Consider the following 55,345-nt stretch of genomic DNA (forward strand, 5'->3'; position numbering starts at 1 on the left):
GGGGGGGGGGGGGGGGGGGCAAAACATACATTTTGAAATGAAATATGTATAATACCTCCTATGCCTATCAGGTGATTAACCTCACCACAAATCCACACACGTTAATTTCAGCGCCTCTGATAAAGTGCAGCTCAAAACTTCAGGTGGAGCAGAGAGGACAGACACAGAGCTACAGCTGGATCATCTTATTCTCCCTAATTTGCAGGAGAATAAATAATAACAAATCTCTCGCTCCCTCTCTCGTTCTCGCTCGCTCCCACGCAGGTAACGTTAGTTAAGCCAGTAAAGTTTAATTTTCAGCCTTTTGTTGTTTGTTTTTTAAAAATCTTTCTGGGATCCGGGGCTTTTCAAAAAACATCCGGGGCCCAGGGGTAACGACGCCGCTGGATGGGAGGGCCAGGAAGCTTTGTTGGAGGAGCGCAGTGGCCAAGAAGGAACTTAAGCTTGTATTATGAAGTTTAGGTAGATGGGTGAAGACCCAGTAGTCACTCTGTATGCAAGCATTAGTGACTTGAATTTGATTAGGGAGGCCATGGGGAGCGGGTGGAGGTCACTGAGTAATGGAGTGACATGAGTCCCTTTGGGTTGATCAAAAACCAGACATGCTGCTGCGTTCTGAACCATTTTTAGGGGTTACACTGCACAAGCTGGAAGACCTGCTAGGTGGGCATTGCAATAGTCAAGGCAAGAGATAACCATGGCCTGTACCAGAAGCTGTGTGGCATATTGAGTAAGGTAGGGCCTGATTTTTCTTGTTGTACAGAGGAAAGCCGCACTACCTAGAGACAGCAGCAACATGGTCTGAAAAGGACAGCTGGTTATCAATCATGACACCCAAGTTTCTCACCCCCCCTGATTGCGGTGATGGTTGTGGAGTCAATTTATAGTGTGATGTTATGGTGGATATATTGCTTAGCTAGAATGACCAGGAGTTCAGAATTAGAGAGGTTTAGCTGAAGGTGGAAAGCCTTCATCCATGCAGATATGTCCGAGAGACAGTCCGTGATCCGCGCTGAGACAGTGGGGTCGTCTGGCGGGAAGGATAGGTAGAGTTGTGTATCGTCTGTGTAGCAGTGGTAAAAGAAGCCATGCAAGCAAATGATTGGCCCCATTGAGGTGGTGTAAATTGAGAAGAGGCAGTAGGCGGGCGATGCAACTGCCTGACATAATCTACAACGCAATAACCCACTTCACTTTTCCAGCAACTGGTAAACAACACACACACAGAAGCTTAACTACAGCCTTTATTCGCTGACAAACTGCAACCTACACTGTACTTTTACTGCTAAACTCCACTGCTCACCTTTTCCTCTTCCTTGCTGCTTTCACCTGCCGCTCACTCTCTCTTGTTCACTTGTTCACTAACGCTCTCCCTGTGTACATAAAAAGGAGGGATTGCAAGTGGTGGGGATAACGGACAATGACTAGTAAACAAGAAAAATGCCTCTGCCCCTGTTTGGGAGTATTTTGGATTTAGTCCCGATGATGAAGGTGAGCCAGCCAACACGGACAAAGATGACTGCACATCATCTCCATTCAGCTACTGAGCAGCACTGCATTCATGAGCTGAGCTATGCTGTGAAGTAAATAAACCTTGAAGGCACTAAGCGAGAATTGCTGAAAGCATGTTGTTGCCCAAACTGCTGCTAATGGAGTAAAGTACTCATAAGTGATGTCTTGTATTGTGCTACATTAAACAGACTGTTTGCCCTAGAAAAAAAACTCAGGTTATTCATAGGATAATCATATGACTCTTGATATTGGCATAATTAGCAGCATTATTTCATCTGAACAACATCCTGCCAGCAAGTCACAACGGGTAGACTAGAGACAGGGCTGGCATCACATTCACTGCGGGGAAGATGAAAACTGTCATTAGAAGCTGGTGATGAAAATAATTATTATGGATGGAGGAGACATCTGAAATGGTTTCCTTCAGGGTATGAGGATGAAATGTAATATGTTATGAATCATCTGATAAGCAGTGCTGATTCTCTAAAGACAAAACAAGAAACTGCACATCGCCTTCTTCCTTTTTTCTATAAAACCCATACATGAAGACAGACAGCCAGTATCAGCGCTGTACTGCTGCAAATGTGTTTCAGTGTTTCAGTGTGAGTCTGTTAACTGGCATGTGAGTGTTTGTTGGCGAGTTTTGCCACCTTTCTAGTCTCCCTCACTTACTTCTACTTGTTTATTTTGTCACTTATTCGCACATTTTATAAGTGCCAGGATGTTGTTTTTGCCATTCAGACAGAGCAGCTTGCCAAGCAGATGCTCTTCCTGTTTTCCCGCACTTTCACTTACCGTTCACAGAAGTCCACAGGGCGTTGGGAGAGTTTTGTACATTTTCACTTCCATTTAATCCATTGCTGCTTGTAGGATTCTGCCGTGGCTAGAGCTGAAGTGACTAGTCAATTAACAGAAAAATGATCTTCAACTACTTTGATAATCAAGTAAGTTATTTTTTAATGAAGAATACAAAACAAAGTTCCAACTTTTAATTGTGAGGATTTGTTGCTTTTCTTTGTATCATGTTCAGTGGGTATCTTTAGCTTTTCGATTGTTTGTCTTCATGAAATTGTATTGCACATGATTCAGTATTTAACTGAGAAAATACAGTCGCAGGAAAAAGTATGTAAACCATTTGGAATTACATGGATTTCTGCATTAATTGGTCATAAAATATGATCTGATCTTCATATAAGTCACAACAAGAGACAAACACAGTCTGCTTAAACTAACTCCACGCAAACAATTATATCTTTCCATGTTTTTATTGAACACGCGTAAACATTCACAGTGCATTGTGGAAAAAGTACGTGAACCCTTGGATTTAATAACTGGTTGACCCTCATTTGGCAGCAATAAACTCAACCAAATGTTTTCTGTTGTTACAGATCAGACTTGAACAACAGTCAGGAGGAAGTCTGGCCCATTCTTCTTTACAAAACTGTTTCAGTTCATTCTTGGGATGTCTGGTGTGAATCACTCTCTTAACCACAGCACTCTATACCACAGCATCTCAATTGGGTTGAGGTCAGGACTCTGACTACGCCACTCCCGAAGATGTATTTTCTTCTGCTGAACTAATTCTGTTATTGATTTAAAGTGGTCATTATGCTCATTTTAAGGTTCATAATTTTATTTACAAGTTGTACCAGAATAGGTTTACATGGTTTCATTTTCAAAAAACACATATTTTTGTCATACTGCACATTGGTGTAGCTCGTCTTTTCACCCTGTGTGTTGAACGCTCCGTTTTAGCCATGGAATGATGCATCTTACTTCTACAAGATCTTTGTTGGGAGTTGCACATGCGCAGTACCTAGTTAAGGACTACTAGCCAATCAGAAGCAGAGTAGGGCGGGTCTTGAAAAGCCAGTAAACACGGCTTCAGTTCAGCTGTACATGCTCCTGTACCAGCTTAGCAACATAGACTGGAGCAATAGTTTCAGACTGGTGAGGTGTTATTTTGTAACTGCAGGGTCTCTACATCACAGTAACAACTTTATGTCATTTGACTGCCTGGAGGGTAGCTAATGTTTGGAAGGGAGAGTTGGGGAGAGGGAAAAAGGCAAAAAGCATAATATGACCTCTTTAATTCTGTGCTTTGGGTCATTGTCCTGTTGCATCATCCATCTTCTGTTGAGTTTCTGTTGGCGGACAGATGGCCTTAAATTCTCCTGCAAAATTTCCTGATAAACTTTGGGATTCATTTTTCCATCAAGTATAGTAACCCTTCCAGGCCCAGTGAAACAGCCCCAAAAGTTTGGATGAGGTTTTGATGTTGGTGAGCTTTTTTTTTTCTCCTCACACAGGGTTGTGTGTTCTTTCCAGACAACTCAGCTTTGGTTTCATCTGTCCACAGAATATTTTGCCAGTAGTGCTGAAACTAATGATGAATAATCAGCTAACCATTTTGTCAGAATATGTCATAGAATAGTAAAAAATACCCATCACAATTGTCCTTCACATTTGAGAAGCTGAAACCAACATATGTTTGGCATTTCTGCTTGAGAAATGACTCAAATTATTTTTGATTATCAAAATAATTGCTTATTGAACGACTTAGCAATTAAGTGACTTCTGGTATAAAAAAAACAAAACAGGCCTTCGCGCTTGTTTGCACCTAACCTTTAGCTATGATTTTATGTGCCTTTAGTGCTTGGTAATAGAACAAAATATATATTTGATTAAATGGCTGAAAAATACACAGAGACACCAGCCATAAATCCATAAACCACAAGACGTCACAGATGAAAGGCTCTTATATATTTTAGGTCTTATAACACAAATTGTGTATTGCTGTGAGATGGCTCATCTTACCCAGTCACCCCTACTTACTGAGTTTCTAAAGAGAATTACATTAGTATGGACTATTTTAAAGATTAATTTACAGCCTCTTAAACAAGCATCTTATTGGCCAACAGTGTTTGTACAGTCATGTATAACACTTATCTGTGTCACTTTGGAAGTAGAGCAGTGTAAACAATAACATGGATGTTCAGCCAACACATAGGGTTAGAAAACTTAAAATTACAGAGTGATACAACCTTTTCAACACTGAAGCTATATTGACAACTCAACTTTAGCCCTGCACACTCATGCTACATGAAATCATTACATTTACATTTATTCATTTGGCAGACGCTTTTATCCAAAGCGACTTACATTTGAGGAAAAACATACAAGCATGAACAGACCATCAAATACAGATCTACAACTGACAATACATACTAGTAAGAGCAGCAATAAATACTAGTAAGAGCTCACAGTTGGGCAGCGCAGTGGTGCAGTGGCTGCACAGCAAGAAGGTCGTTGGTTCAAACCCCGGTTGCCCCGGCCTTTCTGTGTGGAGTTTGCATGTTCTCCCCGTGTCCATGTGGGTTCTCTCCGGGTGCTCCGGCTTTCTCCCACCATCCAAAGACATGCAGGCTAGGTTAATTGGTTTCTCCAAAATTGTCCTTAGGTGTAGATGTGAGTGTGAGTGGTTGTTTGTGTGGCCCTGCGATGGACTGGCGACCTGTCCTGGGTGTACCCCGCCTTTCGCCCGAGGTCAGCTTGGATTGGCTCCAGCCCCCCCGTGACCCTGTACGCAGGATAAGTGGTTGAAGATGGATGGATGGAAGAGCTCATAGTCCATATCACATCAATGGGGTAAATACCTAGGGAAGGAAGTAAGAGTTAACAAAAAAAGTGCAATCAATACAAGATAATTGTAAAGGGATAGAAGAAGAAGAGCACAGGAAGTGCATGTTAGAGGTTAGGAGTTAGAGGTGTTATAAGAGGAAGTATTCTCGGAAGAGACGAGTTTTCAAGAGCTTCTTGAATTTAGAGAGGGACGCCCCTGCTCTGATGGCGTGTGATAGCTCGTTCCACCATCGTGGTGTCACAGATGAGAACAGCCGGGACTGGGATTGCTTTGTGTGAAGGGATGGCAGAGCCAGGCGGCATTCGTTGGAGGAGCGTAGTGGAATAAGGAACGTAAGTTTGTATTATGGAGTTTAGGTAGATGGACCCAGGAGTCACTCTGTATGCAAGCATTAGTGACTTGAATCTGATTCTGGAGGCCACGGGGAGCCAGTGGATCAATTTCTTTTGTAAGCTGTCCGCACTGCCATTTGCTCTACACTTCTCATTAGCACTGCCTCACAGTTAGGAGTGAATCAGAGTGGGAAATTACAGGCTTTACCCAAATTACACTTAGTTGTGGAGGACCAATAAAATACTAATACAGCAAAGTGAATGGGGTCAATTACAGGTAAAAACAATGAAAAGCAAAAAAGGTAGATTTAGATAGATAGATATACGGTCGCCACAACTTGCACTGACAAACTGATACTTAGCATAACATAATTAAGGGGATTAATTACTTGATTTTGGCTTTTAATGAGATTTCTCTCTGTTCAAAGCTACACTCTGCAGTGCTGTTTATTTTTCTTGCACTTTGGATATAATCTTTCAGTTGTTCAGTAAATTGTTTTGTTAATTAAAACATTTAATGTTTAATCATACATTTTTTTTCATCTGCCACTCAGACATTTTATCGAACACCTCTGAAATGCTGAAAACATTCAGCTTATTTAGGCATAATTTCATGTAAATAATGTTGTCATTCACTGTTCATTATATTTACACAAAAACATCACATACATGTTTGCATATAAAATGGTCCCATGTATTTCAGTTGACGTCAATCACTCCACCTTACTTAACAACTAGGTATTTCAAAGGTGTCTACAGACAAGAACCACAAAGTTGACTGCAGTGTATTATACAGTCAGTGCTCAATACAAATCCTATAGTTCAACAACCAAAGAATGTGTTGCGGTGGCAGCCCGGCTGACGGTGAGTGCCCTGTGCTCTTTTGTATCTTTTTTTTGCTTCGTCTTGCATTTCTGTTTTCTCCCCCGTGTCTCCTCGCCTCTCCCTCTCCGCCCTGGAGCCCGGCTGATGACCCGCACCTGTGTCTCATCAACCTTCACCTCCGCCACACCTGCCTGCCATCAGCCTCATCTTCAACAGTATTTCTACCCCGGTTCTCCACTCCATCTTCGCTTGATCGTCGTCGCTCCAGTCCTGGTCCACTCACCTCCGCCATCCAGTCAGTCAGCCGGGCTTGCCTACCTGCCTTCTCCCCTCGTCTCGCCTCCGCGGCGTCCCCCCGGCTTCCCTCCACGCTCCTCACCTCCCTCGCCTCGGCCTCCAGCCCCCTCTCAGTCGCCTCGCTCGAGCCTTGCCAGCCCCGCCTGCTCCTCGGTCCTCCGTGCCCTCGTCTGCTGGCGTCCTGCTCACCTCATCTCACCTCCCGACTCCCCTCTTCCCTTTTTTCCCTCAATAAACCTCTTTTGTAAACTGACAAGCGCTGCGTTTGGGTCCGTTCTGTCCGCACCCGTAACAGAATGAGTCCTTATCTAAGTTCAAATCTCCACATAAGTCCATATATCCTCTTCTGGATCCCAGTAAGCAAACAAAAAAAAGAAGGCGCTAATTTTGAACACAGTGCATCAAGATAAAATTAACAACATGTGTCTCAAACTATGAGTTATGTTTGGCATTAGTCTTCTTATTGTCTACAAATATTATGACCAAGAGACCAAATCCAACAATCCATTAATCCATCTTGTAGTACTTTCTGACATCCCCAGCCTGTCTGTGGCTCATCATTCTTCTTATGGTGTAGCTTTGGATTTATAGTTTATCATCAGATCACATTTCACTCATGATTTTATTCTTATGATTGTATTTATTAGTGTTAAGAAACATTTACAATATCACTAGCCTTTTATCTTTTTTTATAATAAATAGAATGAGTTGGGCCTTCTGCAGCCCATAAGGCAAACCTATTGGCACAAATATATATACAGTTGTTGTTGAAATGGGCCGAGGCCTTGCAGTCACAAAAATGTCTTCTCCCTATGTACTGTACAATCACATAAGCTGTGTCAGGTTTATCAATAATTCATTTTGTGCCATCTGGACTATTGGTTTACAATACAGATGTCTGCATCTAATACAAACCTTGCAAAATTTCAAGTCAGACAAAAAAGGGCTGCTTGAGTTGTTCTGGGCCACTCTATGAGAACTTGCACTGAAAAGCTACACTCAAGCCTCTCATGGCTCACCATTGAGCAAAGAATTTCCTCACACTGTTCAGCTGTACCATTAACTCAAAGATGCCAGCATTTCTATTTGACCAAACAGTTTACTGCAATAACAAACATAACCACAATGCCAGAATTGTGGAGAATAATGGTGTGTTACCCAGCGCAATCGTAGAAAAAAAAAGGTCAGTTACAGAGCCATAAAGTGGAATAATTTACCCCTTAATATCTACCTAATTAAAATTAAATCATCCTTTAAAAGAATATACAGAGGCATTTATTGACATGCAGATTGACTCTATTGACAGTATAACTCTTGTTGAAAACTGCTAGTTTTCAATATTCATGTTCATCTGAGTGGTACATCCATCCATTATTTTGTATTCTAGCTCAATGTATGTTCAGGGTTGACTGACTTTGAATTGGATATGCATGTAAGCTTTGATGTAATTTTATGTCTATTAATGCAATTGATCTTCATCATGTAATGTGTTATTATATTGTATGTAAGGTGTGGACCTACTCAGCTAATGGGATCATTTAAATAAGCAAAGAAATGTGGTTAGGGCTAAAGATTTTGCTAGTCAGTTCAAGACATTAGTTGGCTAGTCATCTGCACGTTTACATTTTATCATTACGCTTATTTTATTTTATAAACTTGATTATTTAAATATATTTTGGGGGGTATCAGAAAATAGTTTGAGTTAACATTGGAGAGAAAAAGACAAAACCGTAATGATTTGCCTTTATAATAGAAGTTTTTCACGATGCACGATGCAAGCCACCTGTTAAATGCTAATGGAAAAAGCGATTATGGTTCTGAATGTGTAGGAACAACCAACAAGGAGAATGAACATTAAGTTAATTTATTCTAAATTCATCAAACAAGTCTCGTTGTTCAAAACATGGGAATAAAAAACTTCCAACTTCACAAACACAAATGCTTGCGGACTTATCAATATGATGGATAATATATAACTTCACTCGCTACAAAGTCGTCCTCTGCTTCATGCCCACTGCACTCGACCAATTTGTATAAACTTGCATCTGCCCTGAATGTTTTCCATATGTTGCATCACCATGTATCCCAGCATGCTTTCTGCAGCAAATTAACTGCTTACCATAGACAATGAATGAGTGCAGACTTTGTTGCCAGTCAGTTCCCGTGCGGTGGGCCTACACCGTTACTCCTCGCCTGAACCTGCTGTGTCTTCATCATCCCCAGAGTCAGAGTCCTGGCCAGAGCCGCTGTAAATTCCCTGTCATCAAACTGGCCTCTGTTGGTCTAGGGGGCCAGTCTGTGTTCACTGTGAGGCTGCTAAGCATGGTTCTGTTGCCAGCTCACTTGGATCGGTCCAGGTGCTCATTCTTGGCCCACTCCCTGACCGTATCCCAGGGGCGTCGCTAGACATAAAGCTCTACTGGGGCACAGGCCCCCTCATTCCCAATGTAAATAATACTTTTTGATTGATGATTTTGATATAGTTTTAATTGAAGTGTATGAAATGTGTTAGTGTGTGTCTCACCAGCTTCCCTTGCTTAGCCCATTAATATTGGCACTGTTATGTCAGAAAGGGCTTTGACCAGAGCATAAGCACACACACCTATGGTACCACCTAAGAAAAATTCTGCTTTGGGGCCCTTGTGCCTGACTTGTGAGCCATGTAAACAATTTGCCAATGCTGCACAGTCACACCTGACACTGCTGTGCTCTCACTACTGCCTCTCCTTTAAAACAGTCTGTCTCTGTTATAAGCCTGAATCAAAACCTATTCTAGAAAATACCATTGCTGATTTTAATGGACCTCTGCACACTAAATCAAACCTCCATTAGGGTCTGAGCTGCTTGTATCTGATGCTGCATGTATTTCACCTGTGTCTGTGTGACCTGCTAAAGACATCTGGACTGGGTCTGTGGTAGTACTGGATATGGATCAGCGGTGCTTGTACTGGCTTATCAATTGTCAATTTGAATCCAATGCTTTCCATCTTGCATTAGTCCTTGAGTTATAACTAAACCACTGAGAGACAGATCGTTTTTAAAATGATGTGTGCCTATGATGTGTGCCATCACATCTTTGTGTTGTCTGGACTGGTCTCACTAATGTTGCTACTGGAATGCAATAAGGTCTGGCTGCAGACTGTAGCACCGCTCAGCCGGATGCGCGAGTTTCATTTTGTGCATGCGCACATGCGTATGAGCGCATGTTCACGGACGATATGATTTTCTTTTCAGTGCTGCAGTTTATAAACATCGTTGCATGTCGCTGTTTATCAAATGTAATAAATAGTTTTATTTCACTCTAATAATTGTTCACAGTCTGGTAGAAACCAAGACCAAAACAGACCGAGAAGCGCTGCCCAGCTGGGTTAGCAAGACAGACAGAGAAGAGATTCACTGCATCTACATGATGCTCACATCAGACTTTGAGAGGCGAGAACACAAGTTTACCTGACTGCTTTTCTTGAAAGTCACTCTCATTGAGTTATTTTCTCTTCTTGTGCACAGAAGGATAGTCCGTCTTAGTCTTCGCATCAACGTTATAAACACTCGCAACATTGACTCGTTTTTTGTGATGTTTCATATCGTAACGTGACTTTTGACATCAACCAGTAGCTGCATGTAGGGCATTTTACCATTATTTCTAATGGAGCTTCTTTTTGCAACCAGAAGCGTTGCCACCTGCTGGCCGTTCGATAGAATGCATGTTTGAGGGACTTCCGCGTTCGCATCAGTTTTCTGGCCGGAAGCTTCCGGCTTGGGCACAGTCATAGACTGTATAAAAGAAGTGGACATAGTCATCGTGACGTCACCCATTGGTTTGTGGACTGCCGTTTCGAAGCCTTGAGTTTGGCCGACAGGCCGCTGCCATGTTAATTTTTTGCAACCAGTGGCACCCGACGTGACCATATTTGGACGAGACGGGCACGTGCCCCAGCAAAAAGGGTCTCGCGACGCTTATGCCGTTTCCCCACTTCGGCCCTGAAAACCTCCTCCTCTTGGCAGTCTAAAACTCCTGTGCTAGTGGTGTAAACAAACACCAACACTTCCCAGCTATTCCGAGCTCCGAGTCCAGGCAGAATCAGATAATAGGACTGCTAATTGAGCCAACTAGCTAATGGCAGAGCCTTTAGTTGGAAGCAGTGCGCCAGTAAGTGACTTACCTGTTACGAGAAAAGGTATGTGTTGCAACAATCTCATGTTACTTTCCTGGCTCTAACAACAAGGCGCAGCTCCTGAATGGAATTTGAGTTGGTTTTGTGTGGCTAAATTACCATTGAAAACTTGGTCCACTAACTAACAGTTTAGTCGACTATTAGGGGACATGTATCTGCTCTCCCTCCTGACACATATACACCACATCTGACCAGTCACATAAATGGATGTGGTTAAGAAACCTCCAGCAACACCTACATCTGAGCCGCAGACTCTGCTCCCTGTCTTCCCTGTGTCATTTTTGCAGAAAAATAGAAGACAATAGAGTTTAGCTACCTCAGAAGTTCTTTGAGAGAGATTTTTATGAGGTATTGAGGTCGATGAATCCTGTGATTGAATGTGAGTGGCTGGTTAGCATCTTGACACTACCATACTCCCTCTTAAATTGAGTCCTTTTATATCAGCAGCCCGGTGAGAACTGAGCAGTGACAATCACTGTGTAACACACAATTTAAAATAATTGTTGTACAATAATAGGCAGAATAATCGTTGTGGAAAAATTATAGTTTCTGTTTCAACCTGATTATGCGTCTCTCATTTAGTTCTTCCTTTGTTGTCTGAATTGAAACGCTGCTGCAGGGTTTTGAGAATAATGTCTTTATCTTCCTGGCAGTTGTTTGTTTTGCTTTAGCAAGAACAATGAACCTCCTGTTGTCGCACTTCCAACTTCAAACATATATAGGAAGACCATAAATGCATTTACTGCTGAGAAAATGTAATTTACTACTACATTCATTACCTGCAACCCCCCATGAGAAAAACAACAGTGATATTGTTGCGATTCAGGGTCAGCAAGGACATTTTCTTGTGGTGAGACCATATTAGAAATATTGAAAAACCCACTACATCTTCAAGAAATCTGAATTATAGATGCAGCTTGATCGATATATTATGTAAAACACACTGACCTGTCAAAAAAACTAAATAAGTCAATACGCCATTTCAAAGATGGAAAAACCCTAGACCATTAATCAGCTACTAAGTGATCTGACTACTTAATTTGTTATAACCAATCTATATGTTTCTGCTGTGTTAATACTTCATCAGTGAGTGTCTGTGAAGATCAATGTTTTAGAAGAATATTTAACCACAACCTCAGTAATGTTACTGGCCATTTGTGACATGGTCATGAAATTATAACTACTAATGATTTCGAAGAACAGTTTTTTTGTAGTGACCCAATCAGGCTTAAATGTCCACAAGTACACATTGAAATAAAAAACAATAATGGGCATATTTACATACTTTTTTTGAGGACGTTAATGCTCCCAGACGAGGAACCCTTTGAACTTTTTAAACTAAAGGCTTTTTCCTATAGTGCCACCACCCTCAGGTGGCAAAAATCAAACTGCTCTCAGTAAATCTCTTAATTTTATGGAGAGATTACTATAAAATTATCTGAGCGCAGTCAAGCTTTCAGGGTACTGAAGACTTAGCTTTTTTAATAGCACCACCATCAGAGAAGGCTCTATGTAAAACTGCTAGTATATTGTTAGGTTTATCTACAACTTTTTTATTTGTATTGTAGAGAGGGACTCCGTATCATGCTTTTGCAAGGGGATACTTAGAGAAGGAATGTAGGAAAATATGAGACAGCAACAAGGTAGACAGGTCATCTATAAAGGCGAGACATGAACTTTTTTATGTATATATTTGATTATTTGTTGTTCCTCAGAATGGGCTTAATCAAAAAAAAATACCTAAATAAATTCCATCAAGCCACTGTGGCCTTTTTTAAATAATTGATATTTTCAGATACTCATTTTTTAATCTTTTCATTGTTGTTCTGTAGTCAGAAGCTGAACCTCTAAATATAGTTGGGAGCAGGGTAGCAGAGGAGGAGAAAGCAGGGCAGGGTGCGATTATAAAGATGTATGTGGTTGGATTTGGCCCGTTAGTGCTCAGGCTGCGCCAAGCAGAGCAGAGGATGAAAGCTCATAGTTTCACAAAGTGAGGCACATCACTGCACCCAGCCACATGGAAAAACATAAAATTCTTGTGACTTTTGGGCAGCCAATTTAAATGTCCATCAGATTGAAGAAAGGGGAAGTGTTTGGTATTTTTGTTGTAGGGGCAGATCGCTGTGAAAAAAATCTCAACCAAAGAAAATAATTGAAGCTGAAGTGTTCTGCAGCTGATATTTGTCTTACAATTGTATTTTGGTCTTTATTGCTGTGTTACCCTGGAGAATATGGCTGTAGGAAAATACAGCCATTATTAGTCTATTATATTGCTTTCTTTTACTTCTTTACTGGACAACAGGGAGCTATTACCATAATGTTTTATGATGTTTCCATTCTTGTTTGTTACAAAATTTAAATAAGGTTTCCCTTGTGTGTAAACAGCAGAGTGTTCCCTGGGATACAACAACCTCAACTTTTACAAGTTACATCCAGATTTCTTGGATACACTATTGGATGCGCGTGCAGCCAGTGGGCAAAAGTGCTTTGGTAGCTGGTCAGAAGACTGTAGTCAACCACTGTAATCAACGTAGATTACACATTGTCTGTAAATTCTTGTTGACCTAATAATAAACTGCCATTTCAGAGTTGGATCTGTTTGTGTTTCATTTCGCATATTAATATAACATGCACGACCGCGCTGCAGGTCAGCAACACCGGACATAATGTTGTTTAAGTCAGCTGCTAGCCAAAATGCTAAAAGAAGAACGAGGGAAAGAGGCGTTCTTTCCACAGCTGTAAGTACTGCCATTTGGCCTAACTTAGTTGTATCACACTCAGAGATGCAAAGAACATGGTCTTCCGTAAAAGTTGTGAGACCAGCAAAAAGCTTTCACCTGCGAACAATTTTGTATTCAAGCATCTGCTAAGAAACTTGAAACTTAGCCTGTAGAAAGAAACTCCGGCAGCTAACGTTGCTGCCAGTGATGCATCCACTTGGCAGGACAGAGTGGCATTAATCAGCGTTTTGTGTTTTGTAAAAGCACTGAATACTTATCTTATAAATGCATGTGCAAAACAGAAACGTTAGTTCAGTCGAGACGCTTGTTTGATTTTTTTATCTCAGACAGAGGCATTAAAAAATGTCAAATGTTTCGTAAAAATCATACTGCTGCTGTTACGAATACGCAATGTCTCCTTACAGTACACATGGAGTGAGTAGTGGTGCAATATAAAATGATTCTGTAGTGGGACTCTTATTTGATAGGGGATATTAGTCTATCAGAACATGTTACCCCTGAAATAATGTTATAATATAATCAAAAAAACAGAAGATGTCATAGCATTTTTCGATAGGGCAGAGCGACTCGATAGACTCTATTGATTTGTGCTAAGGTAGCATTTTTTGACAAGGCAGCATATATCGTGAGAACACCGGCTTTGTTTTTCTATTTCAGCCAAATCATACTCATTGATGCTGTTATGAATACGCAATCAGTTAAAATGTGGGAGGGACCTGCTTTGCTTTTTAATATTTTTAAATAACCTATATCCATAGTAGGGCTGCAGACAATTTCACTTTGCCAGGAGGAGTTATCAGCATCAACATGCAACAGTGTTACCATAGAAATGAATTAGGGCCATGGTTTGAATGTCTACCCACTGTGTTTCCTGACAGCAGCAGAGTGAGAGTGTTGATTTTACACTAATTATTTTAGATACCACTCTGACAAATAACATTGAGAGGGCAAACAAAATCCCATCTGAGTCCTGTCTTCATTCCAAGTTTGTTTGGTGTCGCTGTTATCTTGATGTTAAATTACACAAGGTCATAAAATGCTTTCTTTACAAGCTAATAAAAAAGATAAACAAGGCCTTTTGAGCATAGCCTTGCAAGGTGCCCTCTTGTGCACTCTGACACACACACACACACGCACACACACACACGCACACACACGCGCACACACACACACACACACACACACACACACACACCCCCCCCTTACTCTGTCCACAGAGCAAGCGTATCCCTGGTTTCCATTTAATATTTGCCCTCCTGAATACTGACTCATTTTTATTAATCAGATAAAAAATCTTTTTTCAGATTTAAAAGTTTTTTTCCGTTTTAGTGGCCTTCCATTTAAAATAAACTGCGATAACAACAATAAAGCATTTGTTTTGCATTACTGATAGCTTCAATTGCTTTTATTGGTGTATATTTATATCTTTTTTATTACATGGTTTTTGAAATGTCTAGGTAAGTTTCGTGCCATTTGTTTTTCCACTGAAGTATCACATTTTCATGCAACCTTGCAAAAACAATCTACCATTGATGGGTATATACTATATTTGTTTGTTCCAAAATATGCACATGTTTTTTTTTCACTTGACATTTCATATTTTGAAACATTTACACAGATTATGTCAAAGACAAAATCCATAGCAATGTAGTAAATAAGTGGTATAATTTTGTTAATATGAGCCCACATCAGACCAAACCTCTACAACAGTGAGGCAGAGAATAAAGTCATGAGGGGAATGTGCTGCTGTATAATCAATATCTGCCCGAGGCACCAATCACAGATGCTGAAGCAGTGCAACACTGGAGAGTTCACTCTCTAAAGCTGGTTAGTGCTACACTGACTGTACAAAACATGATCAACATCATTGTATTGAAAATTGTTCTCTTTATTTAAATCTCCTGGAATTGTGTGGTATAGATTTAATAAAAGCTTAAAATGGCTGCTAAATTGATTCTCCTCATCAGCCAACTTCCTGAGAAGTGAAACTAATATTTTGCATATTAAGTGTATATGTAGTAAAATAAATTAACATTATTGACTGTATCTTTGAAGCTATAGGGTGATAACATTTTCTTTTAGGTTACAGGCTTGTCTGCAAAAACTATTGATCATGAATGAGCTTTTTTGCTGGACTTGGATGGCTAAGCAGGGGTGGGATGAATTTATAGCTTCATTAGTCTGTGTTTGGCAACAGTGACAGACTGCGGGGCAGAAATTGATCTTGCGAAGAGTAACCACAATTCTCCCTATGTTAAGAAAAAAAACATATTTGGACAATTTTGTGTATGTGTCCAGTCCCACTGGAAATCATATCTCCATTCACGTATGATGGGTAAACATGCTTTACATATCTTTCCATTTCATCCTTATTGTCAGTCAGTGAGAGCATTCCCATGCATACACCAACATCACATACCAACCTCTATGTTTGGGGTCATATCGGGTGAAAGACATACAAACCTTTTCGACAGCAGTCTGACCCTTTGACTCATCCGGATTGTTTACATGACCCGAGCAGACTTAGTCATCACAAACAGCACAGCAGCATTTTCTTGCCTTATTGCCTCTGTACACAGTCTGTGAACAAAGACACTGTCCATGCATTCAAAGTATGTATTAAAAGTATAAGCGAGGTAAATTAGCAGCATCCATCACCAACCTTATCAATTCAGTTAAAGTCATGCCTCCGCTCCTCCGTGAGAGGCCCTGCAGGAGCAATTATGTCATTTAGAGTAAACAGACATTTATCTCTTTTAGCATAATGGCCTATAAGAAACAATAACAGTAGTGGTCTGCGGATATTCTTCAAGACCACAGTCCAAACAATAGAAAAGTAAGAGAGAAGTGTAAGATGTACAATATATTCCTGTTGAATCAGTTTGCACACACGCACACACACGCACACACACATACACATACACACACACACACACACACACACACACACATACACACGTACACACAGTATTTTCCAGTGAGTTTTATATCTATAAGTCATATTAACACCGATATAGCACAAGATGTCACAATACAGAAGTGCTTTTCTCTGTACTTTCCTCAGAGAAAACATATATCCTCAGTCTACTGAGCTTAACAGTGATAAATAATGGGGCTATAAAGCCTTTAATGAGCCCACTAGAATTTATCAGATGCAGACAGTACCCTTACTCAGCAATAAAATAACTACACGGTGTGCAGAACCCAAAGATGGAGCCAAGTGATTTACACAATTCATGACTAATTGAATTAAAGCTTCAAAATTAGTCACAGCTGTCATCTTTAAGGCAATGTAAAGGCATTTGATCTGTTTCCAGATTTCACATTTAGGTAAATTCATACCTAATACATACTGAGACACAGTTTAGTATTGTGTGCTACAAAGCAGATTAAACATTTCATCATCGTCAGTGTTACTGTGTAGCTTGGAAAATATCCTCTCACATCCTCAGCAGGATATGATGATCAAAATAGGCACCACTTAACCCTTCCTCATCACGGACTCCCCTACAACTGAGAGTCAAAGTTACTGACAGTAAACTGCAGTTCCATCTTATTTTTATCCAAATTAGTAGATTTGACATTCAAGAGGAGGCTGCTGCACCTGAATATTGCCATATGTGTTTGTGTTCATGTTCCTGCCTTGGTTTCTTGTCTTCTTGACTAATGTAATGCTCCATAGACTGTACTGGTCCAACAAAAGCAGCCATTGCAAAACTACAGTCCTTTCAGAATGCTGCTCCTAGGTTTTAAGAAAAACTAAAATGAGAGATCAAATAGCTCCTGTTTTGTGCAGCCTACACTGCCTCCCTGTATCTTTTAGAATTGATTTTAAAATCTTAATTTTTAAGGCACCAAATGCCCCCCAACGGTTTATGTTACAGACTCCTTGTCATTTTTTCCATCCTTCACTGCTCTTTTCTATTCCCAAAGGTCATCACGAAAACCTTTTTGTATGCTACTTTCGACACAACATATTGCTAGCCTGACTGGAAAACTGGGTGGGACTTTCTGGCACAGTACTAAACTGGTCTGAATCTTACTTAAAAATCATACATCTGAGCTACAAAAATGACTTGTGAAGTTCCCCAAGGCTCTATTCTGGGGCCTCTTCTGTTTAACATCTACATGCTTCCACTGGCTCGGATTATGGAAAACATCCCAATATGTTACCATAATTATGCAGGTGACATACAGATTTACCTAACCATATCACCAGGTGACAATGATCCCATGGTCATAGCATTGAGTAACTGTATTGAACAAATCAACAATTTGATGAATGTGCCAGAATTTTCTGCAGTTAAACAAAGATAAAACTGAAGTCATTATTTTGGAGCCATGGAAGAACTATGAAAAGTCAGTGCTCAGCTATAATCGTTAATGTTAAAAACCACAAACCAAGCCAGAAATCTTGGCGTAGTTATGGACTCAGAACTGAATTTTAGCAGCCGCATTAAGACAATTACAAAGTCAGCCTACTATCACCTGAAGAATATCTCAAGGATTAAAGGACTTATGTCTCAGCAGGACCTAGAAAAACTTGTCCATGCAATTATCTTCAGTCGACTTGACTACTGTAACAGTGTCTTTACAGGGCTTGCTAAAAAATAGATCAGACAGCTGCAGCTGATTCAGAACGCTGCTGCTCGAGTCCTCACTAAGACCAAAAAGTGGATCACATCACTCCAGTTTTGAGGTCTTTACACCGGCTTCTGTCTGAGAAGATAATTGATTTCAAAATACTGCTGTTGGTTTATAAAGCATTGAATGGTTTAGAGAGAAATACATTGCTGATCTCCTGCTACATTATGAACAATCTAGACCTCTCAGGTTGTCTGGGACAGGTCTGCTTTCCGTCCCCAGAGTCAAAACTAAACATCTCCATGTCCTTGTCCTGCATTCAGTTTTTATGCTCCATGTATCTGGAACAAACTCCCTGAAAACTGCAGGTCTGCTGAAACTCTCAGTTCTTTTAAATCAAGACTGAAGACTTTTCTTTTTTACCACTGCTTTAAATTAAATAAAATTGATTGTTGATTAATAACTTACACTGCACTGTAACTTTTATTGTCTTGTTTTATCCTGTTTTTATTTTCTATTTAACTCTTTTTATAACTATTTCATCATTCAGAACTTTGCAAATACTTTTGAGATGATCGCTACACTTGAGAGAAAATACTATAGCGTAATAATGATTTTATAAAATCAAATATTAAGAGAAGAAGGCTTTGCACAAGTGGCTCCAATGCAAGTATTTAATGATACAAACTTTCAATTACTAAACCTCCATTAGGTCCTGTAAACTTTTCTCCATATCTAAGGTAGTTTGCCTTCAAAGAGGGCGTGCAACAGACCTAATGTTTGGTTATCGGCTTTTGGTATTTTTAGTACTTCAGTCTCTAAAGGTTTGAATAGTTTATATATATTTTTCCCCATTAAAGTATGAACAATTCTTCTGTTGTGTTTTGAGCAAAGCAGGATGCAGTCATTTAAAGTATTGTGTTTTCTCTCCTTTAGGTACAGTATGTGAACCTCTTCATCAAAAGACTTTATTAACACGTAGGAGGTATTTAGTTGGAGGCATTATTTTAAGTTTCTGCCTAATCCATCTGTTTAGCGCAAGGCCTATTATGGTGAAACGTATGGCCTTACTGGTAGTGTCCAATGACACTTTACTCGATGTTTTGCATAGTTTTGAATAAAATTAAATATAAAGCACATGAATACGACATGAACATGAATATTATTTGTCTTGTAATAGGTGGCATCTACTAAATTCAGTATGTAGTAATAGCCAGAAACCTTAGTCGACCAGAGTAAAATGACATGCAAGAAGCATCCCCTGCCAGACTCAGGGGGGACATAAGTAGTTACATGGTATAAGTCGAAGACCACAGGGCACCAGAACGCTCCCATTCCTCAGGTTTTTTTCTAAATATATTACTTGGCTCAGCCTGACCAGATTCAGGATGCCTCATTTAGGAGGCACACTACTTCTAATACTGTACACTCTACTTGCATCAACCATCAATTAGTATGATAGATAGAAGATGTATCAATATTTAATAAGAAAACATGCTTCAGCAGCCACAAAAGCCCCACACATATTGAACAAATATGTTCACATCCTTTATTAGAATTACAACATTACACCATGACTTAAGCCAAGAACACTGCAACAAAATGAATCAAAAGTGCATTGCATGTTGAACTGATACAAGTCAAGTAGAGTACATAGACATAAAGTACCAAAAGGACACTTTGACAGGTAGGTAGATGTTTCTCTTTCCTCAGCAACATGTTTCGTAAGCCATAAACTATGACAGATATGTCAAAACATCTGAAGGATTTCACACAAAAGGTTGCAACATCCCTCACCGGAACACCAGGTGAAAGGCACAAGAGCACTGACAACCAAACAATAGCTGTGTGAAAGCATGTTGATAGCCCTCATCTGAGAATCATCGTGCCGCAGAGTTCAGAGAGAGTATTGAGAAATGAATTTAGTCAGAGTGCACAGAACTCTTGTTTAACATTCAAAAGCAGAGGCATAAAGTGACAAAAGATAAGGACATCTGAGAGACACCCGGTATTTATTTACATTCACCAGTGGAGCCTTGGCTGGTGGGCCAAACCTGTTTCCATTGTCACGTATGAACATGTGACACCATCATGCGCTCTTTGGACAGACTTAAGAGACACTTTTCTTGTTGTACCTGGTTCTTGCCTTTTGTTTGACTTTTTATGCCGTGTCAATTTTGAAAACGGCTTTTCAGACAAAGTTAATGAAACCAAGGATCATCATGTACCTTTTCAGTTGCTCACGGTATGCAACATGTTAACTAGATGGGAGAGTGTGATTTCTTGATACCACAGAGACAAGAAAGGGAAAATCTGTATCTAGTCATCCAGTTCTTTCTAGAAAGGACACCTGCTTACTGCAAAAAGTAGACATTTATTCTGTGAGTGACTATATCCAACACCAGAAGTTAACAGGAATTAGATGCTTTTCTGTTTTTTTACCCCACTTTAGGTTGATAGACGGAATTGTTGGTGTTATATGTGTTACAGAGACAAAAAGGATTATTACTGTATGGGAAAATATTTTTTGAAGGGGTCATAAAGTAATCACCTTAATACTGAAGCACTGGACTGTAGGATTTCCAATGGAAAGAAAAAAGTATGACTTATTTAACAGCTGTGGAATAAACACTTTCCCTGTAATTGGAATTGTGACTTTGTAATTGCCTGCTATAAGGGGCCTGTTCCTCAAACAAATGCACACCATTAAAACATGCAAGCAAATCGAACATGACCCAACAATCACAGGTTGAATAGCAGTTCTTAAAGAGGCTCATGTGTGAGTTTGAGATTAATATGCAACAGCAGGTTTGTGGCAGGAAACAATTTAGCTTTTTGACACAACTCATAATGAAGCCAAATATTCATTACCATCGCCTTTAACGATCACACCGTGTGGATCAGTAAACTGGATGTTCATCTCATATTACTGTGTAGCTCCTCTGGTTCTAATGAACATTCATATTTAATAAGAGTAGACTGTACTACAGAATCACAGAAAGCTCTCTCTGTAAGCATTGCGTAGGCTTTTACCGGAAATGTATCATGTTGTTTTTTAAATTCATTATTGTGCCAATTACCTTTCCACTGTGACGGTTGGGTGGGATGTAAGACCCTGAAAAACTCATATCTCCATCAAGGGCAAGTTAGCTTTAAGGGTTTTTTCCATTATGTACTTATGTTTTCTTAATTGAAGAGCAGGAAACTTCAGAGTCTCCTGGACAGAGAAATGAGATAATTACATGAGGCAGATTAAAGTGGAAGCTGAATGAGTCAATTGTAAAAAGAAAAACACCTATCCCACTGTAACTTGCAAATAAATGTAATCATTACTTTAAATGCATGAAATAAACCCCAGATGCTACTTATCAAGTGCATATTAACTGCTACACAAGGTTAACATATGCTTGGAATAAAAGTTCACAATGCAGAGCCAGCAGCTCAATCAGTGAAGCATTCATTAAAATGAACTCTCCTCACATCAGTGTGATAGCACTTAAGACAGTAATGAAACTGATTACTTGTTGAGGAATACATTAGTGTTCTTGCATGTTAACAAGCAAGATGCCGTACGCAAACCTTGATGCACGGTCATAGCTGCCAATGAGCTCCAGAATAATCATGAATAATGCCAAATTATTGGTTTCTGTGCAACACACTCCTCAACAAATAATCAAACAATTTCTGTTTTCTTCTACATTTTTGTCTTCACTCACCAACCCAGGTTAATCCTTTGTGTGAACTACTAAAGCAGACCGGCGTCACAATCAATACAAGATAAACCGTACATCTGCTGTTACATGGGAACAGTAACTGTTCATCTTTCACATGGTGTTTGTAGACAACAATCCTGTAGGGTCATTATCGCTGAGCTTGTACGTATTCTCACATTCGAAAGGCAAAGGCAAGACTGAGCAAATCTAATCTTGTTGGCTGATGTGCCTAGAAGGCAGAGTTGTGGTGTTGGTGTGCGGGGACATAGCATACAATTCTGGACCCTGTGCATTCTCTATGAGCCCCTGCCTGCATCCATGGGTATTCATTCTAGTACCTTTGTGGGCCCTCATCACCACATTATTTGAGATACATGAATGTCACTGTAAAAACAATGAGTGCCATTGCTTTCCAACAGCAGTCTTTGTCAATGACATTGAATCATTAAGCACTAAGATCACACCAGCTCATTAAAAAAGTACACTGATTTCATCTCAGACCTCAGAAATTGCACTGTATACATTCAAAAAAATTAACATGATTTGGCTGATAAGAAGAAAAATTATAGACTACGGATGGGCACATCTAATACGTCCAAGGCAATCACCACATAAATAAACACATAAATTCATGTAGCTGAAACATTCTGTACCTGCAGCTACAGCCCCTGTGTACTGGTAGAATTGGTATGTACTGGTAGGATTACTGTGACCACACAACACTGTCGGCCCACACACTGATTAAAACCTGTGATGCCACAGCACATTGTTTTGAAGCAGTTGCACAAGAAGCTGCCAAAAAAGCTTTTTAATTCTATGGTGACTTACTTCATTCCATCAGTCTTGTGTCCAAAGAGCACCCCTCTCTCTACTTATATTGATATAATTATATTTTTTAAAGTACACTTGTCATTGCATATTGTGTATTTACTAAACAAGAATACTTTCAATCCAATGCAAAGGCAGGGATTGCTCAATGACATAGTGACAGCTACAGTATCAGGCCACCCTGCTATCGATAATCTCACGATGCTTAACAACGCAAACCTAAAGTCGTATCCCCCACACACATTCATAAGAGTGGCCTTGAAGTTACTGTGAAAAGAAAATTGTTGAGAAAATATTTGTAACAAAATACATCGTCATAATCCTGGCTGCTAGCCATGAAACACCACGTACAGTATATAATAAAATTTTACAAACTAAATCCCAACAAGTAGCAACAACATTCAACATTCAGCACAGAAACAACTAACCTCATATTACTACAAATGCTAATAAATAAACCTACAATCAAAAATTGGCTCCAGTTTAGGATTTGCATTTTTCTTCTGAATGACCACACATCCTTTTTTTTAAACAAAGTTAGTACATTCTTTAAGATATTGCAAAGCTATTTACAACTTAATACAAGCAAATTACAGTTTCTTTCTTAATTTACATACATTCACAAAAAACATTTGTCCTTCAGTTGTCTGGCTTCAAGTTGTTGAAAGTGATGACTCAGTTTAGAAACTTAAAAGAGCATGAGATGCACCACTTCCATATCAGTCAGCTTGGAGTCACCCATATTCAGTGCTTGGGTCTAGGAGATGTTATTGTTAAAACGGGAAACTAGGCTACGCTGCAGCCAATGCAAGAGGTGACACGGTCATTCATCCACATGCTGGTTAGGTGACTTTGAATGGAATTTGCAAAACAAATGGACCCAGATCAGACTCGGCTGGTTCTTGGTGCAACAGACAGACACTTCCCTTCCATTGCCCAGTATCCTTCTATGGAGACATGGAGAAAAATGTATCCTCCAAGACAATAGGGTATCCATTTTCACATCCATCCAATCTGTCCCGGCTAAGTCACAAGAATTCCTGTCAAAGGTCAACTTAGCTACTTTGGGGTTTATGTAGGTTGTTGCCATCTTGGTTCTGCTTATTAAGAGGATCCAGTGCTGTCTGGGTGTTCTTATGATCGTCTACAGAGCAGTTGGACACTGCGTTAGCCACAATGCAGAACTTGCGGAGAAGAATCTCCCGGAGGAGCAGATAGACCCACGGGTCCAGGATCTGGTTGAGGGAGGCCAAGCGGATCGTTGTCAGAAAAAAGTTACAGTCAAAATGGACATCCCGACCAGAGCTGTGATTGGAAGTCCCCGCTGTTGAATTGCACTCGTGGGAGGACACCTGGGTGGAGATCATCCTTAGCATCAGAACCTGAGGGGGGAGGCAGACACAAGCTGTTCGTACCAACAGAGGCATGCCAAACATCTGTATTATGAACTTATGACTATTAATTGATACATTCACTGAAAGAATGAGTTTATTTTTTGTTCTTTGGTAAGAAAGCCTTTCAGAGGTCTATATTATATTACATGCACTCTTGTTGGCTCAGAGATAATAGTTTTAGATTTTGTGGGCAGTCTCTTTTACATTCAATATTCAATGTGGCTGACACTGAACCCAAGACAAATCCTGAGCAGCTACCATATCATACTAGGGGAAAAACGCTAATGTTCACACTCCAGGTACTCCTTCTAATGTTCTACCACTGCTACAACAGTGCTGTCGTACAGGGATTCTATTAATATCCTTGGAGGGGCTATGAAACTGACAATGCATGACCTCATGGCACACTGAGCAGACCCCCCAAACAGGACTCGGCTAAGTAGATTGCTCCCTAATGGAAAATGGCAACAGCGTTTTCAAAGGAATCATACATCACAGCATGTGATTTGCAAGTGCGGTTTATGTTTGTTTGTTTTGCTTCCTTTCGCTGTCCTGCCAACAGGAGACAGAGCATCTCCAGAGATACAAAGATCTGCAGTTTGTGACAGGCAGCTGACAATAAAACCAATTTAAGATACCTAATTAAATTGTGAATTATAGCACTGGCCACTTTATCATATTAGTATTTGGCTTTCATTGTTTAACACTATCAGAAAAAAATCCTTATGCATTATTAGAAAAGTATTTATATTATATCTTCAGTTTCCTTGGGTCATAGGGAACTTATGGTTGTATGCTGTAAGAAATGTGTAGGCTGCAGTCGCCTGTAAAAACATACCAGTAGAGGAGACCAGCATATAAGCAGGACGCACATAATCCCTAACAGCTGAATGACGGTCTCCGTGGTGAGCCGTTCCCACTGCTTTGAAGACTGGGACGTGCCAGACTTTGTTTTACAACGGATAATTAAGCCCCGGATCGTCACTACATTGCAGGAAAGTGTTACAAGGAGAGAGAAAATCCCAAGCGTGGCGAAAGTGATAGCGAAAAACATATTGCCACGGACTTCTCTGTCCCCCGTGCTGATGAAGCACCAGGTGCCCGGCCACTGGCGTGTGTATTTCCCGACCCCTGCAATGGGCAACAGCGCAAAGAGGAACACAAGACACCATATGGCAGCCAAAGTCTGCTTTGTCACACTTGTCTTCATGTGACTGGAGTACCAGTGCGGGTTTGTTATCGCCATAGCCCTTTCAATTGCCATGGCGCTGGCCAAGAAGAGAGCGCACAGGCCAAAAGTTGTCATGCACACCCCGAAAAAAGCGCACAAACTGCCAGATGAGTCGATACGATTCCACCTCAGATCAGCTCGGTAAACTGATATTACTATTGGACTTGTCAAAAGCTGTCCAAACAGGTCAGTAAGCGCCAGCGATCCGATGCAAAGCAAGAAAGACCTTTTCCTTTTATTCTCTTTCTTTCTGTAAGAGATATACACCAGGATGAGAGCTAAAGTGTTGCCCACCATACCAGTGATCATCATGGTTATAGGGTAACCAACAGACACAGATCCACAACTGGAATTCTTGGTGACATTGCCCTCGCGCAATGACTTGGAGACGTTGGGGCGCATCATCTCTCTAAAAGTGGTGTGCAAGTCCTCTAAAGAATCACAATCGTCCGCAGTCATGCTTTAAAAAGGATAAGCCTTTATGCAGTAGAAATCCCACGCCTGTTCCTGGCATCCTCTTGCGCTCCAACTCAATGCAGTGCGTAAAAGCGCGTCGGGTCCTTTACGCGCTGGAGGCGGGACTACCTAGAAAAGCGCCCAGAGGAAGCAGCTGAGGATGCGTGAGGCTTTACTTACACTTATCATAAACCGGATTTTTGGAAATCTTGTTGGATGTCTTGCGTTATGGCGATTTTTATTCATTAACTTTCTATTTACAAGTAGAGGTAACAGCACTTGTAGCGCTATCGCAGGCGCACCTCCTTCGGGCCCTCACCAGTCAAGATGCTGGATATTATCATCACATCTCGGTGAAGTGAGCACACGGACAAACTCATGTCATGAGATGAGGGAATTAACAAACCTGCTCTGCGTCTCTTAAGTGGAGAAAGCAATAAAACATTGTCCTTGACCTTTTGAAAGCAGAGTACGTGTAGTTGTTCCTTTCAGAGAACAGCACCTGCATGGCGCAATGATGCAAACCTATCTACATTTGAACAAAAACTTAAAGCAATTAATTTACCAAGTTTGAATGCAGTCCGTGACACTTTGTATCAGACCCTGAAAGTAACAAGTATTGGGGACAATATTAATGTATCTACCTTCTGGCCTGATGAACTTTCTCCTATAAGCACATCGACGTACTCAGCGCCCCATCTGTTAAACTCTGCATACCCAGAGCAGCAACAAGTGCCCCCTGTTGACCACAGTGAACACACACAGCGTCAAGCATGGGCCCCTTCCCATGTTCACTATTCACTTACTCTTCTTTTAAGGTATTATCTAGCCATTTACAATTAGGTCGAGATTAGCCACACTAATTTAAATTCAATAGTCAGTCAAATTGTAGTCTACTTTATCTCTGGCAAAGCAAGATAATTTCTGAGAAATTACAGCTGTTAAACCTTAAATCAACACAATACCTTACTAGCCAATTTGAAGTCTATAGCAATGATCATATTTCATTTATAAGTAGTTAACACAATATTTTAAGTTCAACAGAACTGGCCCTATCACTGGAAAACAGTAACCCTAACACTGAAAGTACACTGCTCTCACTCTTTCCTGGCATATTAGCTATCTCACTTCAAATAACTATGTGATAACTGCTTAGGTCCTCAAAACAATTTATCTCAAATATAGCGATACAGAGAGTAATTACACATATCTTTCAGATTTAGCAAACATTAATGCATGCTGAATGTACCACGTCTGTCAATACTACCTAGCCTTACCTTGGTCAAATCTCTCTCTTTCTCACACACACACACACCAAAGCAACAACAAACAATGTCAACAGGATTTTATTTACACGTGTACATTAGACTTATTTTACCAATAAAGACTGTACTGCCACATTCTACCATAAACCGGGACACACTGTATGATGTTTATTCTTGATGCATTATTCTGAAGCAAGAAAATCTGTAATTTCTTGAATTTATTAGTTTCCCAAGTGACAAATGAAGATGAAGTGTAAGTGGTACAATAGGCGTCAATTGTGTAAAGAAAAAAAACACTTAAATCTAACCCAATGATTGTTAAACTTACTGCCATTTAATTAACACGAGCAATATAAAAAAAGTAAAATACTTACCTTGAAAATACAAAACAAAATATATATTAATCAAGAAAATAAAACGGGCCAAAATTCATTGCTCTGGGATTCCTAATTGGTGCTTAAGTACCTTTTATTTAAAAATTAATGTATTTGTTTAAAAAAAAACAAAAAAAAAAACATTAAATGTTTCCTAGGGCCAAAAAAAGTATTCAAAAATGTTAACTTCAATTTCTCCAGTCGAGTAGAATAAAACGTACTGCCACGAAAATATTCAGCAGAATGGGATTAAAATAGGATACTTCATAGCCTCTTCGCATAACCTGATATAGGACTGAACATATTAGACACCTGTAGTTACACTTGCCACGCTTGGGGTGTATGTGCTTTTAAGAAGGGAGCATGTAATGATAACGTAAGGTAACGGCAGACAGAAGTCATGTTGCCGCTGTCTTTTTGGAGGGAAATAAGACTTTTTCTATGAAAATGAACAGCATACTGAAGGATGTAGTTGTTTTCTTTGCAACACAACATGCACTTGTACTTAGGCTTCTTTTCTTGTTGTGAAGGCTGTGATTAAGTTATTTCTTTTTTGAACTGGAGCCAGAATGGGAGGATCCAGAGGACTGGCCGCGGCATCTGGAATCACACAAACACCACGGGAAGAAGAAGGAGGTCAGCAGGCTCGGCTATTAACATTCAGTTATGCATACTTGAAAGAAGTACAAGGTCACAACGTATAAAAGAACAATGTAACAAGGCAAAATGTGAATGTATTTCTGTAAATCTGAATTCCCATAAGCGAGGTTACAGACGGCTAATAATAGTTGCCATTGTGGTATTCCACAGAAACCCAAACCTTTCGGACGAATGTGATCTAGAACGCCTCCGCTTTCTCTCTCCAGATGAGGACCTGGAGCGACTGCGCTTCTGTCCCCTCTCAGGCGAGGAGGAGGGTGAGCGGGACCTCTTCCGGGGAGAGGAGCCCTTTCCAGACCTGGAACTGGATCTTTTGGGAGGAATAAACCAAGCACTGAGGTCAGTAAGGTCAAGACAGAGTCTCACCAGCGTGGGTACTTATCAAGCTTCTCTGATTGAGAGCACTTAACTATGGATTAATGGTACGGAGAACATTTTACCCAAGCCGCTTTAAGGTTCGCGGATTAAAGTGTCCTCGGAATGGTTTAACACCTAGAAAATCTTTAAATATACTGACATTGACTGAGTGAGCAAAGCCAGCACCACTCCTGAGATGCTTGATGAAGACCCCAGATGTCTATTCAGACATTTGAGCCTTGATAAAATTAATTCAGGTAGTCAAATTGTGGACTTGGTATACTCTCAGGCCCAATTGAAACTTGAAATAACCCTACATCAAGTGACTGAGACCTGTTATAACCCTTTGAGTTTGCCTAAAGATTTCAGATGAAAATTATTTTCTGCAGATTGAGAAGAAGGTCTGTAGCGGATGATTCTTTGTTTAAACTTAGGCTAGGAAACAGGACTGTTCTGGAGCTTTTGGCCCCATACATACACTCTCTAAGGGAGAGAGTGCATGTCACCTCATTCACCTGGAGTGGGACCTGGAGCGAGATCCAGATCTGGAACTGGATGAGCTTCTAGAGCGGGACCTGAAAGACAAAAAAAAAACAGAACCTTTCCAATATTTTCGGAACATGAAAATTAGCTTGTTTGTTCACATGGCAAGGCAGAGACATGATGTGAATTTAAATCCTATGAAATACTTAAAGAAAGCTCTTCTTGCCTTACTGTATAGCGCAACTGATGAGCGTCTATTCAGACTAACAAAATATGTATGTGGGGGTTTGGAGAAATACTCCCGAAACTACAAAGACAAATAAAAGTTGTTTGTAACGACTTTGTCAGAATGGAGTAGGTGAATTAACAGATAAGTGCAAAAAGACTAATATGAACAATACATTTCTTCCATCTGAAGTCAAAATTAAAACACAAAAGATATTATAAAGACAGATCATTGCACATGGGGTTTCTAACACCACAGAAGGGGGGAGGAGTTCGGAAAAGAGAAAACAAATCAGCAGAACAGGACATGTAATCGATGTTGATCAGTAAATCAGAAGGAAGATTGAGCTGATACTGACATTTTGCCCGGAGTTACCCTTGACCTGTACCCTTTTACCTGGACCTCGACCGTGAACTGGAGCTGGAGGAGCGCGAGGATGAACGGGAACGGGATGAACCCGACCGGCTGCCCCTTTTCTTAGCTGGCTTGTCGTCGTCATCATCATCACCACCACTGGCGTCCAGGTCGTACTTTGAAAGGTCTCCATCTTCGTCGTCGTCGTCATCCTGGAGAGGAAGTGTTTTTTGTGTTGTTTTTTTGTGACATTGTAATCAGCTCTTATAATAATATATGTTCGTTTAAATTTCTAGCTCCAGCCACCAATCTTACATCCAATTTGTATTTGGAAAGGTCACCATCTTCCTCCTCCTCATCTTCTTCCTCCTCCTCCTCCTCCTCTTCAGGTTGAGGTGGAGCTTTTGTTACTTCTTTCTTTTCACTTTCTTTTGAGGAAGACGTACTGGTGGTCTTGCGATACTTTTTCTTTTTCCTACCAAACTGTGACATTAAAAATACATATTCCTTATCAGTAAAAATGACCTCTTGCAATGCAAATTTTGTCAAGCCAGCCAAACACTTGTATTCTGTGACTTACAGTAGGACAGCTGAAATACTTCAATTATTAAACATTACACTTTCTGGTAGGACTCACTTCATCATATTCACCGTCAGATTCCTCCCTTTCAATGTATTCCACATTCTCCCGTTCATTGAAACCTCCACCGTAACCTGAAAGACCACAAGATGCAGGGAAAAAGCAATCAATAACCAGTTTTCAAAAGTACACCAAAAACTGTCAAATGAAATATTTGTTGGGATACCTGTTCTCTCTTCGAGCTTGGCATATTTCGGTGTGTTACACATGTTGCACTCTGACCTCCTAGCCCAATTCACATTGCCGCATCTGCATGACAACAAGAGGGAAGAAAACATCTTTAAAATGTGTATGGTTCATTAAATATTTTGGTACTCCCTTATAATTTACAATAAACACTTACGTTTTGCATTGCCAATCATTTGCGCTGAAGAGGCCTCTACTCTTCTCAGCCAGAGTTTTCCCAATCTCTGTTCCTCCTGCTTTCATCATCTTCGCCTCTGTGGTTTTTTCTGTGGATGTAAAACAATGGATTTAAGTACAGCAGTTTTTTGAAAGGATGTATGAAATTCTGTAAGATATACTAATTTGCATGGAGAAGGACTCACCCCTGCCACATCTGTTACAACTAGTTCGTCTAGCAAAGTTGACGTTTCCGCACCTGCAAAAGCAACAAAAAAAACCCACGCACATTTTAGATCCAGGAAAGGCTTGAGCTTTATACTTCACCATTCAGGCATAAGCCGAATGTACTACAAGCCAGATGAGTAATGTAGGCTTATTTATTTTTCATGTGCCACCCCATTGGCTTGCTGTCCCCCGTTGGACAGCCCGTGTCAAAGGCCTGTGCACTAACAACTGGCAGCTGGCTTGTCCGTCACTCCGGCGTTTTAAATGCAGTTCACTTGCAACATGATATCGCCCACTACCGAACTTAGACTCTACATTCATGGCAACTTGGCTTCTACAACTCTGTAAACACCTCCTACAATAGTGCGTATACAGTCTATGGTTGGAACTCTCGCCTCATCCCAGTGAAGCTAACTATAGCTAGCTTGCTATCTGGAAGTCTGCGCACACCGACAACTTATATGGAGACTCAATGACACGTTAAACCAAAACGTGTCTCCACCCTTATATGCACAATAAATATGTCGCGTTTATGCTGCTTACAGTGTGGTAACGATGTAGAAACAAGTTAAAGGTTAGTTAGTTTACTTAGCTAACGTTAGTCAATGTTAGCGGGAACCACATCCTAGAAGGCCTATGCTAACTGTTAGCAAGACCAGCAAATTAAGCAAACGTCTGCTGCAACATTTACTGAGCTACTGCGTAAAATTTGAGTTTATTCTGAGTGTGAGATGCACTTACTTTTTATCGGGACAAATCCAGTCCCCGTCGCTGACTCGAAAACTCTTTCCCGACATTTTTGTGCCTGTTAGCACTGGCTGGCTCTGTGGCAGGGTGTGCTCTGTGTGTTCAGGCAGCAAGAGTTGGCTCCGCGCCTCCTTCTCGCCGTGGTGCTGCCTTCAGGTGCTTTTCGGTAGCTCTCTAAACACCCCTTTCCCCGCTCGTATTGCGGAAATAAATACGCATTGTAACATGTTCTGTGCACGGTGAATATGGGACACCATAGTGCCAGGTAGGTGTTGGGACACCAACACCACATTGTGCAGAAGTGTACGAATACATACAGCATTTTATTCTGTACATAACCTTGGTAAAACAACTCTACACACTACGGCCACCCTTTGCCTTTTCTAAATGCCACAAATTGACAATTCGGATATATATTAAAACTTCACTTCACCACAAGTTATTTCCCAAATTATTGACACAATAATATTAATTTTAACGCTGACGTTCGTAATTTCAGAAAACAAGTAAATGCAACATTGACAAAGGACTAACCTGTTTTGAGAACCGTGGGACCATGCAAATAAAGCATTATCATCACAAGATAATACTTTCCTAAAAATGACACATAAGCCTAAACATGTAAGTACGTAGAAATACTTAAGTAATATACAGACAGTACAATGTGGCTATAAACATGCTATTGAATACCAGACACACTACATCCCTTTAGGTAGGCCTATAGCCTATTTTATTTGGGATAATCCCTCTCAATAAAATAGGCCTACGTGAAAAGCAGACTTGTTATTTAAATAGAGAGGCTTCATATATAGAGGGGCAAACTGTTAATATTGGGTTTAAAAAAGTGAAAGTCAGCATTCATTTGTTGATTTACAATGTTAATCACTTACCTCTGAATACAAAGAGACAAGAAGAGATTGAGGCATGTGACAATCATTTAGCACATCACTAATCTGATCTAAATTATGAATAATGTCAACTCAAATTTCTCCAAATTTAGAAATTTGAAATCCTTATCTTTCCTGTTCTGTTTTATTGCAAAGCCAGTACTAGCCACTAGATGGCAGTTAATGTCAACGTTTCAACACTGCACGTGTCTATAAACCCACCTGCTTTGTTTAGGTCTGTGTCCCTAGCTCATAGGTTGCCAGTAATTTTGCTTTTTCATTTAGATTCGGCCTATGTGAGGTTCTGGGTTGAAACAAAGTTACTAGTGTGTGTGTGTACTTACATGTACTTCTCTGAATTCCATTTACAAACGTATCTAATGACCTGTATACCATTGCAGTCTTTTGACTTATCACGACCTAAAGTAGGAGTAAATATGATTACATTTGGATTCAAATTTGGAGTTTTTGCAGAAAATCTCTTCTTTTACTGTCAATGTAACAAATAAACACTTAAGAGATCATTAGTGGATCTTTATAATATGCATACACTGTCAGGCTTTTAGTACAGTTGTTTCAGTGTAATATGTGAGTTATGTTGCCTAAGTGATTGTGGTTGGGTGTGCAAAAACCAAACGTACACACAAAAAATGGTCAAACTCAAATGTGGATTCTTACGTCTTTGATAGTGTGTTGCAGGTGATAGTAAAATTATCATTTTTATGGATATCAAAGCCCTGTAACACTTAGTGGCATAGGTGTTCCTAAATTGAAGAGTTGGTGAAGTACCCACTCTTTGGAAGTGTCTGCCAGTGGCATAGATATTACTACAAATTCAGTAAAGCACTGATCTGTCATAGACTAGCTTTAAATGGAGAACAGGAAAAAAGTCATCTCATGGTTTTCCAGTGATCTGTGCTGAAATAAAATGAGTAGATAGAGATGGAGTTTCAATTTATGTACAGTAAGAAATAAATCTATGTATTCTCTTCTGGATGAAGATGTTGCTGAGAACTTCATATTCATTGATGTGACATTCACATATGAACCATTGTCATTTGTGCTATGTATATATATATATATATATAAAAGCCCTAATCATCAGAAGTTTATCACCCTTTGCTCTTCAAGCACAAATTCTAACATCATTAGATAAAAAATATTTTTGCAGCACAAACCCAAAAACATTTTTGCATGAACGGGGTCAGTCACGCAAAGTTTTACAATTTCTTGAGAGATCATTTTACTGCTCTAATATCAGTAGTTAAGATGCAGGATGTAGCTCACCATATGGTGTTGAGATGTAAATGCAATTAATGAGGATGAAGGAAAGGCTTTAAGTTGCAAATGTGCAGTTATTTCTCATGTCATAATCCTCAACAAAAGCTGTAATGTAAGTTCACACCAGAGTTTAGGCTGCTCTAGAGTCGTCCTTGTACCCAATCTGCTATCGGTCAAAGTCGAAGACCCTTGGAGGTCAGTGTCACAGTTGGTCCATGGCCCTGAGGCCACACTAGTAGCCATTTCATTGTTTCAACTCGGGTCTATTACTTTCTTTTCTTTGTCCCCCTGTTCCTTTTGTCTATTTTTGACAGGGTTGAAATTACATTGTTGAGGCATGTCCCTTAGGTCTTGGGCAGGATGGGTTTATATAACTGAGTACACTTGAGATTAACTGAACAAGATTTTTTAATCATACACTGTTTTAATCATCATGTATCTGTGAGGGAGACATTCACTTGATTTATGAGCCCCACACAAGGTTTATTAGGACTAGGGGCCAGCAAAAATAAGGTATCAGAGGTGAGAGAGGCGCATTTCATGATTCAGCCTCCTTCTGTTAAAGGAAATGACTCCTGGATCTTCATCAGTATACTTCATAATACCATTCACTGAGGCCAGAAGTCTGATATAGCATGAAATCAACAGCCTCTACACACACAAAGATTGTTATTTGTTCGTGATGACGCATCCTCTCTGTTCCGAGTTTTCTTTACTTCATAATTTTTCATATAATTTTCTTCTCAACGATAGCACAGGAGTCCCCTCTACTCACGTTTCAGCTGAGGATGGGCGTTCTACAAGCTTTCAGCATTGCACAGAAAAGAACGAGGCGAGATATGAAGCAAATGAAGCCATGAATAACTAATAAGGAGACACTGAAAATGCTGTGGTATGTTTGTTTGCGGCACAGAGTTGCATGAAAGATTTAGCGAGGAGTCGGCAATTAAATAGCACTTAGGTAAACATTGTCTAATTACATTAAAGTGGCTTCATTGGCAGAAAATGCATTCTTAACTTTGCTGTGTCTTTTTCGGGCCAATGTCCAGCCCACCATCTGATTATGTCCTGGTCAATAACACTACTAAGGGAGATTCTTCATGGGTGTCAATGAGGCTTTGGCTAGGCTGACACCGTTTTCTAGTCCAATGGCTGGTTACGGCTGAAGGTTCATGCACAGCAGAGTCTCTGACAGGGAAAGGCAGCCATGTATGTAGGTTTGGAAAACCTGCAAGCCACCAGGGCTTTCCAGTACTGACAGATGGCAGGGAGCTCTTCCCGAGAAAAAGGGTAGGGTGGGGATGAAGAGTTGGAGGCTGGTTGGCGCACTCCACCAGACGCTTTTATCTCAATATCATGATTCATCGTTATTCGGAGGCGGGTTACATGTATTTCCCATGTGCCAAACAAAAGCCAACTGTGGAGCTGTTTGTTAACTGGATGTAATGTGATTCCACGAGGCATGTGTTTGTTTCTGCACATTTGTCAGAGGACAGTCTAACACATCCAAAGAGGTGGCCCCTGTGTTCACACTTTAGCTGTGGTAGGTGAACTGGAAGGTGCCAGCGAACCTCATCAGAATTATATAACGCAGACTACTGCACAGTGAAACAGCTCGTGCTGGGAGATGTGCCGCTGCATTGTGCCGTATCTCCTGTCCTCTCATCCGGTCCTTATCACTAAAGCACACATTCATTTTGGGAGCCAGGGAGCATGCATTTTACAATCCAGTCTCACTTCTTGTAAAAGCAATCTACAAAGCATGATATCATGTGTTCAATTTAAAGGTAATAAATTTGCTGATTGTAGTAATAAAAATGTAAGCGGCAAGAGGCAAGCTCCACTAGATTGTCGGTTTTGATTGTTTAAGTGCATTAAAGCATTCATCTAACGGTGCTGATAGTTTAAAGCTGCTCATATTGATATACTTTTTTACTAAACTAATTACTTCCAACTTAACTATAGATAATACCTTTGATCCGAAGTTCTCTAAAGATTCCCCAGGAAGAAGAACTATTCGAGAATCATGTTCTTTTAACAGAAGCATGTTTTGAGCAGAGAAAACCATAATACTTTGAGCCTGCAGGTGATCTTGAGCATTCCTTGCTGACACGGTCAATGTCTCAAGTCCAGCAGATCTTGACAGATGAGAGAATTGGAGGAGCGATGTTGGCACAAAGTCTGATACCGGACAGTGTTCTTCAAATGGAATCAGAGAATCTCACAGATAAAGTGTTTGCAGGGTTAGAGGTGATCCCACTTGATGATTCCCGTATGTCTGTACAAAACGCAATATATAAAGCCCCTGCTTCCATTAAGGCAAGGCCAGCAGGACGCTCTCCAATGCCATTTCTCAAATGGTTTTGTCAGGTCTGTTGTGCAGACTCTTGTTTAATTGCTGCACATCACTTTTGGGGACCTCTTGAAAAGGAAAGAAATCAATGTCCCTCCTGCTCCAAACCCAGGCAGAGTAAAGTGAGTGTCTCTTAGCCAAAACCCCTTTGTATCTCTGTGTGACTAAATGAGCTGGGAAATCTAAAAAATAAAATAAAAAATGCTGAAATCAACAGAATACTAGCTCAGTCATGAAGTATCATTCAGTGCTTGTATTAAACCTTAATTGAGTTTAATTTAGAGATATTGTAAAATGCATATTCTTTTGGTGCCAACGCTGTTTACATTAATTTGATAATAATGCTTCAGAATGAATCAGCCTTTAATCAATTATGAAACATTACTTATGAAACCATCTTCACAGTTAAGATTAAATTTGATAATATTTTAATGTCCACAAAAACGGATGATGCAGAGGAGGGAAAATTAAAATAAGATAAGTAGAGTGAGGGGAAATTGACAGATGGACAGAGAAAAGGGAAGAAGAGAGGGTTCACAGTAAACAATACTCCCGACTGTAATTAAGTGACCTGACTTCAATTAGAAACATTATGCAGAAAATTGTTTTTGTGGTTTGACGCACTCAACCGTGCATTTGATCTCACAATTCTTCTCCTTCTTATCTTTAACCCCCCCCAATTCATTGCTCTTTATTCACTTCAAGTTTCTTGTCGCCACCTCACTGCCGGGCTGACAGTTACTGAGGAGGTAATCTGATTGCCATATAACAATAGCTAACACAGGAAAAGCAGCAGCACAGACTTGGCCTATGCGTCATCTGGCCCTGCTCTTGGCAGTGACACATACTGGCAGTGGGGTGATTAATGTGATAGGTGGAATTTGTCTCGTTATGTTGACACCAGCTAATAAATGTCTTGTAAACAGCTAGTCACAGCTGTTAATGCATCATCATAATCCAGGATTAGGAGGTGCCAGGCATGGCCAATAAATGCAATTAGGCACTGACAAAAATTTATTCGCCCATACTCTGACTTTCCTGCGCCCTGTCCATTCTGAGGGAAACTCAAGTGTGTCGTGTGATTCTTCACAGGGTCGCAGGGGGATAAGTAAATCTCCCCATTAAATAAAGAATATCTAACTCAATTTGTGTTCACTACAATGCATAATTTGTGGAATATCAACTCCAAGTTAGATTGAAATGAAAACAAATATCCCCGCTTTGCTCCACTAATCTATTTGGAATTATGGAATTATCAGCAAGGGAGTTATCTTGGAAGGTAAAAATCGAAGGAGAAAACCGTACTCCGAATGAATATATGTGTGAAAATGTTATCAATCTGAAACTCATCATGCAAATGCTGTTTTTCATTCCTACAGCCCGAAATCTCTCAGAGGAAAGACAAGACAGGTGACTTTTAAATGTGACTGGTCGTTAGAGAGGTCACCAAGACAGCCATTAACTTCCTGTCACTCATCTCCGTCGTGCCTGATTGGTTAAAGTTGTGATGCATTTCTTCATGTTTTCACTCACTTTGCTTTTTTAGCACCTGGGACTATGGTCTAATGTTTTTCTAAAGATTTTAAAAGACAGCACCCCCCCTCCACACACACACACCCAGAGTCAGCCCGTCCTATTACCAGAGTGATGGTCAATTGAGATGATCAATTTGCATAATGGAGCATTAAATTGGGCCCAACACACCCACCTCTCAGCAGCTTGCTCCCGTGGAGGGCTCACTGAGAGTGGCAATTGCTCTTGAAGGGGTGACATGTATCCTCCTTGCTGGAGTATCCTTTCACCATGCAGACTGAAGCATTTGGCTGGTGAATATAGCACCAGTCACTGAATAATGTAAGCTCTTATTCATGAGTAATCTGTTGCCGGATTGAAAAGTTCATGCTAAAGGAATGCCGCAGTCCAAGAATGAGAAGGAATGTTTAAGGTAAAATGTTAAGTAAAATCACTTCTTCCTTTGCATTATTGTCATACCTGCTGTGCTAGAAATGAAAAAAAAAGTTCTCATTTATTATTCCCCTTGGGAAAAAAGCAGACAACTTAATATTACTATTCTTAAAAAATGTCAAAAATCATTCCTTCCTCTACCCATTCATTCCCATTATCTTAATGATATGCTTAATTGCAACATCCATCCTCATAGTGACTACTGGTCATTTCTTGGACACAGAGCAGATCATTTTGATTAACATCCACCAAGGAAATCTAAGACCGTTATCTTACGCAGATTAGCAGAGCTTTTTAGAAGCATGTCAGCGCCTAAGGACCTGTGACAAATTGCATTCAAGGAGCTGCTTGGATCTGAGGCAGCGGGCTGTGATTGATGTGTGTGCCGTGTGAGTGGCAGGGAGGAATGAGATAGAGCCGTCATGGCCTTCCTCACCACCATGTGGCCTTTGTTTGAGGGGTTTTCTCTGGGGGGAGTGCTGTCCATTGAACAATATGGCAGGAGCTCGTTGGTGTGCAGGTTTTGTTAACTGGCCATTTGTAAGTGCCCATTTGGCATGGTGATACAGTCTCATATGCACTTCAGATAATCTTTACAACAATGTGATGTAACAAAAAGAACACTTTTTACTACATTAACTACAATCACTCTCAGTGGAGAGGGCACTGGGCATACAATCGATTTGCTCATGTCATGAACATGGGCGTTGCTAGACATAAAGCTCTGCTGGGGCACTGACCCCCTCATTCCCAGTGTAAATTTTTGACTTATGATTTTGATATATTTTTGATTGAAGTGTATAAAATGTGTTAGTATGTGCCTCACCAGCTTCCCTTTCTTAGCCCATTAATATTGGCACTGTTATGTCAGAAAGGGCTTTGACCAGAGCATAAGCACATACACCTATGGTACCACCTAAGAAAAATTCTGCTTTGGGGCCCTCATGCCTGACTTGTGAGCCATGTAAACAATTTGCCAATGCTGCACAGTCACACCTGACACTGCTGTGCTCTCACTATTGCCTCTCCTTTGAAACACTCTGTCTCTGTTATAAGCCTGAATCAAAACCTCTTCTATAAAATACCACTCCTAATTTTAATGGACCTCTGCGCACTAAATCAAACCTCCATTAGGGTCTGAGCTGCTTGTATCTGATGCTGCATGTATTTCACCTGTGTCTGTGTGACCTGCTAAAGACGTCTAGACTGGGTCTGTGTTTGTACTGGCTTATGATCCAGCATCTACTCTACTGAAAAACTTAAGCATAAATATCACTACTTGCAAGATATTAATGTTATCAGCTGCTTCAGGCCCATTCAAACTGGCTCCCTAGGTTTACTTTAATAAGTTCTATAATATGACATGACTATGAGTTTGTGATTATTATTATTTAAAGATGTACATCCATATTGCCCAGTCTGCCCAGCTAATCAACATTTTAATAGTCAATGTGAATCCAGTGCTTTCCATCTTGCATTAGTCCATAGTTCACTGAGAGACAGATAATTGTTGTCTCGTTTTAAAATGATGCGTGCCTATGATGTGTGCCATCACATTTGTGTGTTGTCTGGACTGGTCCCACTAATGTTGCTGCTGGAATGCAAGAAGGTCTGGCTGCCGACTGCAGCACCGCTCGGCCGGATGCCTGAGTTTCATTTCATGCACGTGCACATGCGTATGAGCCAAGCGGGAAGCTTCTGGTCTGAGACGCGAAGCCAATACGGAAGTCCCTTAAACCTGCATTCTATCGAACAGCGAGCAGGGGCGACTCTTCTGTTTGCAAAAGAAGCCCGGCTCCATTAGAAATATGACGTCACGATGACTACGTCCACCTCTTATATACAGTCTATGTTCACATGCAGCATAGTTTTCTTTTCAGTGCTGCAGTTTATAAACATTCTTGCATGTCGGCGTTTATCAAAAATAATAAATAGTTGTATTTCACTCTAATATTGTTCACAGTCTGGCAAGAAACCAAGACCGAGAAGCGCTGCCCTGCTGGGTTAGCAAGACAGACAGAGAGAGATTCACTGCATCTACACATGCTGCTCACATCAGACTTTGAGAGGAGAGAACACAAGTTTACCTGAATGCTGTTCTCGAAAGTCACTATCACTATAACAACGTGACTTTTCACATCAACCAGTAGTTTTATTTTGAAATTGTAACCGGACGTTGCATGTATATTATTGTTAACTTGACCGGACGTTGCAGATGTTGCATGACTGTAAACCCCTAAATGCCCAAAAACGACGCCAAGGTGTCTTGACAATTTTACTGGGGCACAGCACATGGATACAGGGGCATGTGCCCCAGTAAAAAGGGTCTAGTGACGCCTATAGTCATGAATAGTAAATGGAAAACTTTAATTCCCATGAGTGAGTGCTACCATTTCCTGCCACAGGCAGCCTGCTGGGCTGCTGGCAGTCTATCAGCCGTGGCCTGACAGGTGATTGACATTAAAGAACTAAGGGATTCTGAGGTAGTTGTGAGGCAATGGTCTGATATGTTTTTATGAAGCTTTTGTTAGATATTTTTGTGACAATGCAAGCAAGCCTGTTGTTGTTTGGTCTGTCTCGTCTATGTGTGTATGTGTTTGGAGCCTCACACCGACTGGTTGGTGGGAGGATTAATTGGTAAGGCTCTGCATGCATGAGTGCGATCTAATTTACCTCCATCAGTTGATACACAATAGTAATGGTCCCTAAACAGGCAGTGGTGAAATACATCTGAAGGTCTCGTTCCTGTTCAGTGTCTGGTCTGGTTAGAACAAGTGCAAACTGGCGCCTCTACTCAAGGCTGTCACTGAGGCCAGAGCAAAAACATCCTGCTATCTGACTAGAATCTAACACTTTCTTCATTCCATTTTAAATGTCACGCTCGAAAGACAACATGGCTGAGTATTTGCTCTTCTACGCTCCAGATCCATACCATTAGCATAAATGGAGAATCAATTATTTCAGCCCTGATGGAGCTGATTATGCAGAGACAATAAAGGCAGAAGGAAGGCGTCATAATTACAAGATGACCTATGTCACTTTTCCACCATCAGCGTACCAGCACCATGTTGGTATTTCAAGGGTGAGCCAGTAATTACCTGATAAGAACTGAAGGAAAAGTGGGGAAGCAGATTGGCCCCTTTTGCACACCTCTTTGAATACAGCACACTTGCATTGCAACATAGACACACTCTGTAACTATTGCAACTATGCCTCTACTACCCACTCACGTGGCCTCTCTCAAAACACAAACAAGACACACTCATGACACGCATCCACAACAAAAATGTTGACTCTACAATTTACAGTAGATGTCAAATTTAACCGTATGTCAGACTCTTCATACTGCTGCTCATTTGATGATAACATCCAGTGCAGTGCTCTGTGGGTAATTCAAATGGCTCTATCTCCTTAGGCAGAGGTGCTGTTATGTGCCAGCTTCTCAGCAGCACAGCCCACAGCCAGCAAGTGCACAGAAGTGGGGTTTTCCACTGCATGTCAGGTCTGTCAGAATGAGAGATGGGGTAAAAGAGAGGCAGATAGAGCGAGCAACAGCGATATGTATGAAAGAGAAAGGGGGTGTGGGTTGTGGGGACCAGCCACAAGGTTTATCTCCGGTAATGCTGATGAATAAAAACCCTAGCTCATAAAATCATCTCTGCTGGATGCCAGAGGAAATGTCACAGAGGTAATATTAAGGAGCCGCAAATGACTATTTGAGAATTGTGCCCACATCTTTTACACCGATTAGGACCAGAAGCACCCTCTGGGCCATTAACCTTTTTATAAAATCAGATTGCAGTCCCATCCCCCATCTTTGAATCAGTGCTTTCTAGTAGACCACAAAGCATTTAAAGCACAATAATACTTTTTGCTTTCACTTTAAAAGACCCACAGTCTGCTGGAGTCATAGTGGGAAAAACACAGGGTAGGCCACTGAATTGCAAGATGTTATGAATTATTTACATTGTTGAAAACATCCTCTTTTGATGAAGACTTTAAAGGCTCTCCTCTTCCTTACCCTCACAATAATATTGTATTATTAGCGCGAGCAAGCAGCATGCGTGTGTGTGTATGTGTGATCAGACACCACTTCGTCATTTCTGCTCTGCTGTCTCACAGCCTGCTTTGAAGGGCCTGGCTGCAAAGAATAATGAGGATGCAAGGTCATTTGGGATGACTTAGGTACCAGCCCACACACACACACACACACACACACACACACACACATACACACACACACACACACACACACACACACACACACACACACAGAAACACCTCTGATATCACCACAGAAGATCTAGAAACAGTTACAAAAGGAAGGAGGAGAAGAAAGTCTGAGGAAGTCACACAGAGAAGAGTGTATGTTGTGAAGGTAGAAAAAAAATATAGAATGTAAGATACTCTGTAGAAATAGATGCAGTGAGCAGGTAGAGTCAAATGAAATGAGCTGCATTATGACTGATGACATAGTCACAATTGCAGGGCAAATACTTGAAATTCATGAAAACACAGTGATCTGACTGCTTAGCAACTGCTTTAAATTAAAGGTTGGAGCCAAAAGCATGAATGAGGTTGCTGAATAACTGTGTGCATTTTGTAGGTTGTTGCTGAATAAAAACATATACTGTAAGAAGGAGACATAGTTGTTAATACAGTTTTCTTTTCTTTTATAACTCAACTGGTAGAGGTTGTGCAAAAGGAATGTGGCATGCTTGTTTTCTTGACAGACATAAGAATAAATATGACCTAATAGTATACTGTCCAATTGTTGGAAACTGAATTTTCTTTTTTCACATCTCCAACCCCAAATTCCTTTCAAATCATGCCACATTGCTGCCACCTTTTGAGACAGCTGGGTGCAATTGTGTCTGGCAGATGTCAAGACATCCTGGCAAAGCTACACAAATCTGGGACAGTTGGACTCAGGCAACAAAACAGAAGGGACATCTCCTAAATCCATGCCACCACAAGAGGACACTGTTGATGTATCAGCCCAGAGGCTTGTTTATTAATATTGATGTCCCCACCTTTTTTATAATTTCAAACTACTTGAGTTTAACATAACACGTTTTAGATGAAAAGGTAAGTGGGAATATGTTTTCATCATCATCGGTAAATTGGGTTATTAAATAGTTGAGAGGCCTCTTATTTCATACTCTATCTGAGAGTGGGTGTGTGCGTGGAATATAGTGTGGGGCTATATGGCTGGCTATTTCACTCTTTAATAACCTCTGTTGAAATGAGAGTTTTGGGGATTGAGATAACAGCTGATTATCACTCTGTGTTGTTGTGATAAGCATGCACAGAAAACTACACAGAGACACAGGGCATAGCCAATTATGAATATGAAAACCTATTCATTGAGTGAAGCCCTATTATTTTCAGTCTGAAACAGTCTGACACAATAGATATCCTCTGCTGATTCCCAAATGACTTCCTGTCATGTTGATACAGATACAGGTTTAGCTGAAGTCCATGGGTGTGTTGAATCATAAATACGAATGCCTAATCACTGAGCAAACACTATTCGGATACAGTGCATAACTCGCTCATTCCCATAAACATCCAGTCATATTTAAGCTCATTCATGCAGCATGAATGTCCATGAGGGTGTATAATTATCAATGAGGACACCTAGTCAATGGGAAAAAGGAAAGACAAACTTCTCTGTTAAAGCTTTCTTATATATGCTGACACCTTGTCTAACTGGATTCCAGTCAAATGGATACAAATGTCACTATAATGTATTTCATAGGTGTCATTATAGGCATAGGATGACTGAAATAATGAGTAGCAGCACTTTATTCCCTGTATTTCCATAAATATACTATCAAATTGATGAAAAATAAGGTTTAGTGGAAGTATTTGATTGTGGTGAGTTATCAGTGTGGACACTTAAATACAGTGTCTTATCCCAACAGTCCTAGTTAAATACATTCATGTTAATGCAGACACAGTTTGGATGTTTGTGTATAAAGTGAACTACTATAGGCAAATACAGTCATTCTGATACAGAGACAGCTGCATGCGGGTGAGTGTTGGGTATTACAAGTTTTTATTTATCATAACTTACTTATCAAAAATCCCACTTCCATGCTACATACTAACTATGTGTGTATGTATATGTATAGCCAATACTAATTCTCATAGTATACTGTTTAAACAGTATACCAAAAGTTATTTTGGTTAAGTTATTTTCTTTGTTATCAACGACAGAGCAGTTCATTTCCTCCTTGTCCACCATAACGCAGGAATGTTCACCATTTCAACAATGACCGGCTGTAGAGACTGCCTGATTAAATAAAAATTACATTTAAAAAAAGTTGTTGGTCCAGTGCACGCTGGAGATTTTTTTCCGAATCAGTACAACATCCAGGTATTTTTGACATACTGCAGATTTTGCTTTTGTTTGCATAATGCATACAACAGTTCGGTAACAATACAGCTATAGTCTGGCACATAAACCCCCCCTCAAACCACAATTTGTCTTCTTTACGCTTCAGTTTTTGTACAAATTAAGCAAACAAGACATAACTCATTAATTTGCTCCGTTTCCCCTCTATTTCCAGTGCTTTTCCAGTTAAGCTAAGATAACCGGTTGATGGCTGTCACCTTATATTCAACAAACAGATATGATAGAGGTATCTCTCAGCAAGAAAGCAAACAAGATCCAAATGAGAATTTACATTCCATTCCATTTACATTCACATCAACTTCCATTTAAAACAGATACAAATGGGAGTATAGGAGACTTCTACAGTGGTATTATACCATAATGTTAAAGGTTACCATAAATTCTACTGTCTCCCACTGGAAAAAATTGTCTCAGATTAAGGGAATTGCTGCATCAAAACCAAACATCGCAATAAAACACTGACAAAACAACCAAGCAAATTAGTCACAAAGACATTCACTCTGTTAAAAGCTACATAAATATCTCTAAGCATATACACATAGAACATGAATTACTTTCAAATAAAAACATTTTTTAAGCAAGATGTATGGTTGTGTGTTAAAAACAAAACTAAATATATAATAAAAAGCAGTCTGGCATATGAAAGAGAACTTTCTAAGTGCTTCAAAACAATGGCATCAGTTGTGCTGCAATTACTATTTACTAATTGAGGGACTGATCCCTGCATAGTTCCTTGTCATAATCCCCTCAAAGGATTGACATTAGAAGTGAACACGGGAAGCCAAGGGCCTATAGTGATCCCTGCATTCCCATCAACTTCCACTCACAATAGTGCCAGTCCTGAAATTAAATGTCAGGATTCACCACGTACCGTCTCCACTGAGGTAAAATAGTAGAATGTGCTACACTGTTGCTCTTTAACCTCTGTATAATACTCTGTATGCCTCCAATCCACTTTCCACTAGCGCTCCCAGCTTCTTTTCTCTTCATCACAGAGCAGGTTCCCATGAATGCATGCTGACCCCGCATACCTCCACAGTATGCAGGAGGTGTGTGTGTGTGTGTGTGTGTGTGTGTGTGTGTGTGTGTGTGTGAAGGAGTGTTGGTGTGTGGTGTGCACAGCAGTCAGGATGGCAAAGCACAGAATATTTGATATAACTAGAAGGGTGATGGTTTGTTAAAGACTTTCTGAAGGCTGATTTATGACACATGTAATTGTGTTATGCACATCTAAATGTGACATTGTTTATTTTCTTTTATTAGTTTATTTGCCAGAAGCGTTGAAATTAACACAGTGTGCCCTGAAGTGAATGAAGCACTATTGTTCTTTGTTAAGAGAGTATAACTCCTGTTAGGCTTTGTCAAGAGACTATAACAATTAAAGATTCAAATTTGTCAATGCTTCCTCCAGACTTTATTCCCTGAAGAAGCATTGACACTAGACCTTGATAGTATACAAGAACCGTGTCCCAAATTAGTTTCTTGTTCACTCATTTACTAAGCCATATATATCAGTGGCTCCCATCCTTGGGGTCGGGACTCCATCAACGGGTGCCAAGATAAATCTGAGGGGTCACAAAACCATTAAACTAATGTGAAATACTGAATACTTTAACATCTTCAGGCCTTAAATAATCCTTCAAATGAAACCGTCTGAGAAGAAATATTCATTTATTTGTTGAACTACTTAAAACATGTGTCCACACTAATACAATAACCTGTAATGTGGTGTCAGATGTGGGGTCACAAGTGAAATAAGGTTGGGAACCACTGCCCTATACAACAGACACTCAACAATTTAATCTATAGTGAGCAATAAATAGAGATTTTGACACTTATAATGTGGACAAGCTTAGACTGCGAACAAGGTATGACACACTGCTGTCTTCAATCCCAGAGCGTCGTTACTTGTCCTCGATGAATATGCACTTAGACAAATCAAACTCAACAGACTTCCTGATTCAGTCCTTTGATCTAGAACGGGTTCTCAGCTTCCTATCCCACAAAGCTGACAAGGTGCTCCACCTCGTTCTTGTCCGAAACTGTGCCGCAAACATCCTAACGATCACACTTTTATACATGTCTGACCACTATTTCGTTCAGTTCACGGTATTCCTATAGGAACAGCCCGCTGTTCCAGCACCTTATGTCTCGCACCGCCACAACCTCCGCAAACTCCGCAACCTCCGCAACCTGTCTTCCACTCACTTTGCCTCAGCGGTAGCATCCGCTCTACCTCCTCTCAACACATTTTCCTCACTCGAGGTCAATGAAGCCACACAGTCTCTGTGCTCCACACTGAACTCATGTCTGGACAGCCTGTGTCCCCTATCCACCAAGCCCACTCGCCAGTCCCACTTGTGGCTGACTGATACCATCCGTGGGCTGCGCACCGATCTCAGAGCCACTGAAAGAAAATGGTGAGAAACCATACCGACCTTGAAGGCTACGAAATATTCACATCCTTCTTCTCAACCAGCATCAGTACTGCCAAAACTGCGATTTATAATGACAGAATTATAGTGATGACCCACTGACTGAGGGAAATTATTTTCCATTTTTAAATCGCTACTAAATCCTCCGCCGCCTCCACCACCCACAAAGCTGTCTGCCGATACCTTTGCCTCCTTCTTCACAGGCAATGTGGCTGTTATAACTAGCCAGTTCTCTAAATCACTCAAAATCAACCGGTCTACTCCAGCTCCCATTCTGTGAGCATAACATAGGGCAACCTACCATGTAGCAGTCCTTATACATGTCTACCACGGGCAATGGCGCAAAAGGCTCGACACCAAGCCTAAAATGTAGCATTCCTCCACTGAAACGGCTCTGTTGTCTGTGACAGAAGCACTAAGGTCAGCTAAATTTGCAGCCTTGTCCTTGTTTCTTATCCTGCTTGACCTATCAGCTGCCTTTGACACAGCCGCCTACTCCAAAATTGAACACTTTGCTTGCACATACATACCTACTGTCATGCAAATACATACATACTCACCTTGCACATAAACTACTACATACTGTCATGCATAATTATGTATGTGCGTATGTATGTATGTGCGAGAAAGAGTATGTATATATGTTCGAAGGGTGGGATCCTTAGTACAGTGTTTAACACTCATGCATTTGGTGTGGGAGACCCAGGTTTGAGTCCCACTCAGTGCATTGCTCTTCATGCAGCAGGTCCGGAGATTAAATCCCTTGTCATGAAAACTTTTTTTAGTTTTTTGGGGGTATAAAACTGACTGCCAAATGAGTCTACAAGTTCTACAAGCAGTGTTCTCATGACTTCTGTGCAGGATAAAAGTGTCTACAAAACTCTGGTTTAGTTTGAAATAAATCCTTAATTCTCTGCATTCTCTGTTATTTTGCTCTTCTCAGACGTGCAGTCACAACAATCAGCTGTTTCCTGATTTTCATGCAGTCCAATAAGTTCTCTATGTATAGTATAGGTTGAACCACACATATTGTATTGCATTGTATTGTCCTGTATACGTGTATATATGTGTGTGTGTGTGTGTGTGTGTGTGTGTGTGATTGTATAGGAAATGTTGACATAGAGTGTGAATGTGTTCTTCCTGACTTATCATTGTCTGTGTGTGATCTTGAGTACTTGCATGTTTGTGTGTGTGTGTGTGTGTGTGTGTGTGTGCAGAGCAACTGACATGGCTGTCAACTTGGCCCAGGCCCAGGAAGCCACATTCAAACATTCACAGCCGTTGCGACTGTCCTCTGTGGCAATCCTGACATACTTTCATTCTGAAATACACACTCACATTTAATTCAGATTCCATTATGGGCTAACTCCATATCATGTTGGTTATATGGAGGAAGAGCGGGAACTGCTGAATGTTAGAAAGTGTTGGTTCCTCACGTCTCTGTTTCATTGCAATGCCTTTGATGAGTTCATCACGTCAGGGTTGGCTAATGAGTTTGAAAGGCAAGTGTCTGCTTTACTCAGGGTTTGCTGACAGCATTAAAAGCCCTGTGAGCCCTCTGCGGTGATGTCTTATATGTGGAGTGGTCTTGTCAAGGTTTGACAGCCCTGCACGATAGAACGATAAAAGTCAAATACACTTTCTGTTATGAGCTAATCAATATGAAACTGATCAATAATTTAGTTGTCATTTCAGCTGGTCTGAAGGCTTTTTTGAAAACCCCTCTTCTCTTTTGTCCTGTGTGTGTGTCTGGGTACATTATTAATATGTGTAACAATCTCTTTATCCCTGCCACCTGCTATTTGTTGCTCTATTCTTTCATTGCTTTTGTTTGTTTTTTGTCACATCTTTCTGCCCTTTGTTGTTTTCCATGATTGGATGCTCTTGCATGCAACATGTCCTCCACATCCTATTATTATTGGTTATTGGTTATCAGATTATTCACAAAACTTAAGTTGCCATGTATCTTTTTAACATTCTCTTCTGACTACAGTCTCATTTGACTAGACATGGTTGATCCTCAATGCATATCTGGAATGTGTTTGTCTTAGTCCAGAGAAGTGGTTAGGTCTCTTTGACACATTGCAATCTAGAGCCCTTGATTGCAGTATACCAAGCAATCCCATGGAAATAATCTAGGATTATCCTGATGCAATGCTTATCCCCAACATCTCTGAAATGGATTTTCCCAAGACATCAACAAGCACATGGCTGCAGACTGCATAGACTGCAAGCCTGTCATCTGTGATGCCATTTTGTCCATATGTGAGAGTGAGATCTCAGAGGATTGCTTTATGCCAATATGGCCCCAGATGATTTCCCCTGTCTTTCATGATCAGAGGGAATGGGCAGTGGCACTGCGCCAGTCACCATGGCATATCATTATGTCCATGTATGAGACCTCAGAGGGTTGTCTGCAAAGGGGCACACGCTGTGGGTAGTGGGTATCTTAATCACAAAGACTTAACACAAATCTAACTTCTGCCAGCTTCCCTCAAATACTGGACTATGTCAGGCATTGCCAGTCAACACATCAGTTGCTAGGCAGGGCTCAAGGAGTGCAACACTTGACTCTGGTGTTTCTGGCTTTATGTTCTCATTGTTTGGGTTTCTACATACCCCACTACTGTGTATGTAAAATAATAATGATCAACCATTTTTATTTCCTTCCTTTTCTTCTGATCTTATTTAAGTGATAACCCCTCCATTTACCAAAAACTTGTCTTGCATACTTGATGAAGGTAAAAATTTATATGGACTATGCATGACTATTGTTTGGCATCATTCTCAAACAAAGAAATGTGCAGTATGTTATCCTACATAGTGACAATACTTATGTGTGGGATCATTTAGACTCCACAGAGGCCTAACTTTAAATCTCTTTCACAATTAAACTGTAACAGAATAAATAATAGAAATCTAAATTGACATGTGACAGATGAAACATTTAGAAATCCATCATATTTAAACATGCTTTAAAGCCACACAGAAGTAATACATAACTATCTGTAGTGGACTTCTAAAACTCATTAGTACAAAATCATGTTGGGAGAAAAAATATCAAGGTGATAAAACTAGTATCTATGGCAGGAGATGCAGGGCATGTCTGTATTATACAGTATTTGACTGTGTGCATTAAAGCCTGTATCGCTAGAGAATTACAGTAAAGCTTTAACACAGAAATAAGTTTGAGAAGTGAGTGATGAATACACATAAAGAACGTGCAAATTTGCTAAAGCATAGTGCAGCTGGGTGTAAAGTGTGACGCTGCTTCTGCTTGAGGGATCGTGTACCTCACACAGTCTGTGTTTTACATGAAACAAAGACACTACCACTCTGAGCTGTATGAAAATCACATTCAATATATACTAGTTACACTCCAGAGAGACTCAAAGTGTTTAAATGAGCCACGGAAATGTCCAATTTTCTTTTGTCCAACTCTTAAGAGAGGTGAAGCAAATCATCTATCTATCTATCTATCTATCTATCTATCTATCTATCTATCTATCTATCTATCTATCTATCTATCTATCTATCTATCTATCTATCTATCTATCTATCTATCTATCTATCTATCTATCTATCTATCTATGTCTAGTACAAGCAGACAGTATGACCAAGTCCATGACATGTCAGAGTTGAGTGACCAGTGGGAACAGATGGACCGGGTTTAGAGGGGGCCCTGAGGAACTCTTGCAGTGTCTCCATCCCTCACAGTGTTACGTTGTCCTGGCAGTCATGTGGGATTTGTTCAGTGTGCGTCATTACTTCCATGCGGAATAAAGGGGTGTTGATAGGGATGTAAGACCACCTGATTCCCTACAGTACCAAATGTCTGACCTGTATTGGTTCTGTCAGAGTGATTGGTGTTGTCTGCTACCTCTCACGAACCTGTTTGCGATGGGCCTTTTACAATCACACTGAGAGTATCGGGCCTCTCTGCCTGACACAGATGAGCTCTGGAACCCAGCCCAGGTAGCGGATGATGTAGGCTAGCCACAGGCTATCGATGAGCAGCTCTTACTCCCAGTTCCCTCCTTTCATGCTTTCCATTTTTTCCTCCCTCCCTCTCTCCTACACACTCCTCCCTCCAAGTCTCCTAGGCATTCTGCACCTGTCCCTGCACCAAAAATACCCAGGGATGCCAGCAACCCTGCAATCTGTCACCTCCAGGGCCTCACTGACATTTTTAATCAGAAAGTGATAGGATCACTGGTATAGATTATATTTACCCCCTTAGCAAACAAACTCCCCATACTCAAGGCTTACCCAGGAGTGTGATTTGTGGGGATCATTGTTGTGAGAGTAGTACACACTGGTTTTGGAGATAGGTAACAAAAACAGGAGCTGTGTTTCCATCTGAAGGCTTTTTGTCTCTGCACAGTCCGTGGGGTAGACGCAGCTTTGTGGTTACCAAGACAGAAATACATCAAAGGATACATTTGATGAAGTCCAATTATTGCAGTGTCTGGATTAAAAGCCAATATGTAAAACACACTTTGGACTTCCCCACCCTTTCATGCTTTCTTAGTCTCACACCAAGGGGCATAATGATTTCTCCACAACAAAGAGAAGCTGTTTATGGGTAATGCTGTGAACGCAACACAACAAACACAGCATATTAGCACATTTAATAAACATAGATTTTATGCTTAATCAGTCTCCAGCATTGTTCATGTGAATAACTCACTTAGAGTTCCTTATGAAGTCTGATGAGAAATGTTTTGTTCATACCTAACATACTGTATCTAGCTGTGCCAAAAAGTTTGTTACATCCCATTGGCAGTTTTTAAAAATGTGTGCTGAAGGCAAATTTCCCTGGCCCTCACTATAAAACATTTCTTTTGTATCACGGGATGCTGCAGCCTCGGGAAAAATAACAAAGAATCTCTTGAGCAAGGTAGTCTAAATAAATCCCAAATGGAAAATGCATCTTGTTTTTTTTTACCTCAGCAATGATAATGGATAATTAATGCAAGAGTGAACAGGAGAAATGTCCTATATAGTCATTGTCAGCACCCAGCTGAGGAGAAGACTCACACACAGGCAGATGTTACCCTTAGGCAAATGATCTACAATAGAATTTTTCTCTCCTCCCCCATCTTACCATGGACAATGGGAGGCAAAATTATAAAATCATCTCTGGATATGTAAAAGGAACAGTGTGCACATTCATTAGTGCAGCTGTGAGCTGTTGAGGCAGACAGGTGAACAGGGCAAGTAATCAAATAAGAAGTTCAAAAATCCACCAACCCCACCAGAGAGATAAGCAGCGCTCCTCAGTCGAACTTAGCTGCTGTATAATTAAGGGTTATGGAGTGTCTCTCATCTCACTATTTTCTATTGCTCTTTGTCAGAGGCAGCCTATATAGTCTGCTGTGGCTGTGTCCCATTTCCCAGATAAAAAACGCCTGGGTAAGGGAATGGCTGCCATCTCCTCTATGGTTGAATAATGGTGTGATGCCCTTGCTGCGCAGCCCCTTGGGGATTATGTTTCAACAGTAACCTGCCAGAGTAAAGGTTGTGGCAGTAATTAAAACCAAATATTTAAGAGTTGGCCAGCAGTCCGACGTTGAATTTTCAGATCAATGTGGGCCAAGCCCAAGGACCTTGTTGCCTGCCCAGGGCTCCATGTGCCCCACAGAGAAAGTCAAACAGATTGAGTCAGCTCAACTGCTGGCTAACTCACTGATCTGTAAGGCTGCATGCCTGCTGGGACCTCTTGTTACAGAGCTGTATTCTTTTTCTCAATGTTTACTATGAAGAAGAATGGGATGCACTGCTGACAGCTCTGAGTACTGAGCATTTCCACTGCGCTGAGTTAAAAACATCCAGCTAAAGAGCATTGTACTTCAAATGGATTCTTCCCAGCAACATCAGGAGAATTTCCTCATGCATCTCTTAATATACTGTCTAAAAACACTTCTTGTGTTGCATCTAGCCTAAGGCTAAATAGGCCTACATGTTAGAACTATCTTGACTGTCCCTACCTAACCCTGACATTTGGAAAACTGACATTTGACATATCACTTTGTGTTTCATGTGGCAATGTGTGTGTTCTAACCTCATTCATCACTCATTCACACTAGACAAAAAAAAAGACACACAAGATCCAGGTCTGCATCTGTAGTTCCATACCTCACTGTGTTTACACATATAAATATCTTAACATGGCAGACAGTGCAGAGGAAATGGTGGAGTTTTATTTGATGTGTCTTTGGTCACATTCTGTAAATGTAATACAGCAACATTTACCGCATGATTACAGTAATTACGCAATAATTTTACTGTAACTGTATATTAATCATAGAGTTATTATTAATGCATGTGTTGTTCCAGCATGAAAAAGTCAGGACCAAAGTAAAGGCCATGGCATGCTCAAAAAGAACTAGTTTGTGTGACAAGTCTAAAGAATTTCATAGCTGTTCCCGAACGGCAACACTCGAAGGCAGGGTGAAAAGAGGGGGGCTGAGATGGGATAATTGTTCAAATATGGGGTCAAAGGCACACAGTCCTTGCTGGAAGGCGTTCATGGTGTTGCACTTGGTTGTTCACATGAAAAGTGAAAGAAAAAGTTGTGTAACAAGAGAGCTTGAGAGAGAAGTTCAAACCCTGGCTCCTTTCTCACTGCCCCGAAGCTGGCAATTGCTGCTAAAATGGACAAGAATGTCGGATTTGGAAAGTTACAGAAATTGTCATAAACAACCCGACCAATTCTGACATCAGAAAAATGTAGGGAGAGGAGTTTTTAGGCGCTGTTTGACCATCCGACAAGCACTTCTGTTGTAGTGTGCTGGCATCCAAGGTTTTTTTATGACCGTCAAAATCAGCTATTACCGTGTGTTATCTTGTGTAATGATGAATATTGTGAAAAACAGCCAATGGGAACCTCTGTGTCTGAAAAGTGAAGCCAATGCCCTAAACCTGCATTCTTTCAACCAGCAGTGTGTGGGTACACTGGTTGCAAAAAGAAGTCCAATTTCATTAGATGTAACGGCAAAATGACCCTACTTCCCACAAATCATTACACTGTATGCCACATCTCTCCCTCTCTGACCCCATAGTTCGTCTGCCTCTTCATGGTTGACTGTAAATATAATAAAGGAAAAAATGTCCAAAATAATTAAAAAAAAAACAGCATCCAATGACACTTCAATACCTTTAGGGTAACACTAATGCAAGTTTGAATTGAATTGGTCTTTTGATTTACTCACCTTACAGTCAAAAATAATTCAGAAACCAAATCACAGGACGACTGCCAAGTCAACTCCCTGGCAGCCTTCTCCTGGAGGCAGTTAGTAGGCTGGTAGATAACATCCTTTGAGGATCATCACATCCTCTCTACTATTTCTTCAAGACTCATCCCTTAGGCCAAAAACTTAAGACAACAACAACTGAATCTTCAGTTCATCTTCAATCATTTATGCCCTCTGCAGTCACAACACCTACAAGTGAAAAATAGTTACAGCAAACCAGAAGTAACACGTTTTGTTGCACATTATTTGTACGATGTAACAAATAATGTTTGTTGTGCTAATTTTGTATGGTTTGTCCACTGGCAACCCATACAGGTTTTTTGATGTCAATTAAACAATTGTTGACAATGTGTTAACAAGATTCTTGATGAAAAAATATTGATTTTTACAACTGAAATGCATGTTGGTAGGGCATGAAAAGAGACTCCTCAAGTGATTGGTTTCCTGCATTTATTTGCTTCTCCAGAAGACAATATAACCCATTAATTGCCTTCTGGTCTTTTTCTGCTCCTTCACTTCCTCAGCAATGCAAAACAGCACTCTTATAATGCATATAGATACATTAATTTGACATTACATTATGTAGCCAGCTCAGTGTGCACGTTACAAGCCGAAATTGACAGTAAAACATTTAACCCACACAAAGCTCTCCAAAACCATGAAACCAGGAAGTTTAGTAAAGCACATACTAACAAATTTCATACACTTTCAAAAATGCATATGGGGGATGGGGGGGCTGTGCCCCAGTAGAGCTGGTATTAACAGTAAGCAATATGCATTAAAGGTTACAACATAAATTGTTAAATTTCCAAAGATAACTATAAATTAAAGCTGCAAGCAGCGTTGGGCGGGCCCTCGCACTTGTAAGCGCGTCCGCGCGTGAGCCGGCCGAGTTGCACATTCTGGAGTTCTGCCGGTGCGGCTGTGAATTTCCTACGCGTTTCCGACGCCGCATGAATGTGCTATATGTCACTTCCTGTGTCCCCTATGTGGAGCTAAATAGCACTTGCCGCTATGAATATAAATCGGTATTGACGTGTAGATGTCTGCGGGGTGGGAGAGTTATCAAGCACGTAAAGTTTGTTTCAGATGTGAACATGTACACTGAACAATAATGTACCCAAACAATAAAATAAATTCCTTTTATATTTCCCTGCCTTGTTGTTTATGTGTACATACAGAGGAAGAATGTGAGAACAGCACACATTTCATCGTTACTGTGTGTTAGAGCATGGGAGAACAGTGGATACTTTTAATACAGCCCACACCCCTAATACTGTGTAACTATAACAAGTAGAGAACAGAAGAAAAAGATGTTCTTTCTTTACAACTGTCTGCAT

The 55,345-nt window shown here is 40.5% G+C and overlaps 2 protein-coding genes across 2 annotated transcripts; both read right to left on the minus strand.

The window, feature by feature from the left end:
* Positions 1-20,266: 20,266 nt before the first annotated feature.
* Positions 20,267-25,924, minus strand: ptger3 (prostaglandin E receptor 3 (subtype EP3)). The gene is made up of 2 exons (XM_046049892.1): positions 24,883-25,924; positions 20,267-24,032 (listed from the first exon to the last, which is right to left on the minus strand). The coding sequence occupies exons 1-2, from the start codon at positions 25,732-25,734 to the stop codon at positions 23,706-23,708; spliced, it is 1,179 nt and encodes a 392-aa protein (XP_045905848.1). The 5' UTR covers positions 25,735-25,924; the 3' UTR covers positions 20,267-23,705.
* A 1,137-nt stretch (positions 25,925-27,061) lies between these two features.
* zranb2 (zinc finger, RAN-binding domain containing 2) lies at positions 27,062-31,571 on the minus strand. The gene is made up of 10 exons (XM_046049893.1): positions 31,402-31,571; positions 30,639-30,691; positions 30,434-30,542; positions 30,257-30,339; positions 30,088-30,164; positions 29,766-29,933; positions 29,493-29,662; positions 28,903-28,962; positions 28,191-28,340; positions 27,062-27,970 (listed from the first exon to the last, which is right to left on the minus strand). The coding sequence occupies exons 1-10, from the start codon at positions 31,455-31,457 to the stop codon at positions 27,913-27,915; spliced, it is 984 nt and encodes a 327-aa protein (XP_045905849.1). The 5' UTR covers positions 31,458-31,571; the 3' UTR covers positions 27,062-27,912.
* Between the last annotated feature and the right edge of the window lie 23,774 nt (positions 31,572-55,345).

Source organism: Micropterus dolomieu, linkage group LG05 (assembly GCF_021292245.1).
Source record: "Micropterus dolomieu isolate WLL.071019.BEF.003 ecotype Adirondacks linkage group LG05, ASM2129224v1, whole genome shotgun sequence".
Classification (NCBI taxonomy): domain Eukaryota; kingdom Metazoa; phylum Chordata; class Actinopteri; order Centrarchiformes; family Centrarchidae; genus Micropterus; species Micropterus dolomieu.

Coding starts and splice junctions, on each gene's coding strand:
- zranb2 (XM_046049893.1), bottom strand. CDS start 31,457: ATGTCGGGAAAGAGTTTTCGAGTCAGCGACGGGGACTGGATTTGTCCC. Junction 30,543..30,638: donor TTGTAACAGATGTGGCAGGG/GTGAGTCCTTCT, acceptor TTACATCCACAG/AAAAAACCACAGAGGCGAAG. Junction 28,963..29,492: donor AGTTCACGGTCGAGGTCCAG/GTAAAAGGGTAC, acceptor TTTGTCTTTCAG/GTCCCGCTCTAGAAGCTCAT.
- ptger3 (XM_046049892.1), bottom strand. CDS start 25,734: ATGACTGCGGACGATTGTGATTCTTTAGAGGACTTGCACACCACTTTT. Junction 24,033..24,882: donor TATGCTGGTCTCCTCTACTG/GTATGTTTTTAC, acceptor CTCCCCCCTCAG/GTTCTGATGCTAAGGATGAT.